Source organism: Tachypleus tridentatus, chromosome 8, assembly GCF_004210375.1.
Source record: "Tachypleus tridentatus isolate NWPU-2018 chromosome 8, ASM421037v1, whole genome shotgun sequence".
Classification (NCBI taxonomy): Eukaryota; Metazoa; Arthropoda; class Merostomata; order Xiphosura; family Limulidae; genus Tachypleus; species Tachypleus tridentatus.
Window position 1 is genome coordinate 48,887,689 of NC_134832.1, and position 60,948 is coordinate 48,948,636.

General features: G+C 34.8%; 1 protein-coding gene across 6 annotated transcripts; it reads left to right on the forward strand.

Annotated features, from left to right (window-relative positions):
• Positions 1-25,581: 25,581 nt before the first annotated feature.
• LOC143222356 (fas apoptotic inhibitory molecule 1) lies at positions 25,582-45,397 on the forward strand. Of its 6 annotated transcripts, none has more exons than XM_076448791.1 (6): positions 25,582-25,704; positions 29,080-29,222; positions 31,946-32,079; positions 38,352-38,574; positions 40,523-40,572; positions 42,161-45,397. In XM_076448791.1, exons 3-6 carry the CDS (start codon positions 31,969-31,971, stop codon positions 42,308-42,310), a joined length of 534 nt encoding a protein of 177 aa, XP_076304906.1. In that variant the 5' UTR covers positions 25,582-25,704; positions 29,080-29,222; positions 31,946-31,968; the 3' UTR covers positions 42,311-45,397. The 6 variants fall into 6 exon arrangements, with proteins under 6 accessions (XP_076304906.1, XP_076304910.1, XP_076304908.1 ...); XM_076448793.1 differs by having other exon boundaries at positions 25,590-25,608; XM_076448794.1 differs by lacking the exon at positions 25,582-25,704 and adding an exon at positions 25,849-25,963.
• The last annotated feature ends 15,551 nt before the right edge of the window (positions 45,398-60,948 follow it).

The following is a 60,948-nucleotide window of genomic DNA, read 5'->3' on the forward strand; positions in this document are numbered from 1 at the left end:
AGAGAAGAACAGAGTTGTTACAAACTGATATCTAAGAGAAGAACGGAGTTGTAACAAACTAATAACTGAGAGAAGAACAACGAAGTTGTAACAAACTGATATCTGAGAGAAGAACAACGGAGTTGTAACAAACTGATATCTGAGAGAAGAACAACGAAGTTGTAACAAACTGATATCTCAGAGAAGAATAACGAGGTTGTAACAAACAAACTGTTGCTCGAGAATTTCTCATCTTGGTAATTTGTTCTTTACATGGTATATATGGAACATAACCTGTGAAAGTTTGGAAAACAAACCTCAGAGTCGTAAATCAAACATGTCGTATTGCAATCTAATCATGAACTCAACAAACTAGTCTTACACTGCTAAATTAGGGACGGCTAGCACAGATAGCCCTCGAGTAGCTTTGCGCGAAATTAAAACAAAGCAAAACACATTTTTAAAACGTGTGCAAAATGAGGCAAACGTGTAAAAATGTTATTTTGTTGCGTACAGCAGTTTAATTTATACTATTTGTTTTTATGCGTACAGTAATTATTGTAACCAATATATGTAACCAATAATAATTGATATAACTCTATATGTTATCGGCTATTGTATATGACAGAAATAACGTATATGACTCTATAGGCTAATGGCAGTTATATGATGACAGATGTAACCGATAGCCAGTAAGTTTCGGTTAAAATCCAAGTTTTTATTCCCCGCTGTGGACACAGCAGATAGACCACATAGATAGTGGTTTTACTCTTACAACAAAGAAACACCAGAGCTGTGGTGTTATGGTTATTAGAAACCACTTCGAAAGTATTGGTGTTTCAGGTCCGTGGAAGTCGTTGAAATAAAAATTCTACGATAATTATCTTAAACATAAAAATATTTTTCTTCTAACTCTATATCATCCAAAATATTGTACAGATTTAATACATTCGCTTTACTGAGACTTGTTTGTTTGTTTGTTTTTGAATTTCGCACAAAGCTACTCGAGGGCTATCTGTGCTAGCCGTCCCTAATTTAGCAGTGTAAGACTAGAGGGAAGATAGCTAGTCATCACCACCCACCGCCAACTCTTGGGCTACTCTTTTATCAACGAATAGTGGGATTGACCGTCCCATTATAACGCCTCCACAGCTGAAAGGGCGAGCATGTTTGGTGCGACCGGGATTCGAACCTGTGACCCTCGGATTGTGAGTCGAACGCCTTAACACGCTTGGCCATGCCGGGCCGGATCATAAGGTAAACGAGATCCTAAAACGTAAGTATCACTTAAAAATAACGTATTTTCAACAAGAACTTCAGCGTTTCCCTAAGTTTAAATTTCCTATCGATATTGCTACAAACAACTGAAATGTGTGTACAACCTGTTGAATGTAGAGTAGCAATAACTCACACGCTAAGAGAATCGATGTTTAATGGTACACAATGAATATTTTATACTGAATATATCTGGTTAACTTATATGTTATATCTGTTAATATATAACATAATAAATAATTATTATTTTCCTGCATATTGTGCTCCGCATTTGGAGATCTTGGTTGGATTATAAGAGTGTCAGTCAAATCCAATTATTCAATTAGAGCAGTCTAAGAATTATCGGTGTGTGCTATTTACTAAGTGCCTTCTTTATAATATACCAGTTGAAATTAAAGACGGTTTGCACAGATACTCGTTATGTAGCTAGATACGAATATCCGATACAAACAAACGTATGCCTCAATTATATGGTAATGAACTTTAAATCCTCGTTGCTCTGGAGACTGCATGCAGTGATTTAATCACCTTAAGCACGATCCCTGAAGTACAAAGAAAATCCTCCAAGAAGACATCGTGTTAAAGTTCCAAAAAGCTTCTCAGTTTCGAAAATTATATTCAGGTCTATCGGGATTATCACAGAACTGGCAAAGAGCCAAGGACATTGAAATCCAACCTTCTGAAACTATTTTTAAAAAAGTAGAACTTTGCGTTTCTTAACAAGACATTCTGAAGATCTGATTCTGTGTTTTTAAAACTGAACATCAGTGTGAAAACACACTCATCATTTGTACGTAAGTTTATGTATATTCAAGACAAAGTAAAATACCCCAGTGAGGTTATTAGTTCTCACTTAAGCCTTACGAAGTCTCAGTAAAGCAGGCCCGGCATGGCCAAGCGCGTTAAGGGGTGCGACTCGTAATCTGAGGGTCGCGGGTTCGCATCGCCGTCGCGCCAAACATGCTCACCCTTATGGACAGCTAACGCAGACAGCCCTCGAGTAGCATTGCCCGAAATTTAAAAAAACAAACAAACAAACCTTATGATCAAGAAATGTTGTATACAGTAAAACGGTCGTAAAGAAATTCGATAATCTTGGAAACACAGAATTCTCTTTTCGAAAGAGATCTGTTATGAATTCCTTATAAACTTTTGTTTTGTAATATCCTGTACAGATATTTCATCTTAAAGAAACAACGTACAATTAGATCAGTCGGAATGTTACACAACTAATCCGGAACAACGGCTAAAGTATACTTGTTTTTTTCTGTGAATCTTAAACGTGTTTCCACTTAAGTGGCTCCAAACCAACATGGCTACTAATTGTACTTCAATATCCGTTCTCTTCTTTTCTATCTCTCTTTTTTTTTCCCTTTGGTTAACATGTTAGTTAGAAGGCTTGTTAATCAGTAACAAATTACTAACAGTCACCTCCCATATTTTCTGGAAATATTTCTAAACTTTGAGCACATACTTAAAACTCTTGTTTTGTCGGGTCGATTTTTGTTTGTTTAGTAAACGTCATTTTTAAGCCTTGTACCGTGAACAGGAACAGGGTTACTTGTGGAAGACATATTTGTGTATATTATTGGATTAATTCCATGATTTCCAACCTGTGGTACACGCGCACCCTTGGGGTTACACGGAAATTGTTCGGGAAACACAAAGACCTTTGAAGGAAAAATGAAACGAAAATAAGTTTTACGTCTCTAAATTGGATGGAAAGCAGTTTGGATGCGTTATACACGTTTCCAGCTGACTCATACTCAATGATGGCGTATTGTTGACGCATCTTTCACTCATTTATTTTCGTTTATCTTTCATGACCATAAAATACTCTACGTTTTAACAAATTATGCTTTGGAGAATAAGCTACCGACTCAAAGGTCTGAGTGGGATGAGGGATATGACATAAAATGATTAGGAACTATTGGTTTAATCCATGATAGTAAACAGTTGTGAATAAAGGTGAACCTCACACAGAGATTCACAGTAAAACTTTGAATACTACTATAGAATTATGCGTTAAGCCTTGGAAAGCTTAGGCTGATATGTCATCTTTAGTTTTACTGATTTCCGCGAGCAGTATCAAGTAGGTCCACTTTGAAGTTAAACAAAAAATCAAGTTTTGTTTTTCAATCCAAAAGAAATGTGACACTTCTCACGTTCTTTATGTTACGTCAACTCACTTTACTGGAACGTTAAGTAATGTCTTTCTCAGTTTGCAGAAGGAATGTGACACTTCTCACGTTCTTTATGTTACGTCAGCTCACTTTACTAGAACGTTAAGTAATGTCTTTCTCAGTTTGCAGAAGGAATGTGACACTTCTCACGTTCTTTATGTTACGTCAACTCACTTTACTGGAACGTTAAGTAATCTCTTTCTCAGTTTGCAGAAGGAATGTGACACTTCTCACGTTCTTTATGTTAGGTCAGTTTACTTGACTGGAACGTTAAGTAATGTCTTTCTCAGTTTGCAGAAGGAATGTGACACTTCTCACGTTCTTTATGTTACGTCAGCTCACTTTACTGGAACGTTAAGTAATGTCTTTCTCAGTTTGCAGAAGGAATGTGACACTTCTCACGTTCTTTATGTTACGTCAACTCACTTTACTGGAACGTTAAGTAATCTCTTTCTCAGTTTGCAGAAGGAATGTGACACTTCTCACGTCTTTATGTTAGGTCAGTTTACTTGACTGGAACGTTAAGTAATGTCTTTCTCAGTTTGCAGAAGGAATGTGACACTTCTCACGTTCTTTATGTTAGGTCAGTTTACTTGACTGGAACGTTAAGTAACGTCTTTCTCAGTTTGCAGAAGGAATGTGACACTTCTCACGTTCTTTATGTTACGTCAGCTCACTTTACTGGAACGTTAAGTAATCTCTTTCTCAGTTTGCAGAAGGAATGTGACACTTCTCACGTTCTTTATGTTACGTCAGCTCACTTTACTGGAACGTTAAGTAATCTCTTTCTCAGTTTGCAGAAGGAATGTGACACTTCTCACGTTCTTTATGTTACGTCAGCTCACTTTACTGGAACGTTAAGTAATCTCTTTCTCAGTTTGCAGAAGGAATGTGACACTTCTCACGTTCTTTATGTTACGTCAGTTTACTTGACTGGAACGTTAAGTAATGTCTTTCTCAGTTTGCAGAAGGAATGTGACACTTCTCACGTTCTTTATGTTACGTCAGTTTACTTGACTGGAACGTTAAGTAATGTCTTTCTCAGTTTGCAGAAGGAATGTGACACTTCTCACGTTCTTTATGTTACGTCAGCTCACTTTACTGGAACGTTAAGTAACCTCTTTCTCAGTTTGCAGAAGAGTAAATCAGAATGATATATCAAACAATAATTTATATTTGTGTGTATTTGTTGTTAACCCACAGTTACATAATGTGTTATTTGTGCTGTGTCCACTCGACTCGTAATCCGAGGGTCGCGGGTTCGAATCCCTGTCACACTAAACATATTCGCCCTTTCTGCCGTGGGAGCGCTATAATGTACGATAAATCCCACTATTCGTTGGTAGAAGAGTAGCCCAAGAGTTGGCGGTGGGTGGTGATGACTAGCTGCCTTCCTTCTAGTCTTACACTGCTAAATTAGGGACAGGTAGCGCAGATAGCCCTCGTGTAGTTTTGCGCGATATTCAAAAACAAACAAATAATCGCTCGGTTAAATATACCTTATTCTTCATATACACACACACACTTTAAATTTTCCTCTTACCATTCTGAATTGTATTTGTTGTCTAACGGATGCAAAGAAGATAGTCTTACTAACTGTCACATATAGTTGTGTTTGCACGAATTTCTGTGTTATTATAAATACAAACATACACTACTACTTTATTCAAACCAGTCTGATACTAACCAGATTAAACCAGCATACTACAATTAAGTCAACATATTATAATCGAGTATAAACCAGATTAGGTCAACATATTATAATCAGAATATAAACCGGACTAAATCAGCATGTTGCAGTCAGATATACACCAGATTAAGTCAACATGTTACAGTCAGATATAAACCAGATTAAGTCAACATACTGCAGTCAAACACAAATCAGATTAAGTCAACATATTACAGTTAGGCATAAACCAGATTCTGTCAGACGAATTAAACACGAATTAAACCAACATAATACTGCCAGATATAAATCAACATACTGCAGTCAGGTATAACCCGGATTCAGCCATTGTACAAGATGTCATCCTTAAATACGGTGGTCCCTAGAACGTTTTGTTAGTTCCATAATAACCAAAACTGCATTTCAGAAGCCATTTGCTGTTTCATTACGGTTATTATTCTTTCTGAAGATGAAAATGCTAAGAACCCCTCGTTTGATTGGTAGTTCAATTGAAATTTGCATATTTCACTCTCATTAATTTCGAATATTAAATTAACCAATACAGACATTGAAAAAAATAATATTTAATTTTTTTAATTAAGAATTTTTAGTACGATCTACCGTTTGATCAGAGGTAAGTTTACAGACTTGTAAAACTAAGATTCGAGGTTAGATTTCCAGGAGAACAAGATTAATAGCCTACTGCGTAGTTTTCTACTAAAACAAATACACCTCGATGCTACATTTTAAAATAAATATTCATGTAAAAATGTCAAACTAATTATATATTATTAGCCGCGACATATCGTGTCATAGAGTGGCTCTAAGTTGTTGTTTTTTGTTTTGTTTTTTCATTCAGGTCAAACTTTTAGCTCATAGCTCCGTCATCTCTTCACCGATTTGAGATCTAATTACAGTTCTGGACTCAGGAAATCATACCTTTTCGATTGCTGTATTTGACCACGCCCAAGATCTCATACAATAATTTACTCTAGTCGTGCCTAAAATAATTTCAGTTTGAGGGTAGACTGGCAGAGATCCTGATAAATAATAAAATCGAATCGGGTAAACACGCGCCCAACGCTTGGTATTACTGGTATACACGCGCCCAACGCTTGGTATTACTGGTATACACGTGCCCAACGCTTGGTATTACTGGTATACACGCGCCCAACGCTTGGTATTACTTGTATACACCCGCCCAATGCTTGGTATTACTGGTATACACGCGCCCAACGCTTGGTATTACTGGTATACACGCGTCCAACGCTTGGTATTACTTGTATACACGCGTCCAACGCTTGGTATTACTGGTATACACGCGCCCAACGCTTGGTATTACTTGTATACACGCGCTCAACGCTTGGTATTACTGGTATACACGCGCCCAACGCTTGGTATTAATGGTATACACGCGCCCAACGCTTGGTATTACTTGTATACACGCGCTCAACGCTTGGTATTACTGGTATACACGCGCCCAACGCTTGGTATTACTGGTATACACGCGCCCAACGCTTGGTATTACTGGTATACACGCGCCCAACGCTTGGTATTACTGGTACATACACGCGCCCAACGCTTGGTATTACTGGCATACACGCGCCCAACGCTTGGTATTACTGGCATACACGCGCCCAACGCTTCGTATTACTGGTACACACGTGCCCAACGCTTGGTATTACTGGTACACACGCGCCCAACGCTTGGTATTACTGACATACACGCGCCCAACGCTTGGTATTACTGGCATACACGCGCCCAACGCTTCGTATTACTGGTACACACGTGCCCAACGCTTCGTATTACTGGTACACACGTGCCCAACGCTTGGTATTACTGGTATACACGCACCCAACGCTTGGTATTACTGGTACACACGCACCCAACGCTTGGTATTACTGGTACACACGTGCCCAACGCTTGGTATCACTTTTTGTTGTTTTGTTTCGAGTACAAACTCTTAGCTCGTATTTCCATCATCTATTGACCGATTTGAAATCTGATTACAGTTTCGGACTTGGGACATCAAACCTTTTCGATTGATGTATTTGACCACGCCAAAGGTCTCATAAATTGATTTCCTCTAAACTCGCCTAAAATAATTTCTATTAATCGCGGCTATTGAGGATTCCCTCTTGTTCACAATTTGTTTTTAATCGTTTATCAAAGCAGTTAACACATTTCTGAAATCTAATGAAGTCACCGAATATAACAATAGTGAAGTAATAGTGAAGTAGTGAAGAATTACCAGTAGTTGCTTCAATACATCGAATTAAGCTTCAGTTAACTTCAGTATCAGTACTCGGTCCGACTGAATAAATGTTACAACATGGCAAGCTACATAAAGTAATTCATTGTTTGAATAGAAACGTACTCTTCAACTTAAGACCTTGCGTATCCTAATGTGAACCTGAAAGTCCAGTGTTCACGTCCCGTTAGTACAAAATCGCTTGGGGCTGTGAGTACATTATAACAGTGAAGATCAAATTGCATTATTCGATTAGTGTAGCCCAAGAGTTGGCGGTGGGTGTTCTTGACTAGCTGCTTTTCCAGTATGATATCAGTTTAAAAATTAGGAACGGCTACTGTAAGTAGTCCTTATAGGACTAGCAGCAAATGTCTGAAACGAAGAATCAAACCTGAAGGCCTTAACTGTTGTGTGACAGTTACTATGGCAACAAAACTTACCGTGACCGATACGAACGAACAGGCGTGACCCCGATGTTCAGGACATATCTAAAGAAAGGAAAAAGGTTTAGTTTAAAGTGGACAATTCGGTTCTTTAGTTTTGTTCCAATGACTTTTATGGAACGTTATCCACATTATAAAACAGAGCAACTTGATATGAATGAACCAGGGGTTATCCCTTTGCTGAAAACACAATAACACGTGACAATCACAAAGTTAGAATAAAAAGAATAGTTCTGAAACATTTAAGATGGAATATATTTGCCGCTCGAGAAAGAACCATTTATTGTTGAATGTATTTTTTATAGAATATTCTAGATTTTCTGGTAGCAATTTCCCCTTGGGAATTTTATAGAATATTCTATTTGTTTTGGTCTAGGTTTAACTCGTGAAAAATAATCTTTTGAATAATCAAATTACGCTGTAAAACGTTTCCTGTGTCATCCAGCCAGTAGTTTAGTTGATCTTCTTGTTGTTTCGAATTAAGCACAAAGCTATATATGCCCACCACGGGTATCAAAACCTAGATTTTAGCGTTGTAACTCCACAGACATACCGTTGAGCCACTGGGGAGCCGTGGTTTAGTACTGGAGTAGTTATAAGAAAATTAAAACTAGTGGCTTTGTTTGTTTGTAATTAAGCACAATGCTACACAATGAGCTATTTGTGCTTTTTCCACCAGTGGTATCGAAATCCGGTTTCTAGCGTTGTAAGCCCGCAAATATACCATTGATTCACTTCAAAGCTGCTATTGACAATAATTCTGAATCTAAGAGAGCAGGTTGTGGTATCATTCAAACAGTTAATAAATGTTGCTGCTACTAACACAAATCTTTTGTATTTGTTTAAGTTTTGGTATACTCTTTTTTTTTTATTAATGTCGCTTTCTTTAACAACATGGATTCAAATGTTTAGATATCTAACGTTATTTATTTACTATTATTTCGCAGATTATTTTGCATTTTATAGCTAAATGTACAGATCTAAGACAAATTAAAATCTTCTAATGCTCACTCAAAGTTGAGAGATATTACTGGGTTTACGGCCGAAAATATTGTTAGCAACGAGGGTACCCATGCAATGAAACAGCTGTTTCTCATCTTCATAATCATGAATGGTACATTTATTTATCTATACTTACGACTAGGTTGGTACGTATTCTGCTTTAAGTGTGTGACTTATTTACTCTGATAAGAAATCAATACTAATTGTGCTGAAAAACCGGTTTTCTCCAAAAATTAAGAGGTCCAGCATGACCAGGTGGGTTAAGACGTTCGATTCGTAATCTGAGAGTCGCGGGTTCGCATCCCCGTCGCGCCAAACATGCTCGCCCTTTCAGCCGTGGGGGCGTTATAATGTGACGCTCAATCCCACTATTCGTTGGTAAAAGAGTAGCCCAAGAGTTGGCGGTGGGTGGTGATGACTAGCTGCCTTCCCTCTGGTCTTACACTGCTAAATTAGGGACGGCTAGCGCACATAGCCCTCGAGTAGCTTTGTGCGAAATTCAAAATCAAACAAACAAACAAATAAACCCACGTGGATCAGTGGTACGTCTCGGATTGAAAATTGGGTTTTGATACCTGTAGTAACACAGCTCGTTGTGTAGGTTGGTATTTAACGACAATAATATACAGCGATATTGTAATTCTATTAATTGCCAAACTTTATTCAGAACTAAATGTTATTGTGGCTTCAAACAGTGCGTGAATGATGAATTTTTCACGCTCTAATTCTCGTAGGTTATTTTCAGTTTGGTTAAAACAATTAGATAATTGTTTCCTTAACTCAACAGTCTACTGCTGACAGTTAGTTCTTCGAACGTTCTAATGTTTATTCTTCTTAAACAAAAACGAACAAGGACATTGCAATTATCACCCTTAACGGCACGTTATACACACGTTGGCTTACATATCTTGTCAGGCCTAAAACTTTCTCATCTCTCCAATAACTGGAAAACAAACGCATTTCCGATCTCTCCGCTCGTTTGATCTCCGCAATCCACTTAATCAAATGAAAAAAAAATAACAACATACTCAAGTCCACTGAGTTACATTTATCATACAGGTCAATGAAGGGTCAAAGAGAAATTTCAGAGTAATTTCTGACCGCCCCTATGTTATCAAACCTGAATACCTACCAGGATTGGATATCGTGTCACGGAACCCTAGTTGTTTAGGATTCGGGTATAGGCGTCCCTAATTTCGATATTCTGTCCATAACATCTGCCACTACGCTAAAATAAGGTTAATCATATCTTATAAACAAGATATTCCACGTCACGTGCTGCACGTTCTGTCATCGTTGATCACGACTATTCTAAAGCTCAAGAATACACACATTTCCAGACACTGCACTGTCTATCGCAATATCCGTATGCGAATGATGAAAAGTTAGATGTTAAACCACACATTTTGACAAGCTCCCACAGGCCTTTCACTATATTTGGACTTCGCCTTCTGAGACCATCTTCAACAGGCCAAAGGCACAAAAATCTGCTGGAGCTACACTGAAAGACGTAACAAACACGTGGGAAGGCAGTAATTCTACATAGGACACTAAAATCCAGGGTGCGATTCCCCGCGGTAGACAGTAGATAGCCCAGCGTAGCTTTGTTAACATCAAACAAACATGAGTAATTAATTTTGTTTGTTTATTGTTAAATATAAAGCTGCACAGTGGGAGATAAACGCTGGGCCCACTAAAGGGATCACTCCCTGAATTTTAACATTGTAAGCCCTCAAGCTTAGTGGGGAGAAGGCTCTATTATGAACAATCCTCCAGAATGTTGTTGCATTTATACTGGTAATAATACCAATTATAGATACAAAAAATTGGGATCAATTGAAGTAATAAAAAACATGGTATTCAAGTTCAACCCATTTTGAGTCTTTATGAAGGACTGGTACCATGGAAACCTTTAATATTTCAAAACAAATATGACAAAACTACCCACAGTTAAAGATTCGTCAAGACTTTCATATCGCAGTGATCAGAGCTTTTAAATTAATAAAATTCAACTGGATATGAATATTAAGAACAAAAAGGGGTCATAATATACATAATGTAATGGAACAGGAAGCAGACGATGTTTTGTTACATTTACTACATTCAAAATTATTAATTAAATAACGGTTTATTTCTAGAAATTCTTGACTGTCTCGCTGTTTGGGACAACATATTTATGCCCAGAGAAACCAGTGTGAAGACTCGACAAAAAATATATTTGGAACATCCATTTTTATATTTTCTTAATTGTATAATTGTGATAGCCTAAAAGTATAATAATAGAGCAATTTCATTGGTTAACATTTAACCAATCAATGGTGTGTACTAACAGTAATTAGTTACTACAGGTTCTTTAACATGAGCTACAAAAATTATATTTATTTAAACAACTTCTCTGAAACAAAGCCGAAACTACAGCCAACTAAAACTATGAACATTTAATAAATGTAATAAAGTCGAAACTACAGCCAACTAAAACTATGAACATTTAATAAATGTAATAAAGCCGAAACTACAGCCAACTAAAACTATGAACATTTAATAAATGTAATAAAGTCGAAACTACAGCCAACTAAAACTATGAACATTTAATAAATGTAATAAAGCCGAAACTACAGCCAACTAAAACTATGAACATTTAATAAATGTAATAAAGCCGAAACTACAGCCAACTGAAGACTACAAACATTAAATAAATATAATAAAGTCGAAACTACAGCCAACTAAAACTATGAACATTTCATAAATGTAATAAAGCCGAAACTACAGCCAACTAAAACTATGAACATTTAATAAATGTAATAAAGTCGAAACTACAGCCAACTAAAACTATGAACATTTAATAAATGTAATAAAGCCGAAACTACAGCCAACTAAAACTATGAACATTTAATAAATGTAATAAAGTCGAAACTACAGCCAACTAAAACTATGAACATTTAATAAATGTAATAAAGCTGAAACTACAGCCAACTAAAACTATGAACATTTAATAAATGTAATAAAGCCGAAACTACAGCCAACTGAAGACTACAAACATTAAATAAATATAATAAAGTCGAAACTACAGCCAACTAAAACTATGAACATTTAATTAATGTAATAAAGCCGAAACTACAGCCAACTAAAACTATGAACATTTAATAAATGTAATAAAGCCGAAACTACAGCCAACTAAAACTATGAACATTTAATTAATGTAATAAAGCCAAAACTACAGTCATCTAAAAACTTTGCACACTAAACTAAGATAACAAACTGAAACTACAACCAGTTTCAAAGTGGTTAAGGCTGTCTAAGCGTGTTCGATGGACCGGACTTTCGTGAAGTAAATCTAGCTTTAGTAAATGGCTAATATTTTTATTACTGATGGGTGACTGACTGTTCCATTTATTACACACACCTCGAGTAACACGGTTTTTTACAGAAGTTCTTTGAAGTGAGAAATATTTCACACAATGTAGGCGAAAATTTAGCGCTGTTCATATTCAACAGTTGCTCCTATACTTGTAATAAGGTGAATAAACCTGATAACTACAAGAAAATTATGTTCTCTTCTAAGCTAACAATAATATGAATTTTGTTCTCTTTTAGCGTGTAGCTACATAATGAGCTATTTTGGTTGTGTACGGGATCACTCTCAGAATCTTTACGTCTTAAGCCATAGAGCTTATGCTCAGACATCTTGGCATGAATAATCCAGTCATATAACTGTTTCTGAAAGAATTTTAAGTAAACTGAGTAAAACAGTTTACCTTTCATAAGTGAAACATGTTACTTGTGTGTCCAGTAAGTGTCAGCCCCGGCATGACCAGGTCGTTAGAGCGCTCGACTCGTAATCTGAGGCTCGCAGGTTCGAATCTCCGTCACACCAAACATGCTCGCCTTTTCTATCGTGGGGGCATTATAACGTGACGGTCAGCACCACTACTCGTTGGTAAACAGTGGCTAAAGAGTTGGGTGTGGGTGATGATGACTAGTTGTTTTCCCTCTAGTGTTTTTGTTTTCTAGATTAGGGGGCCGGCATGGGCAGGTGGGTTAAGGCGTTCGACTAGTAATTTGAGGGTCGAGGGTTCGAATTCCCGTTGCACCACACATGCTCGCTCTTTCAGGCGTGGGGGCGTTATAATGTGACGGTCAATTCCACTATTCGATGGTAAAAGAGTAGCCCAAGAGTTGGCGGTGGGTGGTGATGACTAGCTGCCTTCCCTCTAGTCTTACACTACTAAATTAGGGACGGCTAGCCCAGAGAGCCCTCGTGTAGCTTTACGCAAAATTAGAAAAAATAAAACAAACCAGTAAAGTTCGTGCTTCATGTTTGAATGTACGAGACTATTTTTTGCGTCACGGTTGTGTTTGCACAGTAAAGATTATTTAAACATTCATCACGTGTGAGGCATACGTTTTACAGCATGACCACATGATATTAAACAAAAGTTGCGATCACGTGATAAAGACTAAACTCCCGTGTACGTATTTGTTTTGTTTTTTTAACTTCGCGCAAAGCTACCCGAGAGCTGTCTGCGTTAGCCATCCCTAATTTAGCAATGTGAGACTAGAAGGAAGGCAGTTAGTCACCACCACCCACCATCAATTATCGGGTTACTCTTTTACCAACGAATAGTGAGATTGTCCGTAAAATTATAACGTCCCCCTAGCTAAAAGTGCCGGCATGTTTGGTCTGACGGACATTCGAACCCGCAAACCTTAGATTACGAGTCAAGCGCCCTAATTACATGGCTATGCTGGGCCTCCTGCATGTGAGATAAACAAATATGTGCATTAAACCTATAACTAAAGGTTTAAGCTGTTGACAATTTCCAAGAATTTGATCAACAGAGAAAAATGTATTTGAAATGTCCTTTACTTTCTGATAGCATTCAACAACAACAAATATATCCATAAAACTGTCTTTCTGTTTCAGATCTCACATCCGTTATCAACAGGTCTCTCAAACCTCCCGTCAGTGGACTCAGCAGATAGTCCGATGTGGCTTTGCATAAAGAAAACACACACACACACAGACTCTTAAACCTACTTTTAATATGAATGATTTTCCAGATTTAACAAAATCATAAGAAACCCTCTAAGAAACCAAAATTCCAGTTTCCATTTGATCTCTCTTCATTTATTACCGACGAATAGTGGGATTGACCGTCACACTATAAAGCTCGCACGGCTGAAAGGGCGAGCATATTTGATGTGACGGGGATTCGAACCCGCGACCCTCAGATTAACCACCTGGCCATGCCGGGGCCAGAGTATTCGTTCGAAGCATACGACTCTCGGTGAGATACATGTATGACGATATATGGTTTGGTTTTGAATTTCGCACAAAGCTACCCGAGGGCTATCTGCGCCAGCCGTCCCTAATTTAGCAGTTTAAGACTAGAGGGAAGGCAGCTAGTCATCACCACCCACCGCCAACTCTTGGGCTACTCATTTACCAACGAATAGTGGGATTGACCGTCACGTTATAACGCCCCCACGGCTGAAAGGGGCGAGCATGTTTGGCGCGACGGGGATTCGAACCCGCGACCCTCGGATTACGAGTCGCATGCCTTAACACGCTTGGCCATGCCAGGCCAAAGCACAGATATTTACAGACAATCTTACTATGCCTAGTAGCTGTAGTAGTAGTGTTTTCCGGTCATGACCTCTACAATGAAATTTGTAAGAACTAGAGTTTAATACAAGGTTAAAGTTATGTATAATTTCTTAGCTGTGTGAAACTCGCAGTGCTGATAATAGAAGTGATTGATGTAGAGACTTCAGAGTTAGGTTTAGTGATACGCTAGAGTTCAGTAGAGCTATTGTCAAGAATGGTCATTGGATTTTAAACGATAAGATAAGCACACCTGCAGAACGGAGATATTTACATAATAATCTAACTTAAAATTATTTGGAAGCAATTGCGGAGAAAAAAACGACATCATGGTCAACGTGTAGAGTGAAGAATGCACGAGAACTTATAAGAACGTGGACTGCATTTCATTCAATAACGTCAGATATCTAAACAAAATTGATGGCATCCTGACTGCTGACAGGCCCATGTAGATTCTTATCCATTATGCTATTCTATCAGAAAGAAAAAAAAAGAGCTGGTTGGCATGGGTTCGTCTTTCAAAAATACAGTGATTCCAAGCATGTAGTAAATAAAGAGAAACTATAGGGGGAGGCGATGAAACATTAGTAAACACGGCTTAATCCGCACAAATATCCTACATGAATATCATTAATACTTTATAATTACTTGGGCAAAAACGCACTTTATGCTAATGTAATAATAGGTAAAAACAACGATTCACAAGCATAAGAAAGAGTTTTATTGACGGTGAAACATGCTACATATTTATAAGACTTTGTAAGCGTTTATCAAAGATTAAGACGCCAAATGGAAACCAAGTAGCTTGGCCGAATCTGTAGATTAATGACAACATTATAATAGTGTTATAAACAAGGTTTAGTTTTCTGTTTAAAACAAATATAACTCTGCTATTGGATTGAACAGCTCATTAGCTTACGTTATGTATTTTCTGTTTTAACGTATTTTACTAATTATTTGTCGTTCAGTTTAGTAACTCGTTGTTTGGGGCTTCTATACGTGTATCAGCTGTGCGTTTCCATAATTATTTCCAGCAGTGTACGTCAGTCCTAGCACGAAACACATAACTTAGTGTATAGGTTTATCAACTCGCGCAACTAGATAACACTTTTTGCATGTTACTTATCGTACATCTTACGTAAAAGACATCTTTTATGCAAAACGTTCTTGTTAACACTAACATTTTGGAACACGTTGAAAAGATGTATTTCTTTATTTTTATTTTAGTCCATACCATCATTACTGTATCTTAGATACTGATGTGTCAACAACGATTTTTCTCCAGATAATCCTTCATTATTAACCTGTTGACTGCCAAATATTTCAGCTGCTACAATACAACTCTAATGCTTCTTCATTTTGCAACTTTTTTCGTGACGCCATTTTGGATCGAAAGTGAAACAATTTGTAAGTAGGTCAAATGCATTATGGTGCTGACAACTAGCGTTGAAGTTAGGTATTATTAAGAACGAATTAACTCGTCCGTAGCACTGTGTTACCGATCGGATTGGACGAGTTATCTCGTCTACGGCAATGAACAGATTAAACAGTGATGGTAGGGAAGGCAGCTAGCCAACACTGGCCATCATCAGCTATTGAGCTACTTTAATCAATTAACTATTGCATTATCATCCACTCACGGCTGAAAAGACGAGCATGTTCAGTGACGGTCAATCCCACTATTCGTTGGTAAAAGAGTCGCCCAAGAGTTGTAGATGGGTGGTGATGACTAGTTGCTTTCCTTCTAGTCTTATACTGCTAAATTATGGACAGCTAGCGCAGATAGCCCTCGTGTAACTTTGCGCGAAGTTCAAAAACAAACAAACAAGGTGTAAGCACACGTGTATCTTTCTACTGTTATTGACAATTTTTATAACAGAAGAAGAAATGGTACTGTTATGGCACAAGGGCTTGAACCCATCCACTCACCCACTGTGCATATCACTATGGGTCACTAGAATACTTAAATTATAGTCGGTTGTTTGTCTAACAAGTGGTTGAGTAAAACTTGGGAGATTAAATAGAATATTTTATACAAGCGTAGAGGAATGATAGGTATCAAAGTGTCCTTTGTGGACACTGTAATATACATTATAAGAAAACATTTAAAAGAGTAAAGGCAATAAAACCAGTCTGGCTAAGAGATTTTAGGGCAGATCCCTGCTGGACTATCTGCTGTATTCACCTCGGGGAATCAAGTCTTAGATTTGAGTATTGTAACCCCGTAACGTGGGTAACAATATTTATATTGTTTCAAGCATCAATACTGAGAATCGAAATTTATCTTGGACTTCTGGCAAACCTTAACAGAAAATGTTGTGCTCCCTCTGTATTCTTCTGTTGTAATTACTTTCTAAAAAATATAAACAGGCGTGTAACCAAGTTATTTTAATAAGAAGGACCTCACTTTTAGTCCTCCAATTCCTAAATGATATATCATAGTTACCAACTCTTTTCCTTGTACCTTATAATGGTTACTTAGCAAATAACAAAATATTGTATCTTTTTTCATTGCTTAGAAGTTGTTGAAATTAAAGATGAATATTGTGCTATCCGTCTAAATATGGATTTTTTAATACATATTTTCTTCAGCAAAATTTTAAAGTTAATGGCTAATGGGAGGGTTCATTACGCGCGTGAATATAAAGGAAATTTTGATAGGTGCCACGCTGCTGTGTTATTAGATATTTTGGTTCTCGATATAGGAATTTGCATTAACTCCGGTAATTCGTCTTTGCCTCGGAATTATTTGGGGCTCGCATTCTTTAACTTCGAAATATTCTGTGAGCTGTATTTGTTTTTGTCTCTTACGCAAGGAAACTTTCATTATGACAAGTGAGCCTGAAATTGAAAAGCCGCATGATCGAGTAAGCGAAGTCTTTCACAAAGACGTACAATAAAAACAACTATGAAATAAAGTCTCAGATGGTATACGCAACAACAACAAAAATCCACAAAGAAAAACTAATTTTACTTTTACAAATACATAATTTATTTATCGTTTATTGATACATTATAATCTAGACTAAGTCTACTACTAAAGCTTCCAATATTAACTTATGTTTAGTTAAAATTGTCAAAAACTACGTTTTCGACCTGAGTTAATGAATGCTTTTAGGTGCTTTAAAGTACTGCCATTAATTATTTTGGATGGAAATTCAATCTTAGTTCTACCGAACAAATTTAGTCTCAGAAATAGTTAATATTAAGTCAGTATACTACTCTGTCCCTTTTAGGCCTAATTTTGTGTAGCCTTAAAAATGCATACTTGCGTAACGTTGGTTTTTTCTTTGGTCTGGTTAGGCTCGGCATGGCCAGGTTGGTTAAGGCGTACGACTAGTAATCTGAGGGTCGCGGGTTTGCATCCCCGTCGCCCCAAACATGCTCACCCTTTCATCCGTGGGGGCGTTATAATGTGACGGTCAATCGCACTATTCGTTGGTAAAAGAGTAGCCCAAGAGTTGGCGGTGGGTGGTGATGACTAGCTGCCTTCCCTCTAGTCTTACACTGCAAAATTAGGGACGGCTAGTGCAGATAGCCCTCGAGTAGCTTTGCGCAAAATTCAAAAACAATCAGATATTTGTTTATGCATCTTGAATTCTTAACCCTAAAGGATTAAAATATTTTACGCTTCTATTATATTTAAAGAACAACCTATTCTACGCAAGTATTTGAAAATTACAGGACAGGAAGAGAGTTGAAGGAAAAAAAAAACATTTATTGAAAATTCTTGTTTCAATAATAATATTATTATTATAATAATTCAAAAATATAATACCACGGCGTAAAATGTTTTTAAATATTTTTTCTGTGATTTAAAATCTCATAATCTTCGCGTAATATAATACAGGTTCTTATAATCATGTCTACAGTTACTTTAACTAACAAGTTTTTTAAATAGTAGAACTTCAGTAATATAAGAACTGTACTTAAACATCAGACAAATAATGATGTTTACCATTAAAATACAAGAGAAACGCTAGACTGATGACGTATAGTCAGAAGAAGAACAAGCCACCAATCGGCAGCACCAATTATCTGTTACGCAACTAATTTTATTCAAATCGCTGGATTAATTGTAATTGTATTAAAGTATCCACAGTTCAAAATATATTCAGCAGTGTATTGTAGATTTCGATCTGGACATTCCGATCGACAGCCCACCGCATTCAACGCTAAATCAGCCTGTTATATCGCTCAGATTCAGGGTTCGATATTTTTCTTAACAAAAATCTATTTCACATAGAAGTTTAGTTTCTCATAATAAATGAAATTTATTTTTAAGCTTTAACAAAAACGTCTTGAATAAGAACCACACTGATCAATGATACACAACTAATAATTAAACTTAAAATTAACTCTATGCAAATCAGAGAATAACAATATACTGGATATCGTATTTTTTCTGCACATTTATTAGTTAATGTAATTAACAGTAATTATTTTGTGCGTTTTCTACGCTGTCTTAAGTTAGTTCTTAACATGGTTTATAGAGAGATAAGGAATTTATGTCTATAAAAAAAAAACATGATTGACGTCAAAGACATTTAACCAATAAACGTAAGTTTTATTTTATTGTTATAGTGGGGTATTTTATGCGTTGTTTTGAATATCGTATTCAAAACTATAAAATCAATACAGAATAACTTGAAAAGAGCTTTAAAAAAGGATAGTTGTAATAGTTTTTAAGCTTTAACCAACAACACCATAAACGATTCACGATAGCTACAGAAAATAAACACAACTGTTAAAACATAAAAGATAACTCATAGACAAAAGAAAAGGCAGCACCTTCCGCCAACTCTTGGGCTATCTTTTTATGATCAAATAGCAGAAGGTTTCCGTCATTTATAGTGCGCCCACAGCCCCAAAGTACAGGGCAATGTGACGCTAACCATGAACCTTTTGAATCACGAGACACACCAACTCATAAGCCAGGTCTGCCCCAAAGTGTGAAAGAATATGTTATTTGATACAAAAACTCATCATACGGTAATTATTAAAAAAAAACTATTAATTATAAACGTAGTTTAGTTTACCTTTTCACAAGATTTATCAGTTATTTTTCTCATTAAATAATTCATATTCTTATTCTTTTTATTACGACGAGTAAACAGTAGCCTTTCCGTTTACTTACGATATGCACAGAACCTTTTGTACATTCAGATATCTTTGGATAATAATAAGAAAAAACAAACCTCACAGTGAGCCCACTGTTGTAAGCAATTGCAGTTTCAAAACTTGAACTACAGTTACATCTACCCCTCTAAGCACATAACTAAGAAAGAGCAAAATGTATGTAATATTGTAACTGTATGTTTTCTTTGTATTAAAAATATTATTGTATTTTACTGGTTTATTAATCACGCCCTCTGCCATGAACGCATTTTAATACTTGTTATTTTCTAACTGTTTTTTTTATTATTATTTAAAGGCGTGATTAAAAATACAACAGAATGCTACTTTCTAATATGTTACATATTTTCAAATCATTATCTTTCACATGTTCATACCCTACCGGTAGGGGACCAATGAAATAAATAAGAAGGTATAGAGATATTTATTCAGTGTGAAATACTTTTAACGCATAAAAATTTTCTTGATTTTAAGGCGCGGATTCAAGATAGTTTTTACGTGTTCCTAAAAAGCACATCAGGGAAAATCACATCTATGACAACTGCACATCTGTCTCACCTACCGCATTTTAAAGTCTAGCAGGAAACCCTACCTACACTACACAATGATAGCTATTAGGAAAATGTATAATACAGAGGTTGGAAAAACAAACAAACAGAGAAACGTTACAGTTCGCTGATCATATAATATCATAATACTAAAGTAACCTACCTAAAAACATGAACAACTTGTAAAGTATACCTAAAAAGAACATTTTGTAAAACCTGTTCATATGGATATCAACTATTGGTAAACCGACCAATATTTTCAAAATTATAAAATTTCATGTTCATGCTGTTTGTTTAACGAATATTTATCTCAACGTTACTTATCTCACCTGTTGATTTAAACATTTCTCTCACGTATGATATTCCAAGCGGAAATATTCTATTATGTGGGTTGAGCTAATATGAAAGTAACTAATTTACTTTTGATTATTTAACTAATATCGCATTTTTTTCAGAACTATTTTCATTGTTCAACTTTCGTGCATTTAATTAGGAAAAATTGTTTCACAGCAAGTTTTAAGCCTTATTTCTATACCCCATAACGTCCGTGTTTAGTTCTGTAATTTATGAAGCACTGAAGACGGACTGTAACGAATTTCAGCTTAAAGTTGTAAGTTGTTAATAAACGTTTACAAAAACTAAAACTTGAAATATTTAGAATAAGCATTTTGTCGTTTGTTATACAACTAAGTACGTATAGCTTCTTCCTCAATAGTTGTCGTTTTTACGCAAAGAAGATATTTTTTAAAGAAATGAACATGGTATATAAAATCCATTGGAAGTATTTACCAGTGATGCCGTTTTTCTGACCACTGGAGGGCGAAAGAGTTGTAAACTGGGTATCCAGCTGAGCATCAGAACCAAGTTGTGGACTCCAAAGCAAACATAGCGCTATGACGATTGCAAGCGTTGTCCAGGAACGGCTTGAAACCATCGCTATCTTCTGTAAAAATATATTTCCAATCTAAACTACAAGAAAGTACGTTAGACTCATATCACTCCACCTGTGCTCGTAGAAATAATGAAAGATTTTGAGCGATTACTAAGAAGGCGCCGTAGAAACCATTCCCTTACTAGGGTGAGTCAATAAACATGTATTGTAGGTTACAACTGAAAGGTAAAGTTTGTATTTGTAAATAGTAAAACAACACGTGAACGTATCTACCGCCCCCTGAAAATTGGAATGGTCCATTTCGCTTTCTCCGTGTGCTTGTAGCGCTACCTACTCTTATTAACATACACTAGCTCAATTCCTTTCTTAATGGTTGAAACATTCTTGCATTTGATCAACGTGCCTCTAAATAAAAATGTTATACTTTTGTAACCCAAACATTTTGTATTAAATTCAACGCTAATACAGACACACACTCTGAAATCCAATGAAAACGTGATGTTTCACTAAGTTACTTTGTCGCTTTGTAATACTAAGTATATACTTTTAACTAGTAAAATGATTTCAGCTTAATTGTAGGCAGTTGTTAGGCTTAACAATTATAATGGCATTTAATATCAAAAGTAACTATATGTATATAAAGTCCTTCACGGAAGCTTATATAACTTTTGTTTGTGTCTTTTTAATAGCCAAGCCACATAGGGCTATCTGCTGAGTCCGCCGAAGGGAATCGAAGCTCTGACTTTAGCGTTGTAAATCCACAGACTTACCGCTGCCCTACCGGGAGACCGTATGTTTTGTATCGTTTTGTTTGTATTGTTATTAATATATGAACTAGACTTGCATTTTTTTTCTGAATGATATTTTAAATGAAAAGGAAAAGGTTTGATTTCTGTATGTTTCTTCAACAGTATTCTCACTTTTTTTAGGCCTAGCAAGGCTTGACTAATTTCGACTAATATGTGTAACGACAAAATCAAAATTTGTTGAACATATTTTATTTTAGTTTTGAAATACTTTATGTTAATAAAAATTATTCGCTAGTAAAACTCGGGCAAACCACGCACTTATGGAATTAATCTTTCTTTGGTTTGTTGTTGGTTTTCTTGCACACTGGTTATCTGCGCTAGCCGACTTTAATTTTGAAACGCTAGACTCGAAGGAAGGCAGCTAGTCAACACTACTCACCGCCAACCCTTAACCTACTTTTAACCAAAGATCGTAGGATTTTCTCTCACATATGATGTCCCCGGAGCTGAAAGGGCAAGCGTGTTCGGTGGTGAAATTCGAACTTAAAAACAACTTGAAATATTTAATCTTTAACAAAGTCCGACCTCTTCTCGCCTTAAGCAGCTAGAATATTTCCTTCAACTGTTTTTATTCTAGTAGTCCGAGGTAACGTCAGTGGATTGCTCTTTAATGATCAACATTAAAGTAACGATATTTTACTGGTATTTATTGATTATGATTGTATGTAGCAAAAAACAATCGTTAAAACTTGTAACATTTACCAATGAACACGTAATGTATTAAACAAACGAAAAGTTGTTCAGGCAATAACAGCGTTTTCAAGCATATTGTATACTTGAAAATAAAACTTGCAAAATCAGTATTAAGAAACTTAAGTCAATAAAACGCTGTTGTAAGTATAACACATTACTAGAACACAAAATAAGTTTACGAACTTGAAACGCTTAAATTAGGAGTCCAGTTTCCATGGTGAATAGAGCGCAGACTCCATTGTGTAGTTTTGCGTTTAATCGTCAACAACAACAGAACTTGAAAGGTTGTAAATACAATATCGTGACACTTCACTAATGCAACGACATCCACATAACTGGACTGAATATTTTAAGAACTTACTGTATATTATATTTACACTTAAATGTCCTACTGAGAAATATGTATATTACTCACCATTTACCACTAGTTTTAGAATAAATTTTATTTTCGCGTAGGGTGTGATTGTAAATAAAGTTTCATGTTTGCTGTTCGCGCGTCGTTTCTCATTAACCGTGGGAGCGTTATAAAGTTGCACTAAGGTGTTAAGAATTACATACAAATGTAAATACCGCAGTTGACGTGTTTCCGCCAGGTGCTTGCCCTTTCAGCCGTGGGAGCGTTATAATTTACGCTCAATCCCGCTATTCGTTGGTAAAAGAGAAGCCCAAGGGTTGGCGGTGGGTGATGATGACTAGCTGCCCTCCCTCTAGTCTTACACTGCAAAATTAGGGACGGCTAGCGCAGATAGCCCTCGTGTAGCTTTGCGCGAAATTAAAAAAACAAACAAACCAGGTGCTTCAACAGCAACTATTCAAAATGGGCATCTCCAGTGTCAAAAATGCATCGCATCCATGTAATAACGAATATTATAATAACATCTCGCATTCCATGTAGTACGTTGGTTAATTTGGGGACAATTGTATCCTTGACATATGAAATTATACGAGGTTTTCTATGGTACACTACACGTGATTTCAGTGCTTGAACATAATACAGTTTTTAAGGAGACATTTGCAGAGTTTTCAAAAAAAGTTTTACAAACTGTAAAATCTGCAAATACAGACACCAGGTAACATAACATGCACTGCTGCACCCATGTGTACGTATGTGTCTTTTTCAACTATAACGTGGCTGACTTCAGAAATGGGTTTGGTAGATGTAGTTGGTCTGTCTATACGTGGCCCAGCATGGCCAGGTGGTTAAGGCACTCGACTCGTAATCTGAGGATCGCAGGTTCAAATCCACGTCCCACCAAACATGCCGTAAAAGCATTGTAATGTAACAATCAATCCTACTATCCGTTGGTAAAAGAGTAGCCCAAGAGTTGGCGGTGGGTGGTGATGTCTAGCTGCCTACCCTCTAGTTTTACACTGCTAAATTAGGGAGGGCTAGCACAGATAGCCCTCGTGTAGCTTTGCGCGAAATTCAAACCAAACTGTTTGTACGTAACTTATCAAAAGCGTTAACCTGTCTTCTCGACTTTGTTTTTAAATTGCTTACAACAATGCTATGCATTCTACAGTGTTCGTCGAGAGCTGCCTCAGAATTGCACACTATGAGTTAATAATATTTCACTAGCTTACCTCTCTACACACTTGTCAGTTTTATATTATTTGAATGAGTCGCACTGTAACTGACAAGCCCTATATATTTCCATATATAGAATAAATAACAATAACACCTCTTCTGTAACATGTGAAAACTGTGACACTTACAGATGCATAATATCGTTTATATTCCGTGATGACGGGAAACCCACTTGAAGTAAAAATGTATCTGATATGAATAGATATGATATCTACATATACCTTATATGAATATAGAATTTTTTCACAATCTATTTGTTCAGGAATGTGCAACTGAAATATAATACATTTGTCAAAAAGATCTTTAAGTTCCTTTTACTCTAACTATTTATTGTTCTGTGTCATTCACCTAGAACAGCATTATTTTTTGTCTTCCCATGAGAAAGATAGCTGCAAAGTCATTTTATTATATAAAGTTAAACAGTAAATTTTTCCACCAGCAATCAGGTAATCTCTTTAGGATATGACCCATCGTATGTTTCATTAGGAACGACCAGTCACTTAAATATGTAACATGACTTTTATTCAGTCTGGAACAGGACCTGAAGTTCTTAACAAAATAAGTTAAAACAACTTTAGAACTAACTCTCCAGTGAGAGCGACTGTCCCTTATGGTAAGTAACTTGACATATCTCCTATTATTTTGTGAACATATCTTACACTCTTGAGGAAAATTTGTGCCATATGATAATATTGCACTATAGGAAATAAACTTATCGTAACTGATAAAATGCTCTCTGCTCTGAAATATTTGACGATTTATTAAATTTAAAATTATATACTTATATACTGCAGATAAAAATGTAAAGTCACTTATCACTGCTTGGCATATCCCTTAAATGTAAATTGGATCATATATAAAAAAGAGGTTTGCACTAAAACGAAATTGATACTATCTAGCAACTATTCTCTGAAATATTTTGAAACCCAGAAAATAAAACTGAGCTTGCGATTGCATTTTAATAAAAGTAGATTTTTGTTGTTAGTAAATAACGTAAATACATATAGAGCCACTTCCAATTATTCTAACTATACTTCAACAATTTTACAACAAAGAAAAACGCATAAATTTATGTTCACATTTGATGAAAAGTTAGTTCGTTAAATGAGATACAAGATTAAGTTTAGATTTAGTTTGAATTTCGCGCAAAGCTACTCGAGGGCTATCTGCGCTAGCCGTCCCTAATTTTGCAGTGTAAGACTAGAGGGAAGGCAACTAGTCATCACCACCCACCGCCAACTTTTGGGCTACTCTTTTTACCAACGAATAATGGAATTGACTGTCACATTATAACGCACCCACGGCTGAAAGGGCGAGCATGTTTGGGGGAAGGGTGATTCGAACTCGCAACCATCAGATTACGAGTCGAGTGTCTTAACCACCTGAACCGTGAGATACAAGAAGGAACCACAGTTTGACTGTAATAAAGTCACAGTTATTTTCGAAACATGTACATTTTATGTCTGAACTACATCGATTCAGCTTGTCAATAAGAAAAAAATACTTTGCTTTATGCGCACGCGTTGTAACAAGCACAGGTAGGATTTTTGCTGTTGCAAAATCGATTGTGATAACTGGAGTTTTATACAACGGATAAATTAAAATAAGGAAAGACAGGAATGAAATCTGCAACGGTAGGCAATTGATTTTAATACAAAAAGGGTAAAAAGTGGAATACATATAGCTCTAGTGTTTTCTTTTTCATTATGAAACTTGAAAGGTAACTTTCATTTTAAGTTTGTCTTTATTATAATTTATGTTGTTTTTAACTTCAGTTATACAAAATCCGATTTACTACTACTACTAGAATTTAGAAACTCACCTTGTGCTGTGTAGTTTCGAATTTCATTTCCATAATTTCACTGCCAGTAATAACTTTACACAGTGTAATTTGTAAGTAATTATTGTAATTAATAAACTACTGTAAGTACGACTAAGCCTCGTATCAAACGCTTTACGTCTTTAATTTTGAGATGAATTTCAAAGTTTAAGTAAAATTATACTTAAATATCTTTATAGAAATTAGAGGGCTCTTATTTATGCTGTAAACTGTGTAAATAGATGTATGGCAAGTTCAGAAAACTGTTGCAGCTCAAATAGTTTAAAAATAAACAAGGTACACCATAACCGATTTTACTTTCAATTCACTTTCAAGTATAGTGTCTGGAATTTTCGGAGAAGAAAAGAGGAGGTTCTGTTTTTTTAAGGATCGTTACTTGTCAAATTTCCATGTCAAACAGAAATCTTTGTTTCATTTCTGTATCAAAACGATATAGAATTTATTATTTTATATCAGAGAAAATGTGAAAAATTAATCAAGTGTGTTAATCTTATTTATTTTATTCAGAAATCCTTGTAATTGATTTTTATGATCGAAAAGCAATAATTTAAAAAAAAGGAAAATTTCCCAGAAAAAGAAGGAACCTTTTTTTTTATAGGAGTAAAGATGAAGATGGTTGTAACAAAACACAAAACATTGTATGTACAAGTTTTGAACGTTTCAGAATTCATTTATTCCATTCTCAGGAAAATCTGAAAACATGTTACAAAGACGCTGTATTTCTAACCCCTAATTAGTAAATATCTTTGCTATATTATTATGAGAATAACTATATTCCAAAACGTTCAAACCTTTTAAATAAAATGTTTTGTATTGTCAGCTCTTTTCATATTTGTTACTGGACTAAAGTATATCTGAACTTGTAATAATAATTTATATTATTTTAACAAAGTAATACAAAAACAGTAAAGTGTTATCCTAGGATTGCTAGTATTACTCAAGTCACACGTGACAATAGGTTTAATTATCAAAAATAATTAAAAGATGGAATAGTGTTGTTGCTACTGGAACAGGAAGAAAAAGTTAAATAAGTATATATATATATATAATATATATATAGTTGGTTGGTTTGGTCTTTTATGGCACAAAGCAAGTAGGCTATCTGTGGTGCACAATGCTAGATATATATTATACTTTAAGTTAAGATGCATGTTGTCTTCAGTTTTAATGATTAGTACAATCTACATTGAATTTAGAATAACTAGAGGTACAAGTTTTATATTACTACAGTACAATGAGAAAAGTACTGAATGTATGCATACAATATTATTCAGCTGTATATATATATTTTTTTTGCAAATCAAGATAATTTCTAATAATTCTAATTTTATTGAAATCCATATTTTTGTAGGTTGTAGCAAATGTGTAAGACAGTGGATCACAAACTGGGGTCCACAAAAGTTGGCTTTTCACACCTGTAAAATTAATACTCTCTTTGTCTTGAACAAAATGCTTTCATTGGAATTCTTATTTGTTGCCACAAATATAGCATAAAATTTAAGGGCAATAAGAGGCTTGTTTGTTGGTCTATCTAGGCAATGCTATCCATTAACTGTTTTTTAAAAATATTGACAGCCAGCTCTTATTTAAGTAGCTACTAAGTCTGCTCTTAAACTCACTGTCTTCACAATATCTGAAAGTAACCAATTCCAAAGGACAAGCACCCTGTTAGAAAAATAAAACTTTGTTAAAGATGACTTCTACCCTACCAAAATTTATGTTTAAGTCACTTGGTCCTGTCATTCTCATTTTTTAAATGTGAAAAACAAAGAAGAAAAGATACATTGACACTATTAATCAACATATACATAATAAAGTAAGAACATTTTGGTGCCCACTACCCCAACCTCCATGGAGGGAACTCTGTGATGGGATGCACTACAGTGCCAAACATTTCAGAAATACCATGGTCTTGTTATCACTATGCTTAAACACCACCATTTCACATAATGTCTACAATATCCATTTAGAACATCCAATACTGGTACTTGGTTGACCCTAGCCAAAGTGTATCAGCCATTTCACCCCGTAGGAAGGAGGGATGCTCCAAAGCTGTCCATCTACAGGAATTCAAGGCCAAAGTAGTGTGTTAGGGTTGTACCTCTCAACCACCAAGATTCTCTCCTTCCCAGGGTTACCACACACAGCAAACATATGGGTGGATGTTTAGATCCCAGAGGAGGTACACTGAAAGAACAGAACCTTCCCTGGGAGGTTACACCAAGGGGAAGTTCATTTGAAAGGTGGACATTTCTTCATAGGCAAACTGGAAATTTAAAATCACCTAAAACCCTACATGCCCAACTACTGGCAACAGTGTGTTGCTTGGATGGCATAAGAAACTGATCAACACCAAACTATTTTTTGTCATAACACCTTTAAGGTTATTTCTATCTAAGATGTACCTATAACACTATGTAACAAGATTTTTGCTTTTTCTTGTTCCTGGACAGAAAGTGTTATTTCCCAATTGCTTATGTTTAAAGTGAATGGAAAAGACCTATTTTTCTTTTTAAACTTTGCTTTTGTGACCTGGGAGCATATAACAAAAACATGATGGGAGACTATATTTAGGGGCTGATACGTGAAAGTGATTTACATTATAGTTGCAAATCTCGAAAAACTACTCACTTCTAGACGTTTTTGTATGACGTTAGTATAAATGCATGTATACAATCTATTTTATTAGCCTCATATCTTTGAGGATGAGTTTTAATCTCATAAAGTTAGAAAAATTATGTTGTCAGTAGTTTATTTATATGATGCAACAAGTATTGTAGCTACTGGTTAACATTTATTTTATAGTATAAATTACCTTCAAGTGACAAAACCAGTTTAACTTGCAACAGAAATGAGTGTGTTCCAATGAGAACTGTAAACTACATTTAATTGTTGATACAATAATGGCACTTGTAACTATTTCACTTACATATGTTTTTTCACTATGAAATTTTGGCAAGACCATATTTGTAATCCTTATCTTTTGCCAGCTGTTTCTGTGTTACTTGGTTTGTGATATTTCTAAATATACTTATATGAATTCCTTCATATTAAACTTTTTGTGGTAAGTAAAAATATATTAATAATAAAACACCAAAGCTGAACGATGCTTTTCTCACAAAGTTTTAAAGAAGATCGAATATCAGATTTGTGAGTTTGTTATCTTTAGTAAGACGGTGAGCAGCTGCCAAGGAACAGAGAATTGCTAATGTTACTCTAGGACCATTATAGGCCTATCTATCTTACTGGGAAAATTCTAGTCTGAGGAGCTTATTCACCATTATTTCTACCTTCAGATGCAGGCTTCTATTGGTAATTATTACACAATGTGTATTATTAGTTTCTTATCATTTCATATCACACTTATTATAATGCTATCCACACATGAGTTTTGATAACAGCAGGTTATCTTGTATCTCAGGATGGTTAGCATGAGTATTTGTATTTTTAACCAGGTTTCAACCTGTTAACCTGAAGATGACCTAAGAAAGTTGAAATGCTGTTACCTGCTTTATTTTGGTAAAAGTTTTAATACCTGTACCAGCCATCCTGAGGTAAATGTTTACTTCAAGTGGGTTTCTCAACATCATTACTAGGTTTTCTATTTTCAGTTGGTGCAGTCCTCTTACCTAAGCTTATAATATGACTCAATAGTTGCATGTTTTATACAAAGCATTTATGACTGACTGGCTTGTGACATAGTGTTAATTATTGTAAATATGTAACACTAAGAAGGTTATTGTTGATCAATTTGTGACTTAGTGTTACATTAATTATTATTGATCAATTTGTGACTTAGTGTTACATTAATTATTGTAAACATGTAACACTAAGAAGGTACTTAGTGTTACATTAATTATTATAAACGTATGGTACTAAGGTTATTGTTGATCAATTTGTGACTTAGTGTTATATTAATTATTATAAGCATATTGTACTTAGGAGGTCATTGTTGATCAATTTGTGACTTAGTGTTACATTAATTAAACATGTAACACTAAGAAGGTTATTGTTGATCAATACTTAGTACTTAGGAGGTCATTGTTGATCAATTTGTGACTTAGTGTTACATTAATTATTATAAACATATTGTACTTAAGGAGTTCATTGTTGATCAATTTGTGACTTAGTGTTACATTAATTATTATAAACGTATGGTACTAAGGAGGTTATTGTTGATTGATTTGTGACTAAGTGTTATGTTAATTATTGTAAACATTTAGTATAGTTGGAAACCTACTTGACTACCACCTGAATACAAACAAACCTTGGCATAGTGGTGAATAAGTCACTTGAGCCACTGAAGCAGTGCTATGTTGCAAGTGGTAAAACTAGTGAAATTTAAGAGTGTATTTATTGACACACTAATTACAAGTAGAGAGAGGTTCTTTATGCATCACCAAATGGGTCTCACAAGGAAAATACCTTTTCCAGTTGTGGCCTCCTTATCTAAGGAGGGATATTTAAATTTTGGAAATAATTCAAAAGTGGTCTACAGGGATGAATTTAGAAAGGGAAGGAATCTGGAGATAGGTGAGATTTCTTGTCACGAGAAAATAAGAGTAAGAGGTCATCTTACTGGAGTAGAAGGGTAAGAGGTCATCTTACTGGAGTAGAAGGGTAAGAGGTCATCTTACTGGAGTAGAAGGGTAAGAGGTCATCATACTAGAGTAGACAAGGTTATCCAGGGCTCCAATAGGTTGTTGCTTTATTCTGAAGGTAACAGGAAGTTTCAGATTTAAACATGTTAGGCTAGGTTCTAGGGTACTTAGATTATAGAAGGAGTTGCCATCACACTGGTAGAAACCACCACTTTATGGGAGACTAAGAAGGGGTTTTCTGCAAAATAAGGACAGCCTAGATGGTCTGATATTGTGTGTGTTTTACCTGTTCACATTGGACTACTACAATGTTTATAGAGATGCCTCAAGTTTTTATAACTCCAATTTCTTTGTGCTTAATATGAGTTAATTTTCTTACTTTTCATAACAAATACATAAACATAATGTTGTCTCTTTTGATATTCAATGTTAATTTTATTACATATAGTCTTCTGCTGTTTGAAAATCACTGATTTTTCATTAAGGATAGTGGTTTTAGAATACTGGAGAAATGCATCCTATTCATTTAAATGTACTCACCAAGGAAACCAACTTAAAATAGTAAAATTAAAACTGTATCAACTTGTCACAGTGTTTTTAGATCAACTAGTAACTGTTAAACATTTATAGGGGACAGAATATCTTGAAAGTCACAAAAAATATTAAAGTAGATTTCTGTGCAGCACTAATAAATATATAACACTTTGTAACACAATGTTTATTATAACACTGTAACACAATGTTTATTATAACACTGTAACACAATGTTTATTATAACACTTTGTAACACAATGTTTATTATAACACTCTGTAACACAATGTTTATTATAACACTATGTAACACAATGTTTATTATAACACTATGTAACACAATGTTTATTATAACACTCTGTAACACAATATTTATTATAACACTATGTAACAAAATGTTTACTACTTCTTGTTCCTGGACAGAAAGTGTTATTTCCCAATTGTTTATGCCTAAAGTAAATGGAAGAGACTTATTTTTCTCTTCAAACTTTGCTTTTGTGACCTGGGAGCTTATAACAAAAACATGATGGGAGACTATATTTGGGGGCTGATACGTGAAAGTGGTTTACATTACAGTAGCAAATCTCGAAAAACTACTCACTTCTAAACATTTTTGTATAACTTTAGTATAAATACATGTAAGTCTTGATTCATATGTTGTTTTATTCAGACATTATGTAAATGAAAATGTGCAAATTTTCTCATTTTAAAATAGAAAATAGGTTAATTTCTAAATTTCATTATCCAGGTCACAAAAGCAAAGTTTGAAGAGAATAATGACCATTTTCTGTACTTTTACAACACAAGTAACTAAGAAATAACACATACTATCCAGGAATAAAATTTGTGTTACATAGTGTAATAAGTACATTAGATGTAAACTTAATCCTTGTTTGTGCATAGCGTGACAAACCAAAAGCCTGATTATGGCCGACATAGTGGCTATCTGGGATGTTCCCCTGAGTGACAAGAACCACAGAATTGAACTTGAACATGGAACACTCTCTGGAAAAAGAGTTATTAGAGTGGATGGAAAGGTGAGTTCTCTATAACCAGTTGTTAGTTTGTTTTTTCAACTGTCAGTTTTCTTTGTTCACCATGTCATAATTTTGCTTCTTGTTCACACTTTGATTTGTATGTGTTTTTAAGTGTTGGAAATGTAAAGAATCATTGAAAAAAACAAAGACCTTGTGAAAAAAATATTTATGAGTTTAAAGAAAGTTGTATCATTGTTCTAATATTAAGTGATTAAAATTATTCAAATATTTTAATGTTGCACTCTATATTTAATATATTGTACAAACATTATTTTTAGCTGTAGTTTTATGTTTCAATCAACAATTACTGTACTAATAAAAGGGTCAGTTACAAGTTTTTTTTGTTTGCAAAGTGACCTCTAAGTTAAAGGAACAGAAAGCTGACAGGGTTAGGTGACTGTCATGTTTGTAACTTGTTTGTGTAAACTTTTTATAAGTATCCTAACCTGCAGCATTAATTAACCTGAACTGTTGTAGCTGATGTGAATCATTGAAAAATACAAGAAATCGGCTGTGATTCATTTTCTTATGATGGACATATTTGATTCATTGGTGTTCCCACAGGGGGCTCTTAGGCTGTAATTGAGGGTTATCTTTGACATTTGGAGAGAATGCACATTTTTCCTGCACCTTCCTATATTCTGTTGGCTTCTCAGGAGGCCCCTTTGGGATCAGCTGCTTTAGGTCCCTTTTCTTTCAGTGTGTTATGTTTTGGGTCTTTTCCCAGTTGATTTTGAACATAGATGAGAGATCTGGAAACAAATACTTAGTTCTCCTTACATCCACTGATACTGTGATTCATGCAGAGAAGTTTACTACCTACTTATGTGAAGAAACGGTTATGCCTTGTTCACTATTTATGTTGGATTTATGTGATTTAGCCTGTTGCTGCCAGATGGAAGTATGTTCCAACTTTCAAAGAATATAGCTGCTCCTGGAAATTTGGGGCTTTAGAGTGGAGTCTGTAGCTAACCTGAAGAGATCACAACTTTCTATTTGTCTCACCCTATATACAGTGCCAAGTTATTTATTATCCCTCCAAACTTTGTTGGCAGACTTTAAGGATCACAGAGTTCATTTGTGTTAAGTTGAGGTTGTTGTTAGAATGCACATTGGTACGATTGTCCACTTCTAAACTCATCCTTGTTGTTCTGCTTCTATTCAACTGTCCCAACCCCTGACATTAGCCTTTTGGTACAGTGGTATCCAGAATAGATTCTGTCCATATCTAGTGGTTTCACTGCTCGTTCGGAACGCTTGCAGTGATGTTGTTGATTATATGCCTTCAGGGTCTGTGGGGGCTCAGATCTGGGAATACATAAATGTGTGGTAAACCTTAACCATGAATCTGTGGACACTATATGTTCTTGAGTCAGAATTAATCATTCAGTTCACATCTTCACCACCATTATCCACCCAGTGTGTATATTTCTGCAAATTCTTGGATTTTAGAATTTCATTCTATGGTTATCAGAGTTTTGTTGGTCTGGAGACAGGGAGAGAGTCATGCCAGCTCATCCAGCATTTTATTCCCATCTGTTTGTTGAGTCAAAGAAGACAGGAGATTGGCATCCAGTCATCAGTTTTTCTTGTCTATATCATTTTCCAAAATCCTCTAAGGTTCACAAGGGAGTAATTCCTCATTGTGAGGTAGTTTGTTTTGTTTTTTTTTCTAAGATTATAGATGCCCATGTTAGATGTTGCTCACTTCTCTTTGTACATTTCCATAGTGGTAGTTTCCCACCACAATATCTGTTTCATGCACAAGGACCAAGTGATGCATTTCAGGACTCTGACCTCTTGACTAATGTGAACACCATATGGGTTCTGCCAAACCATACAAGTCTTTTCTCTTCATCTCCTTTCCCTAGGTCTGTGCATACACCATTCTATGGATGACTGGCTGCTGCTGAGACCATCTTGTCAGTTGGCAGAATGTCACACCCAGACTCTACTTTCAGACACAACCAAGACATTATCAGTCATCTGTTCTCACAATACATCATCTTTCTAAGTATTTTTCATCATGTATCTCAGTCAAGCTTAGCTGATTCCATCCAACTACAAGCTGTACAAATGGTCAAAATGGTCCTTTCTCTTTGACTATGTCATTCAATTCTCTCATTACTATGGGATAAGGAATCTCTTCAGTGGTCTTTATGTGACCAATGGGTCATGAAGAGTGATTTGCCAGTTTCCATAAATGGTATCATTCTCTTCGATCTCAAGGGGTAGTTAAAGTGGAACAATACTTTGATATGGGTTTCTCTGCTACCACCTTGTCAAGAAAGCTCTCTCTTAACAGGTGCCTCACTTCATGGATGAAATGCATATCTCGGTGATCAAGAGTTCCAGAGTTTATGCGTAGATAATGAAAATTCCCCATATAATAGTTTTAGACATTCTTGCTGTTTAAAAGTTGTCTTAGAGTCTGAGTTAAATAAGAGGAAATTCGTCAGTCTTCATCCTGACAATTCTATGGTGATGTCTTGAATTTCTTATCAAGAGGGCACTTGGTCCAGGGCTCTTTTTTAACCCTGAATCTTCTTTCTTAGGACTGTTCCTGTCATATCACCCTACTAGCTTACCATACTCCACAGGCAGTGACTTTGGTAACAGCTCAATTGTCTTGACTTGATCAGATTCTCCCAATAGAATAGGCAATGCATTGTGAGGTTTTTCTGTTAGATTTGCTCTAACGTTGAGACATAGATGATTGGTAGGTTGGGTGCTCATTGGAACACCCAGCTACTGGTAATTTGGTCTCCAATATCTCACCTTTGGGCTTTGGCAATAGATGCATTTCTTCAGGATGGGATTACAACTGTAGGCCTTCCCACTACTTATATATTACCCAAGGTATTAGCTATGTATTGTTCCAATTCATTGTTTGGTCCAGTTAATAGGGCCTGGTACTATTCAGTTCCAAATAGTAATTGGATCCTGAATAATAATACAGAGTGGAAAATGGAGGGTTTTTTTTCCTCTCTACCTTGAGCCTTGATCTGTCAGACTGTTGGCTATCAAAAGGCAAGGAGGTAAAAAAAAACTTGTACACACTTTTTTAAATTGAATCTTAACTGATGATAAAATAAATATGCTGTGATGTTATTTTTTCAACCATTTAAACAAATTGGCTAGTTTTGGATTGGTCGCTTGCCAGTTTCCCTTACATTCAATGGAAATGCTTCTACTTTAAGTTTAAAATAGGCTAAATTCTATATGCTGCTTTACAGTATGGCTCTTGACAGGTCACAGAGTGTTATAATTAAACAGACTAGCCTGCACTTGCTTGCCCACAATGACTAATGTGAGCTACATTCACTTGCAAATTCACGGGAGATGCAAAGTGGCCAAGATTTCTCTCAAATAAATGATAGCAGCAGATTTCTCTGCCTTGTCGGCTAAAGTTTAATAATTATACGGTCTCAAATAAGTATCACACAAGATGCCTGAAAATAAATAATTGTACATCAGAGCTCTATGGTAGGCAGTTAAACTCTAGTTTGTACTTCTGTGGTACCTTCAGTAGTGTCCAACTCTTTCACTCCCTCTTTGGTCATTTCTATGGAGGCAGTCATGATCTGATATCATAAGCCAGCTATCCAGAAGCTCAAACTTCAGGTATGGAGGTTATGCAGTCCTTCACATAGCATCAGGGTTTAATTTCCATGGTTGCTAAGTATCTGTTTCAAGCTTTGTTTAATCACATGATGGGCATTTATTAATGGAAATGGCACAAATTTTGGCAATGGTGCATGAGAGGAGGTTCAGTCCACTTCAATCAGAAATGCTAACCATAATTTCTTTTTAACCTGGCTCTTTTGCAACAGCTTTGCATCTTCCACAATTGCCCTGCATAAGGCAGCTTTTCAGACTACCTTTTGATACTTGAGACAAGAAATTATTTTGAGTCCCCAATACTCTCCAGCTTCCACATGCCATTATTGGTTCTTCGTCCCAAACGACGATTTTGGCCATCTGAATGGTATGTTAAGGTGGCATTACATGACATTTCTAAACACCTGTTGGAGATCTTAACCTCATGTACTGTGTATCACCTTTCCCTGAAGGTTTATTTTTTTTATTGCTGTTGACCTACAGTCATTGCCATAATTACTTCTTTTAGCCTGTGTACATCACGGGTCAGGTTTGTTTGCTATTTCTTGTGTCCTTCTACCTCTAACTGTCTTTCCTTTATGTGGTTCATTTCTCCTCCCATTGACCTCAGCAGCTCAGGAGGGCTGTTCCTCCTTTTCTTTTCCCAGGATACGTGATACAGGCACTTTATCCCTTGGCAATCATTATTCCTTTATGATTTTACCCTCACCCTTTACCAGTTGGGTCTACCTTTTGGTCAAATGGCCTGTTCTTCCTCCAAGACTTTTTTCAGTCATTCTTTTTCATCTAGCCTCTCACCTTATTGGTTCACTTGTTTCTTGTTTTCATCATCCAGTGTAGGATATTTTGCATTCTGACATGTGGACCAGTTCTTGTACATCATCTTGTGGTTTTCTCCTTGTCTGGATTTCATTTACCACCTGTGGCTGTTCTTCAAACTTTGGTGTGACTTTAACTGGCAAAGTTTATTCATTCTTTTGTTTTTTTTCTTATCCTGCTTTTCTTTGTCTCTGAATCCATACAATAAGCCATATTGACTTGCATGCTCTCATCCAAGGCTCCACACACTCACCTCTGGGAGTTGGTGTTCCACAACATTACTTAATGGTTAATTACTTCACAATATTTGCTTTTGAAAACAGTCTGTTCCGGACAGTACCACCCATGAACTACATGGGTAAAGCAGAAGGATTTGCTGCCCATTCTTGTCATGCCTCAAGCAAATAACTAGGTATGGTCTGCTTTTGAAAACAGGTTTATGTGGTCACCCATTGCACTGTCTCTAGTGATGACATTCCTTAAATAAGTGATGTGGTCACCTTATAACATTTACACAACCACCGTAGATAGATTGGTGATGATCTTTGAGCAATGCCCAGAAATCAGTGCAGATCTTAATCCTCATTTCTTTAGTATGAGGTGAAGAGAGTGGATCCTCATTCTACCCTTGTGTGGATGCTGGTACCTCATGATAAGGTTTGGATGTAATTGACTAACAGAGTGCAGTCTGCTGTACTCTAGCCACGTTACACTTCACAATTTCAGCCTCTGTGTACTACGTACTCTACATACGGGCAAAGAATATACCTCGCTCAGAAGTGGTGTGGTTCCACTCTTCTGACCTTCAGGTCTATTTCTGTCATTGTTAGGGGTATTCTTCAGATGATTTGAGGGTACTTATGTTTTTCCCTGGTCTCTCCTCCTTATCAGTTGAGGATTTTAACTCATTTTCTGAGAGGATGTGAATACCACGTCAGAAGTTATAATTTTCTAATGCTGAAAATATCTTTCCAATAGGTACTTGCTTTCCTCTCTTCTGGTGCTGACATCTGCCAGACTTTGAAGTGATAATTTGGAAATAGAGTGTAGAGGGAGACACTTGCATTGCATGAGAAACTCATGATCTTATTGGTTAAGAGGTGATGCATGATGGTTTACATAAGAGATATGTTGTAATTTTTCAGTTCCAACAGGTGGAAAGCTCAGGATATACATAAAGAAAAAGTTCACATATAGAGGGCACACCGAACAAGAATAGTTAATCTTGTGAGAGGGGGTAATTACCTATTGGAAGTAAATTTTCACTACAGGAAAATTATAACTTTTAAAGTAAATTAGTTTTATGCACAGTTGACTTTTGCAAGAGACTATAAATGATAAAAACAGTAATATTGTTTTATATCATGCATCTGGTACATATTTAAATATAGTACCACCCTTGGTACATGTTTAAATATAGTACCACCCTCAGAAATTTTAGGGCCTGGGACAATCTCTCCTGAGTTATTGGTTTTTACACCTTGGCTTACATCTTTGCAACCATTGATGGGGGGGGGGTCAGTCTGAATGGGCCCCCTACCTTTATTTTTGTGTGGTACTGTTATGTGTGGCAATGATGAATTTCAAGTTGTATGGGCCCAGAGTCTAATAATTTTTGTGGGTCCTGTATCCCATGAAATTTTACGTAGAATAAAATTATCAGTGGTCCATCGTTAAGACCATGGGCTCTGGGGCTAAGCCCCCTATAGCCCCTACCTAAATTTGACACTGATGTGTGACAGAAGTTGTGTTACACTGACTGAACATATTTTAAGTATAATTATGAAACAGCTGTGAGCCTACTCTAACTTTATTTATGTATATTCTTGTAGGAAATTTTAAAAAAAGACTGGATGTTTAAGCTGGTTGGATCTGAAAGTTTTGAAATAGGAAAAGCTAAGTGTGTTATCTCAATCCAAGCTATCGGTGGCTTCACTTATGAATACAGTCTTAGTGTAAATGGAAAACTATTAGAAAAATTCAGGGAAAACCAATCTAAGGTTATGAAAACTTGGTTGGTACAAATTATGGGAGAACCCACCCGTATTGTCCTAGGTAAGTTGAACGAACATCTTAGTTTTTGAGAAACTAATTGAGATTTGTTTGTTTAGGTGAATATACAAAACACCATTGACATTTCAGTTATCAATAATATTTTCCTATTTATTGGAATTTGATGCATTAAAGTGCATTGTAGCAATATTAAAATTCATAGTTTTAATTTGTAATTATGAACTGAAAATGCAGAGTGAAAATTTACTTCATGGAAAGACGTTATCGTACATGTCAAGTGACTTAAGAATATATTATTTAAATTGTTTTCTGTTTCTTATTCTTACAGCACGTAAAAGAAAATGAGTAATATCCTTGTCCTTGCACACACACATGTATGTCTGTCAGTGTGTGTGTGGGTGAGAAATGTTGAAATTCTGTTCTTATCTCATTTGTTTTAAATCATACAACTCGTAACTTTCAAAATTTATGATAAATTAACTTTCCTCATATTTCAAGTTGTGTGTGTTTGGACATGCCTTTGGTTTTGTTAAGAGTAGAATTACAAGTATAAGCCGTATGGTCAGTAAGCTTTCCATAGTAACCACGTTATTGAACTTTTCCCCTGTAGCTAATTGCTGTTGCTTAGCAACTTGTGTATAATGATGTTTACAGAATGTGCCTTTACACGGCTCATAATTAAAAGTAGTTTGTTAATTGGTCTTCTTAATGTTAAACTTCAGGCGAGTCATAAATATGATAGAAACTTGTGTGCTTTAATAAATCAGATCTGAACATTTTGTTTAAATCAACAAATATACTTGTAGTTTTGTACAGCTCTGATGAATATTGTGTGAAACAATGTTGCTTATAACCTTGCAGTTTAATATCTGGACAATGAAAATTCTCCATTTTCGGAGTTTCTTTACAGAGTTTTTATTTTACTATGTGCATTGGAATTCGTTATATTTAAAAAAAAAAAAAAAACAGTCGAGCTATGCAATTCATTACACTATATTTTTACAATTAAAAGGGTTTTTCTGTTTATGGTCATGGCTAATTTAAAGGAAGTTCTCAGACTTTTGAATAACTTGTGCAAAAGTATTAATGTGTGACTGTTTAGGGCACTATAATAGTGCTTGAAATAACTTTTATTAATGTGTGACTGTTTAGGGCACTATAATAGTGCTTGAAATAACTTTTATTAATGTGTGACTGTTTAGGGCACTATAGTGCTTGAAATAACTTTTATTAATGTGTGACTGTTTAGGGCACTATAATAGTTAATAACTTTTATTAATGTGTGACTGTTTAGGGCACTATAATAATGCTTGAAATAACTTTTATTAATGTGTGACTGTTTAGGGCATTATAATAGTGCTTGAAATAACTTTTATTAATGTGTGACTGTTTAGGGCACTATAATAGTGCTTGAAATAACTTTTATTAATGTGTGACTGTTTAGGGCACTATAATAGTGCTTGAAATAACTTTTATTAATGTGTGACTGTTTAGGGCACTAATATAGTGCTTGAAATAACTTTTATAAGTTTACATAAAAACGTTTTTGCTCTTCGTCTATCAATCATACGAACGATTATAATTGATACTCGAAACTGTCAGTGCTTGGTGAAACTCCATGACTACAAAATTTAGTAAGAAACACAAAGATAGTTGTATGTTTTACAAAAACACTGTACCTGGTACTGTCTTTACTGGTAAAACCGTGGTCACAAATAAGTGAAGGTTTTGTGAAATATGCAGTTGTCTTTTATCATCATTATGTTCCTAAGTTATGTGTTACATTTGTATATTTTATAAACTGAACAGGTAAAGAGGGCCTTAACATTATTTTTAATATCACATGATAATTTCACAGAGTTATGATTGGATATCTATATATGTATATGTACATAAAAATATCAAACATGTTTTTATTTGACAAATACTTGTATGCTACTGATTTACTAATAACATTTAAAATGTTCTATATTTATACACAACATGCTAGAAAAGGATACACTTGATGTGTGGATAAATGGACAGAAAGCTGAGACAGCTGTGAGTAGATACTCTTAGAATTTTGTCAGATTTTAGTTGTATAATAAAACCACAAAGCAGTATTTGTCCATCTTCCTGATCCAGGTGATTTTCCTTAAAACGTATTGTTAACTTTAAAATTTGTAGTTGTGGATCTTAAGCGTGGAATGCCAGGATTGTAACAGGATCTGTCTGATGAGTCAGCTTAGCGTTTTGTTTTGTTTTTTACTTATTTATTTATTTCTTGAATGGGATTTGAAATTTGTAGATTTATTCCCCATTTATTTGATTTTTATTTTCCAAACATACAAACTCTTTGCTTTATTACTTCCAGTAACATATTAAGGCTTCTCAAGAAATCTCTTGTCTTTTGTGTGCCTTAGGTTACTTGGTGTAATTGTTTTAATATTTAATGTAATCATGTGCATTATTGGTTACCTAGATCAGGTTTTCAAATTTTATAGGTCAAGTGAAAAGCATCATGTACTTCTGAGCCATGACTTTAGAAAGGTGGCAGTCAGTGCTAGTGACTCATAGTTAGGGATGCTTTAGACAGGTGGCCATTAATATAGCTTTACTCAGGTATTCAGAACAGAACAGGTTTTATAGGTAATTTGAATGTACACTGAAAGTAGAGTGAAAACATGTCAACCAATTTGTTGACAAGAATTGTAAGGGAACTTTGATAGCATATTTGCTTCTTCAGTTCTTCAACATGCATCATTAGCATGTTTATTTCTTTACTTTTATTTTATATGTAATTTATTTATTTATTCACTTCTCTTGTTTCAGTAAAAAATAACAAATGCTTTTGTTTCTGAGAAAGCCAGTTATCAACTGCCTCAGCTGAGAACAGGGTTGAAGGGTTTTAGAAACTTGTACCAATTTAGTAGTAACTTTGAAAGTTTCAGCTTGCTTACTTTACGTTATTATATTATTCATGTGTGTCGATAATTGTAAGTCTAACACAACTGTCTGTGAAATATTTATTGATAAGTGTATGAATGACAACATGTATAGTTATCGTTGATAAGGTAATGATTTTTTCTGATAGATAATTGTTTTATATATATAACTATAAAAACTTGTAATATTAATATATACCCCTTCTTTATAGTGTTATTATTTCAGAACTTTAATATGGCCCCTGTGCATGTCTCTAAAATATCTTAAAAAAGGAATTATTCAAAATATTTTTATCTCCCAGTGTGACTACATTCAAATATTAACTGGGGTAATTTATAGAAATGCATAATTATAATAAATGGATTTGTCACAGTCAAAGAGACGTGTACTTTTACTACAAAATACCAAATGTTTATAAGATTAATTTGGCAAAGAAAAACATTGACAAGTTCTTGAACTTACAGAAATGTATTTCTTCTAGAGTAATAGAATAAAGTTTGTAAACTAACCCTAATTTTGTTTTGTTTGAAGGTTATGATTTCCCTCTGTGTGCTTTAAGAGTCATTAGTAAAAAGATGTTGTTGCTTAGAAGCAATAATAATACATAATAATTGAGATCATTATGTACAGAAAATGTTTTAAAAAATATTTTTTAATGCTGTATATAGTTTTTATACTTTCATAAATCAGTGTTCATTTTCAGGGAGAATTTGTTGAAGATGGGACAGAAACCCACTTTAGTGTGGGAGATTATCAGGCCTACATCAAAGCCGTAAGCACTGGAAACAAACGCAAAGGGATAGTTCATAACTTGTTTGTCAATGATGTAGAAATTCCGGAGAGTGTTGAATGAAGGAAACATAGTTCTAGATCTGAAAATGTTTATACTGTGGCATAATTTTGTTGTGGCTCGAGTCAGTTAACATGTATTCTCCATGGTAAAACTATGATGCTATTTCAGATATCTGAGTATTAACAAGACATATTAATCACAACAAACTGAGAAGTCATTGGAAAAGTAGGGTGTAATTTTTTTTTGCTTTCTGCACTTTATTTCAAGAGGTAAAAAAATTATTTTCATCCAATTAAACAGTCTGAATAAGCAGTTGATTGAGAGACTAGTAAGCAAACCAGTACGACATGAGAATCACTTATATCTATGTGTATAAATAAACGTTAATCTTGTATGTGTATTTAAATTTTAAAAATATGTATATACATTGCACTAATATTTCATCTCTGATTCCTGAAGAAAAGTTGTAATAACTTATAACAATGTCGGCTTTAGGAGGGAAAACCTAAATGATATTAAGTTAGTCAAATATTTCACAGCATTTTATATAACAAAACTAAAACCTTTCACAAATCTTTATTTAAGGTACTTGAATAGTAGTAGTAAATCATTAATAATAGAAAACAGTTAGTTTTAAATATTGTTAAACTGTGAAGATATAGTTCTGTATTCTTTGTTTTCAATTAAAAACAAACTGTAGTACATAAGAAATAAGTGTAGTTGTAAACATTATTAAACTGGAAAGATGTGGTTTTGTACATTTGGTTTATAATAAAATCTGCAGAAAATACCGAGCTATATATTTACTGCTTTATATTATTCATTACATTATTAAGGATGCCACCAATCTGTTATACATCATGTAAAACTAATGTTTAGTAATTTCTTAATGCAAGTTTTTCTGTTAGGCTGTTCATTGGTGGGCTCAAGTGGTAATGGCTTTTGTGTGTTTGTTTTATTTGGAGAAGAGTATGCCATAAACAAGGTTAACAGCAGAACACTACAGTTTGCAAGTATACGTAACTAAATCACGGGCTTTTGTGTGCAGACAGCACTGTAACATAACATAATAACTATCATTCTTTTGTTCTTAGATTAGGTTAAGAAATACAAGATGCACTGAAACAAAGATTTAATTTGTTGATATTGTCTTGTTTAACTTAAAACATTTATTCTGTAAGTCTTATGAAGTTCACAGATGTCAATTTGCAAAGCAATGTGTTTCTTTGAATGAATAATATTTATATGACATAATTTTTTTTTCTATGTTCTCAGTTTAGTAACAACCTGGAAAAGGAAATAAAATAATATTCTGCAATTCTAAAACGTTTTGGATGAATAAAAACAGGATTGGTACATTTCTCTGAATTAGTATTTTCAAACATGTGCAGTGATTAATCAGTTAATGGGAATAGGACCTTAATCTTTGAAAACTAAGACATTTGAGAGGGCATTACAGTTTTATGTTTTATTAGGAAGTTTAATGGCAAGTCTTTGATGAAGTCATGAAAAAGTTGTGTGAGATTTTAAGTTGTTTTTTGTAAGCCTTAAAATATATCTGTACAATATATTTATCTCTTTGGTTTACTTTTCCACTTAAGAGTTATCCCACATTATTCACATTTTTTATAATAGTGTGAATTGGTGGTTTGCTTGTCTGTGTGAGTGTACTAAAGCCCATAAATAAAAATTCTTTTTTTTCTCTCTCTTTTATTTACACTGTTATAAAAATATAATTTCTAAGTGATTTTGTTAAATCTTTATGCTAGCAGAACTACAAAGGTTGGAAAATATTTAAGTTCAGTGAGAATGAATTATATGATATTTGTACAAAGTGACAGGTATAAAAATATACCTCGTGCAATAAATTGCAGTAATATATCTTTAACCCTTTGGATGTTATGATCGGATTTATGATTGATCCAACTTGATGTTTGTAGCCTTTCACTGCAATACATGTATTTACCTCACGATGTCACATTCTTTAAATTTTATTAGTGAGTGGATAACTGAATTTTTGAGAACATCACAGTTTAATTATGCACTCAAAGGGTTAATGCATTTTAAGTTATAATCTTCAATAGTATGTAATTATACCATGATCTTCGTCTTGAAAACATTTAAAACATCAACTGTCTTAACTTGTTGTGAATGTAATAGGAAGTTCTTATTTGAGGCTCATGTTATAAGCTTCATATGGCAGTTTGGAGTCTTAACCCTAATTTCACCTATCCAAATCTACCTAAATGTATGTGTTATTGAAGTTTTAATTACTGGGACAGGTTAACAAACCAACATTGCAAGAACATTAACATGCTGTAACAATGTTCAGTATAGAACAAACTCAATACTTTCAGTAGTATTTATGACTTAAAGTAGTAGATATTTCTTAGTTGTTCAAAACCAAAAAACATATCATTAAAAGTAATAGAATATATGTGAAAAGTGATACATAAAATTTATTGGTTGTTTTTAAAAAAAATGTAATATCTATTACAACTAGATAAAAGTGACACTAAATTCTAATGTATTTTTTCTTTGCAATGAAAATTAGGTAAATCAGAAGGTTACTATACTGCATAAATTTCTCCATATACGTTGACTAAAAAAGAAAAGTACTTTCTAAGAGAATATATAAAATAAGTTATTTTTCTCATTTCTTTCTCAGATTTAATATTTCTGGTCAGTTAAGACAATATTTGTTTTGTTTTTTAATACCTTTGTTGTTGACTTGTATAAGATTAATCAGTAGTGTTGTCAGTTTTGTATTTATGGTGCATTTGTTTTTATTTCTTACAGAGGTTCTGCTTTTGAGGACAAGTAAACTGATGAACAGTATTAGCTTTTATCTTATAATCTAATCCTTAATATTATAAACATTTTTCAGGTTTGATGCGAACACAGAGATGTGTGTTGGCTGAATATAAAAAAGATAATTGGATGTGCTAGTTTAAGCTTGATTTCTAGCAGCTCACAGCCGTGCCATTGTGACAATTTTTTGTTGTTGTAGTTTTATCATGGTGGAAATGGAGGTTATATTTTTAAAGAGTGTATGTATTATTATTACACGTATGTAGAAAAGGTTCGTGTTGAATTATATATACATATATGCATATGTAAGACCCTGAATAAAATGTTTACACTGCACTAGAGTGGAGTTTTTATGATAAGGTATCTGTTGCAGAAAATCTTGAAGGTTTTACCTGAATAATCTTCCGTTAAAGAAGCATGTCCAAATGTTTCGGAAAAGAAACTTTAGATTCATGCAAGTAATTATCATGTCATTGAAAAACCTGTGAACGTTAATTTTGTTTTCTGCTTTTATTGGTCATTTTTTTCAAACTATTAAAACTAAAATTTTTATTTTTATGGGTTAGGTGATGTTTTATCATATTATTTTTATGTACTATTTTATTTCTTATTTCTGGTTAAAAAATTTTAAATTTAAATTTTGTTTTGAGTTCATATTTATTTATTTGTTTATTATAGCATCGTAAGGTATTTTTTTGAATTTTTTCTTTTTATTAAGCAGCCGTAATCTACTAATTTTGGGCGAATGTGAAGTTGAAACTTTATCTCTAAATCTCTGAAATTAAAGAAAGAATTAACATTGCTAGAAAAATTAATAACTCCAGATACAATAATTTAATTTTATAATTAATTAAAGATAAATACTTGGTTCATTGAATCAACAAAGTTTATGAATAGCACACAGTAAAACTGAATATTACATTACATTATTTTAATGACCAGTTTTGGTTGATGTGAAATGTTTTATAATACCAGAAATAAGTTATGTTTTACAAAGAAACCAAATGATGTGTGTAATAAGGACTAGTGTTAAAAATAATCCCTAATGTTAAACAAATTGATTATAAAGATATAGCTGTAATGGTGTCGAAAAGTGACTATAATGAACGTTGATACAGCATGGTCAGTTTTACTTTTGTAAAATATTTTGCCACGTTAACATTTTTAATAATTATAATAATATCTCGTTCTTCCTATTTCTAACAGATTTCCCTCAGTGAAATTTCCTGTATGTGGTGAGTGGGCCTTGCAGAAAGGGCTCTGCTTGTAAAATCTCTTATCTGAGATACAAAATTCATACTAGTATTAGTCATGCATGGCAAGATGGAAATAATCCTGGTGGTTAAACAGTATAACTGTAACACATCATTCCATGAATCTATGTAGTGTTCTTGGGATGGCTTCTCTCAGGGTTAGTTGGCTTGTTCTTTGTGGGTTAGTTTAACCAAGTGCCAGTATCAAACATCTTACAAAACTACACTTTCTCAGTTTGATAGTGTAACATGTCCTCTTGCTCTTAGGTTGGCTCAGGGTAATGAATTTTGTGTGTGGATTATTGGTAATAATAAATGTAACATAAATATGGAAGAACAACTGTGTATGGATGGTTGTAGGTACATGACTACCGCAAATAGCTCCACCTGTATCACTCTTTCTTTATCAGAAACATCTTTCAAAACAATTTTCCTTTTTCATTTAGTCCCCCATCTGTGGTATGTTTGCAAACTTATACCACTAGGAACCAGGAACTGGGTTTTAATACCCATGGTGGGTAGAGCACCGATGCATAACAAGGAACAAATTTTCGTTTAAGAGACTAGTTGTTATCTGGTTCTCCAAAGGTAGAGAACAAAATTAAGATTATTGGGTTTATCCATGTTGAGGAGATAAATTAAGATTATTGGGTTTATCCATGTTGAGGAGATATTATTTGTCAGAGCTTTCCTTGTTATCTCTGAGTTGTGGACTTTTTGCATTAAGTCCCTACTTGTAAAAATGGAATATCTTGGCTGGTTTGTGTCGTTATTTCCATGTTTACATCAGCACATCCACCTGCCTTTGTAAAGGTAGGTTACACTGCAAAACACAGTTTTTGCTTCTTGAACACTGTTGGGTGTTCCTTATAGATTTTTGACTGCTGATCATGAAAATCACATCCAAATTTGCCCATCACGTACCGTTTCATCGAAATCTTAAGTTTCACCAGGACATTGCTACAATGGAAAAACGATATCAGGGCAACTGGAATCCGTCAATGCTTGCTGACTACTGTTGGACACTGCAACATGATGCACCGGACATTGAATACAAACGAAAATCAGGAGCAAAACACTTTTAATTATGTTGAACTTAATAGCGTATTAGGAACATAAACACAATTAAATACGTTATTGCCAGTAAAAAATTAACTGTCTATTTCTCAGAGTTCCTTTATAATGAAGTGAAACCAAAACTATATTTGTGCATACCCACCAGGTTCCTGCCACAATCAGCAAAAACGTTTCAGGAAGCAAAACTTTTCCAAAAAAAAAAAATGTTGTGCAGTGTCATTTGAAACGCTGTGTCTTATATTTCAGACTCTCCATTGTTTGGCATTCAAAGACGTCTTGTGGTTCTCTAACATGTTTGTCATAGTGGCAAAATCACAATAGTTATGAGTGTCAGCTGGACCCACATTGTGTAGACTATCTTTCTTTTCATTCCTTTATTATCAACAAGCATTGAAGAAGATGATGAACCCTCTTCCAAAGTGAAGTTTTGCTCTTGTTCTTTGGATCATGGCTAGAGTGAAAGTGTAGATGAATCTCTTTATCCCACCAACAGAATCATTCTCTAGTCATACTAAGGATCATCTTCCTTATATGGACAAATACAGAGACAAACCCACATCTTTTCCAACTTTTTCCCAATAACTGACAACAGTGAGTGATTGGGTCCAACTACATTTATGCAGAGATGTAGAACCATTATTAAGTCACGCCATCATTCACTGGAACCACATTCATCTCATGGGAACCTCCTTTTTTGATCCAATGAAGGATATTTGGAGGTCAGTAAACTTAAAAAAAAAAAAAAAAACATGGAGAAAGTCACGATACAAAGGCTCTTCAACTAAATCTCCAGTAAATGCTAGGGGAAAATGACCACACTGATGCAGTGGAACTGTAAAACGTTTTTGCTCTAATTTATATGAGGTTAATGCTTTGATCAATTTTTACCGCCCTGTGGTTATCTCTTTAGAGGTCACATTCCTTAAGACTGCTTATACCATCACTACTCATCAGCTTTACTTGTATGGGAAAGAAGTTGTGTAATAAACTGGTTGACGAGTATGCACCAACCATGACTGTGCTACTCAATACACAATTGAAGGAGCTATTACCAATTGTCTCCATGAATTATACTGTAACATGTTCTTTTTATCTATTACCATAAGAGGATTTCATAAGATGGATATTAATTATCTTATAGAGCACTTGTCTTCTTCATTCTGGAAGACTGAAGGATATATTTCTTTCTGATGTATTAAAGGTATTGATGATTGATTTGTGGTATTCGATCTTAGCCTTTCTTTTCAATATTGCAGCATCTACTTATTTATTTCTCCATTAAAGCACTTTTCTTTCTATGTGTGGTCCACTTTTTTTTTTTTCCATGGAAAGTGGACAATATCCGAGACCCGTGATCGTTTTCCCATAACTCTGAAGAATAGCTGTGATTGATGTCATCTGACTTGTGTTCTACAGTGAAAGCTAGAAAAGTTGGACTGGCTTTCCTTTATCACTCTCTTGTTGTCACTAACCTGTTATTAACAGTTTTAAAGCAGTAACTAATAGTATTATCCAAGCAGCTTTTCTTATGATCTATAAAATCTCTGCACGTTTTCTATGGTGTCCTCGTCCGTGATGGACACCTGACTGCCAATCGTCACAGAAATGCCAAAAATTAGTCTGTTATATCTTCTAAACTTCCTTCTAATGTTCCAAATGCTTCTAGGTCTTTAAAATTCAGATTTCCTGTTTGTCATTGTGTATCAAATTGTAGCTCCAAACTAACATAGTTTGTTATAGCAGTTGGATACGTTGGTAGATATTCTATGTGACTTTGTGTCAGCAAAGAAAACTATTTTATAATTCCAGTGTTTTATTTTAAGGAGTGTTGTGGTTGACCTAGCATGACTTGCAATCTGAGGGTCGTGGATGCGAATCCCTGTCCCACCAAACATACTTTTTCAGCAGTAGGGGCGATATTGCTGAAAAAGGTAGCCCAAGAATTGGCGGTGAGTGGTAATGACTAACTGTCTTCCCTAGGGATGGCTAGCGAATTCAAAAGAAACCAAACCAGTATTGTAGTATTTTTTTATGTTCAGTATATTTTGTAACAATTGTAAAAAATATATGAATGGAACGAAAGGCTTGATACAATGTTTACTGAAATGAGCCGGTTTTGTCTTAGCTTTGTACAACGTTTCGCTTTTACATATTTAATGATACAACAGTTAATTACCAGTAAGAACAAGTTAATTGTATGTAAATAATCGCATAGCTAAAAGACTTGAAATGGAAGCTAATTAAAAGTCGATAAAATAGTGAAGGGATTATTGTATCAAGCCTTTCGTTTCATTCATATATTGTACAAGTTAAAACACACGTCAACTGAGGCAGTGTCTTTACATTTGATTAAAATAACGTAAGTTTAACAACGACTTTCTATTTCAAATTAATAACTTGAACATAAATTTTGACTCAGTTTTTTTTTTTTTAATTATAATAAAACTTCACAAACCACATTTGCAACTTGCTTTCCTCCTACCAACAAATAGAGATTTGTAGGGTGGTTTACTCTTGGACATCTTATTGACCTTGAGAAAAGCACGATACTCTGAGACACTGTCCATCAACTTTTACTCTTTGACTTGGAATTTCTTCAGAATGTTCAACAGTCTAAAGTTTCAATCTGCCAAGATTGACTAAATAGGGTAAGAGTGCCCAACGGGCTTTATTAAATAAAAACAGGGCTAAGTTCAATTTTTAAACCCTTATAACATCCCTTACAGTTCAAAGTGTTTAAATGCACTCGGAGAAGTTAGGATGCAAACAAACCCACATTTCGTATTTGTAAATATAAACCAGATAAATCGTTAAGTTGAAATAAATATGTTTTGGGGGCTTTGCGCACGAAAGTTAGTTTTGAGCATTATAAAAGTTATTCAGTCCTTTTTCACTGCAGAAGAAGGTCGCCTTATCATCATAGCTAACGATTTTACAGTGGCGTAGCTAGGGGGCGCGTCTGTCCCTGGGCGCTGAAAACCCAAGCTACGCTTCTGCAATTTTATATATTTAAAATATCAAATAATTTCAAACTATACGTTCGTTTAAACAAATTCATCCCTTTAGAGTATATTTGTATTCATGCTCGATTTTTCAAGTTACATGCATCAGTAAACAGTGACATGAATTGAGAAACAAACACTCGCTTCGTACACTTGGGTCATGGGTGTGTTAATGACACATTACTCGGTCAGTCAAGAGTTGACGGCGAGTGTTGTTAACTAGACATACCAGTTCAAATTTAGAAACTGGATTACACAGCTAATCCTTGAAAAGCTTTGCGAGAACATTTTTTTTTTTTTTTTAGTATGTACGATTTATTAAAACTTAAATTCAGTGTTAAAAATTGTAAGTCATTTTATAAATGTTCTACTCTGGTTATTCTAACTTCAAACGTGTACCCAATGTTAGTATGTCTGAGTCAGTACTTGGGTATGATTAGTAATGCGTGCTTCAAGTTTCACATATCTTCCTTTGTTTCTGATGGCTCAATTATAATCGTATGAATAATGCAAGTACAGAAGTAAATAATAAATGGTCCCCTATCTAGTACCAATACCCAGATAGCACTAGTAAAACCAACAAATAGGGTTATGTTAAAACATTATTAGCTGTGTCGCGTGCGCTTGAATTTTATTATTGCCTGTTTTCCACTACTACACCTGCTGTAAATAATGGACGTTTTAAGATTAATGTGTCAGCAGACGTGTATGTTTGTTTGTTTGTGAATTTCGTACAAAGCTACTCGAGGGCTATCTGTTCTAGCCGTCCCTAATGTAGTAGTGTGAGACTAGATGGAAGGCAGCTAGTCATCACCACCCACCGCCAACTCTTGGGCAACTCTTTTACCAACGAGTAGTTGGATCGACCGTCACATTATAACGCCCCCACGGCTGAAAGGGCGAGCATGTTTAGTGCGACCGGGATTCGAACCCGCGGATTACGAGTCGAACACCTTAACACACTTGGCCATGCCGTGTACAAATGATTATACGTCAAATTCGTTTTTGTCAATTATAAATATTTTCAGGATAATTAATAAACATGAATGTATAAGTGATAATTCAATTAATTGAAAATTGCATCTTTTGTGAACCAATCAAACGTAAATAATGATGTGATAAAAAAATAAATTGATATATATATATCTTGTTAAAAATTTACTGTTTTTTAACCTTTCTGTAAAGACGTAGAAATGACGAATCATGAAGTTATCTTCCGAAATTTCACATTATATCTGGATGTTTCCTTTAAATATTGGGCCTCTCGTGGCCAGGTGGATTAAGGTCGCGGGTTCGAATCTCCGTTGCACCAAACATGCTCGCCCTTTCAGCCATGGGGGCGTTATAATGTCATGGTCAGTCACACTATTCGTTGGTAAAAGTGCAGCCCAAGAGTTGGCGGTGGGTGATGATGACAAGCTGCCTTCTCTCTAGTCTTACACTGCTAAATTAGGGACGGCTAATACAGATAGCTCTCGTGTAGCTTTGCGCGAAATTCAAAACAAACCAAACCTTTGAATATTCATTAAATTACTATAATAATACCAAAATATAATACTGGGTGAGATAATAAAACAGTATTACGTAATTAATGAACATCGCTTTTGTTGGAGACGCATTGCCTATATCTTGCGTGATATTTCGTCACGATAAAGCTAACGGTTTTATTACGACGTAATTGTTCAATATGTATTCCAATAGTAAGTATGTTTGTCTCGCACATGGAATTTTATTTGTAAATAACTAATGATCATTATAGACGAAACAAGTTTTCTGTAACTGACAGTTTCTCAACTGCAACGCCCCCCGCCAGTACAACGTTAAGTCTACGGATTTACAACGCTAAAATCATGGGTTAGATTTCCCTCGGTGGGCTCAGCCCGATGTGGCTTTGCTATAAGAAAAACACACAACTGCAACGCTTCTACAATCATATTTAACATTTATCAATTTTTTAAGTTGCATCGTTTTATTTTTAAATTATCAGCACTTTCGTCTGCTGAATTTTGAATTTAGTTATCTCATGTATCACGTTTTATTTTATTACATTTTACAAAATGACACCTGTTCGTGAATCCATCATTTCCAGAATTTATAGTTCTTCACTATTCCCAGAGATGTCTCCCCTATAGGTGGTTTCGCCATCTCTTGATGAATAATTGTTAATAATAATTTGTACCTATGATTTATTATCTCAAAATTAATAGACTGAAGTTCAAATGTTTTTATAAATGAATGATATAAATTTGAATAATTAAAATAAACTTGTACGTTCTCATATTACATTAACGTCGCTCCAGAATGAAGAAAACTCGAAAACTCAAACTATGAAAGCTGAACGTTCTCGTTTAGAAGGAACATCTAGTTTTAATTATTTTACTATTTGTCTTAAAGCCACACAATTGGTTTTCTGTGTTTTGTCCACCTCGAGTTAACAAACCCCAGATTTATCATTGTAAGTCCGAAAACTTACCAGACAACACTACAAGAAAATATCATAAAAGAATGTATCTTAACAGAAAAACCACGTTGCCACCTTCCAAACTTCGATCTGTAAAAATTGGATGACACAATGTTCATTGGCTTTTCTTTTGCCTGTAACTATAAATGACTTATTTTGAACTTCGACCTTGGTTGGTACAAAATTAGAGTATTCAAACCACTTGTTAGGCACAAGTCCCTAAAGTCCACAAAAATAACAATCCTATTTCAGTCTCTGTTTGAGTGGTTTGGGATTTTGCGCATAGCTATACGGAAGCTATCTGCGCTAGCCTCCCTAATGTAGCAGCGGAAAAAACCAGAGGATTCAGATAGTCATCAGCACCACCCGCTAACCTTTTTGCCAACGAATAGTGGGATTTAGTGTCAAATTATAACGCCCTAACGGTTGAAGGGGATATTATATTTGATGTGACGGAGATTCCAACCTGCGGCACTCAGATTACGAGCCCTAACTATCTGTCCATGCTGGGCCGGAATCAGATTACGAGTCCTAACTACCTGTCCATGCTGGGCCGGCCTCAGATTATGAGCCCTAACTACCTGTCCATGCTGGGCCAGCCTCAGATTAAGAGTCCTAACTACCTGTCCATGCTGGGCCGGCCTCAGATTACGAGTCCTAACTACCTGTCCATGCTGGGCCGGCCTCAAATTACGAGTCCTAACTACCTGTCCATGCTGGGCCAGCCTCAGATTACGAGTCCTAACTACCAGTCCATGCTGGGCCGGCCTCAGATGACGAGTCCTAACTACCTGTCCATGCTGGGCCGGCCTCAGATTACGAGTCCTAACTACCTGTCCATGCTGGGCCGGCCTCAGATTACGAGTCCTAACTACCTGTCCATGCTGGGCCGGCCTCAGATTATGAGTCCTAACTACCTGTCCATGCTGGGCCAATCTCTATTGATTAAAGTAGTTTTTTTTAGTTGCATGATAAGATTTATGCGTTAGACTTATTACACCAATACTCACTACACTTACAAGGTTTCAGAACACACGCACTCCTTATCATTAAAATTGCAATAGGCAATTAGCAATCGAACTATTCTATCTGGATGAATACTTTTTAGTTTTCATGACTCCTCTTATTTCGAGAAATCAAGTGTGACGTGACACACACTAGTTTTATATTGGTTAGGTATTGAATTACTGTATTCTTACATAATAATTACACCTATTTTTCTGTTGATGCTTGGCTCCTCAATGGCACGTCTGCGGACTTACAATGCAAGAAACTGTGTTTAAAAAGCCGCGATGGGCAAATAACAGACAGCCCATTGTATAGCTTTGTGCTTAAATTTTAAAATAAACTATTGACGCTTGATTAAAGATCAAATCGTGACGTAAGCATGTTTAATCAAAATTCTACCAATATTGTTTTATTTTTCCTTCATGGACTGTTCCCTTCGTTTGTGAGCCCAATATATTTGATACCTATTCGCAGTAACTGACTCATAATACTGTGAAATATTTATTTCAAATCAGTTTTTTATCGTAAATATTTGGCAGAAAACAAAGTATTTTTTTATCTTTTCTTTTTAATTTCGCGAAAAGCTACACGAGGACTATCTACTCTAGTTGTCCCTAATTTAGCAATGTAAGACTAGAGGGAAAGCAGTCAGTCATCAGTTATCACCACTCACCGCCAACTCTTGGGCTACTCTTATCAACGAATAGTGTGATTGACCGTACTTTATAACATCCCGACGGCTGAGGGGACGAGCATGTTTGGTGCGACGGGGATTCGAACCCGCGATCCTCAGATAACGAGTCGAACTCCTTAACCCACCTGGCTATGCCGGGCCTTTTATCATAATTAAAGTCATGATAAAATCAATGTTTTTAATTAGAAGTTCAAGCGAAAAGTATATTTCACTAAAAGAAGTAAAATATAGACTGTGTGAATCAAGTCAGTAAACAATTATAAAAATTGCACTAACAAGACAGTGACGTAATAAACAATACATTTATAAACAGGTAAATTAAGATAACAATTATGTCAAATGTTACTGATTATTTTCGCTAGATGGCGCTAAGGTGATAGATCGCAAAACATATAAATCAGACCATATCGAGACACATATGAGCTCAGTGTTATTTCAACAGTTATATATAATACGTATTTCAGTACGACACAGATAATTCTTACTGACTCTTCTTCCCAGTAAATACGCTGGTTGTTGTTGTTTTTAAAGGTTTCTCCTGCTGTTGTTACAGGAAGGCCAATCCTAGCCGGTGTCCGATAAGGCCTGATGAAATGGACTAGATAAAATAACTTGAGAGGACTGCACTGTACATCTTGTGGGTACACTTAGGGTGTGAAACTCCTATATAAATAAGCGCTTTTATGTATGTGGGGACAACAGTGTAGCCTACCACACGTTAGTTGGGTAGTTGAATTCCCAAACAGTCAACCCTGGTTACCAAGATATATTTAAGGTTTTTGTAAAACGTAAAGTAACGATCAACAGTAACACTTTTTGTTATGTTTACAATATTTAAAATAATAAATAATAATGGAGACATGGTAATAAGGTATTAACCAAGCTTGTGTATTATTTACATAGAACCATCTACACGAATTACATGTGAAACTTGAGGAAATAACTGATTGCCTTTTCCAGTTGTATGTATTGATAAAAAGGAGTGAGGAATCGTTTATTTATAGTTCTAGTTGTATGTATTGATAAAAGGAGTGAGGGACCATTTATTTATTGTTCTAGTTGTATGTATTGATAAAAGGGAGTGAGGGATCATTTATTTATTGTTCTAGTTGTATGTATTGATAAAAAGGAGTGAGGAATCATTTATTTATTGTTCTAGTTGTATGTATTGATAAATTGGAGTGAGGGACCATTTATTTATTGTTCTAGTTGTATGTATTGATAAAAAGGAGTGAGGGATCATTTATTTATTGTTCTAATTGTATGTATTGATAAAATGGAGTGAGGGACCATTTATTTATTGTTCTAGTTGTATGTATTGATAAAAAGGAGTTAGGGGCCATTTATTTATAGTTCTAGTTGTATGTATTGATAAAATGGAGTAAGGGACCATTTATTTATTGTTTTATTGCATGTATTGATAAAAAGCAGTGAGGGGCCATTTATTTATTGTACTAGTTGTATGTATTGATAAAATGGAGTGAGGGGTCATTTAGTTATTGTTCTATTTGTATGTATTGATAAAATGGAGTAAGGGATCGTTTATTTATAGTTCTAGTTATATGTATTGATAAAAAGGAGTGAGGGATCATTTATTTATTGTTCTAGTTGTATGTATTGATAAAATGGAGTGAGAGGCCATATATTTATTGTTCTAGTTGTATGTATTGATAAAATGGAGTGAGGGGTCATTTATTTATTGTTCTATTTGTATGTATTGATAAAATGGAGTAAGGGATCGTTTATTTATAGTTCTAGTTATATGTATTGATAAAAAGGAGTGAGGGATCATTTATTTATTGTTCTAGTTGTATGTATTGATAAAATGGAGTGAGGGGCCATTTATTTATTGTTATAGTTGTATGTGTTGATAAAAAGGAGTGAGGGATCATTTATTTATTGTTCTAGTTGTATGTATTGATAAAAGGGAGTGAGGTATCATTTATTTATTGTTCTAGTTGTATGTATTGATAAAAGGGAGTGAGGTATCATTTATTTATTGTTCTAGTTGTATGTATTGATAAAATGGAGTGAAGGGCCATTTATTTATTGTTCTAGTTGTATGCATTGATAAAGAGGAGTGAGGGATCATTTATTTATTGTTCTAGTTGTATGTATTGATAAAATGGAGTGAGGGGCCATTTATTTATTGTTCTAGTTGTATGCATTGATAAAAAGGAGTGAGGGATCATTTATTTATAGTTCTAGTTATATGTATTGATAAAAAGGAGTGAGGGATCATTTATTTATTGTTCTAGTTGTATGTATTGATAAAAGGGAGTGAGGGATCATTTATTTATTGTTCTAGTTGTATGCATTGATAAAATGGAGTGAGGGGCCATTTATTTATTGTTCTATTTGTATGTATTGATAAAAAGGAGTGAGGGGCCATTTATTTATTGTTCTAGTTGTATGTATTGATAAAATGGAGTGAGGGGCCATTTATTTATTGTTCTAGTTGTATGCATTGATAAAAGGGAGTGAGGGATCATTTATTTATAGTTCTAGTTATATGTATTGATAAAAAGGAGTGAGGGATCATTTATTTATTGTTCTAGTTGTATGTATTGATAAAAAGTAGTGAGGGATCATTTATTTATTGTTCTAGTTGTATGTATTAATAAAATGGAGTGAGGGGCCATTTATTTATTGTTCTATTTGTATGTATTGATAAAATGTAGTGAGGGGCCATTTATTTATTGTTCTAGTTGTATGTATTGATAAAATGGAGTAAGGGGTCGTTTATTTATAGTTCTAGTTATATGTATTGATAAAAAGGAGTGAGGGATCATTTATTTATTGTTCTAGTTGTATGTATTGATAAAATGGGGTGAGGGACCATTTATTTATTGTTCTAGTTGTATGTATTGATAAAAAGGAGTGAGGGATCATTTATTTATTGTTCTAGTTGTATGTATTAATAAAATGGAGTGAGGGGCCATTTATTTATTGTTCTATTTGTATGTATTGATAAAATGGAGTGAGGGATCATTTATTTATTGTTCTAGTTGTATGTATTGATAAAATGGAGTGAGGGGCCATTTATTTATTGTTCTAGTTGTATGTATTGATAAAAAGGAGTGGGGGATCATTTATTTATTACATGGACTTTTCTGTTCTTCTTCCCACACCAGAAATCACGTTATACCAAAACACGCACAAAAGAAAATATCTGTTGCACATAATGTGTTGAAATAGTGGAGGAATTTACACATGTTGATAAGAAACGTTTACCAAAACGTTTTTGGTATGTTTTGTATTTTGCGCATAGCTATACAAGAGCTATCTGCGCTAGTCGGCCCTAATTTTGCAGTGTAAGACTAGAGGGAAGGCAGCTAGTCATCACCACTCAATGCCAACTCTTGGGCTACTCTTTTAACCAACGAATAGTTGGATTCACCGTACCATTATAACGTTCTCACGCCTCTACCAACAAATAGTGGGATTGACTATCACATTATAAAAACATCCCCAAGGCTGAAAGGGTGAGCATGTTTGGTGTAACAAGGATTCGAACCCGCGACCCTCGAATTATGAGTTGATTGCTATCTGGGCATGCCGGACCAAAAAAGTTTAGGAAAAACAGCCTTTTGCGGCTTCCTTAGGGTTAGTACGCACAACTGTTTGATATTGAAATATTCGTTAAATTATTAAAACTGCTTGCAATGTTATACAGTGGAGCGCCGTTAAGCCGCGGAATTTGGAGGGTCAACCTGCTTAACCGCGGCTTAAACCTTTGTGACTGAAAAGCTGAAGTCGCCATCAGTTCTGCCGAGGAGCCTCATCCGGGCCATTGCGTGATCATTATATCGGATTATCGAATTAAAAATAATACTTTAATTATTGATCACTTTTTTCACGGATTTACTTTAATGTATGGAGAGGTGTGATTCAGTAACAATGGCGGCCTCCATAAAGCTGACATGGAGAGCGGATAAGGTAGATTAACGGTCGATTTTTATTGTAATATATTTTATTTATTTCCCAAATTAAAGCAAATCCTTTTTAAATATCCCCTTGAAGTTATAAAGCCAGGATTAAATTCGTAAGCCGCGTTTCTACACGTTCTTAAATTAGCGTTGAGCCGCGATAATCCTCGCTCACAAGACTTGTTACAGTGGCTTAAGCGATTTCGCGGTTTACTGGTCCGCGGCTTAATGACGCTCCACTGTATTTTTCGAGTCAGCCGTAACGTGCATCTAACAATGTATGAATTATTATTATTATTTTAATATTATTGCACAGTTATAACACTAACTATACAGCTAATATTAACACACATCTGTGAAAATAATTTGTGATATATATGGAGACGTTAATACAGAAGAAACCAAAAGACCTTTGCGCAGGCGTATCTCAGAACACATCAGTGTGTTATATATGTATGATCAACACAAAACCGCTTCAACAGAAACAGTTCTTGTACAGACAGGGTACCCCAAACACAGAAAACCAATTTCAAGTTTCTACCTTACAAAATACGAATGATTTTGAAGAGAAAAAAAATATGGAAGCTATATTTATTAAAGAAACTAATCCGAAGATGAACAGAGACACTTGATGGCATATGTAACTAAACCACTATTCTAAAAACAATACGCAACACCGATACACTTGACACCATTACTTTCTGTTTAACACTTGCATACTGTGGAGTATCACACAGTCTTACAATTCGTTTATAGCCCTTAAGTATACTTTATATCCTTTCAACTTATTACTGTTTCTTAGCAACTTGTATTTTCTGTTTATGTGTTTTTAACTAATCATAAAACATATTGTAATTCTTTTTATTTTTATCTATCATAAAATAGTCATTTATGTAATATATGTTAGTATAATAACATTAGAACAACAACAATAATCTATGCATTGTTAGGCGCACGTTACGGCAGACTCTAGAAATAGAATATTACAAGCCGTTTTAATAAGTTAACGACTATTCTAAGATCAAACAGTTGTATGTACTAACCTTCGTGAAGTCGCGAAGGTCAAAAGTTAATTAACTTAAAGTTAAAAACAAATTTTGATTATATATATCAAGGTCGTCTGGATTTACACATTTCTTAAAAATAAGTTATTACTAATAGAAAAATATGTGAGAGATAGAAATTCACATATTTAGGATAATAAATGAACCATGGCCCGAGAAAAACAATGAATATTTACAAATTTGCACACGTATACAACCTACGAGATAAGTTGTAATTTACGTCAAATTTAATTCATTAACACAACAAAATACATTACTTAATAACTACGCTGTAGTAAAGAAATAGTCATGACAATTATAAGTTAAGTAATTATACGTTTGCTTTATCTGTTATTTGAAATTCCGTCCAATATTAGAGAAAGCTAAATGAATAGATAATATCCAAACAAAAAATTTTGTTCGCCCTCTATTGGTAGAATAGCGAACAAATAAAGCCGTGTTAAATCAGGGTTTTTGGGAAGCTAGAATTTAATGACTGAAAGTCGATGGAAATCATTATTTATATAAAATAGAAATGATGACTTAGTAACGATGGTCGTCTGTGTTTTTATCGTGTTTAGTCTCAACACTTCACACTAGGTGAATAAATAGCATTTTTTAATGCCTTGAACGTCGTTCTACAGCTATATTAAGTTTTCTTTAGATAATTATTGAGGTTCGGCATGGTCGTGTGGTTGAGGCACTCGACTCGTAATTTGAGGGTCGCGGGTTCGTTTTCCCATCATACGAAACATGCTCGCCCTTTCAACCGTGAGGGCGTTATAATGTGACGGTCAATCATATTACTCATTGGTAAAAGGGTAGACCAAAAACAAATATACAAACAAACACATGTTCTTTGTAAGTAACAAGTATTTGATAGATAAAATCTAAGCAGCTTTCATGCAAATATCTTGAAGCCCACAAACGTAATTTAGCGTACTGTATTATGAAGGAGTAGGCTATATTTTTTCTTATGTTCATATAATTACCAAAACATGACGTAAAAGTCATTTTAAGTCGTGTTGGAAAGTGCTACGTATCAAGGTGTGTGTGTGTGGGTGGGGGGGGATGAGTCTAGTCGTAAATGAATAACAACTGTATTCCAACCTTGATTTCATGCAACAATAATTACTGTACGCATAAAAACAAACAGTATAAATTAAACTGCTGTACGCAACAAATTAACATTTTTACACGTTTGCCTCATTTTGCACACGTTTCAAAATGTGTTTTGTTTTGTTTTAATTTCGCGCAAAGCTACTCGAGGGCTATCTGCGCTAGCCGTCCCTAATTTAGCAGTGTAAGACTGAAGGAAAGGCAACTAGTCATCACCACCCACCGCCAACTCTTTTACCAACGAATAGTAGGATTGACTGTAACATTATAACGCCCCCACGGCTGGGAGGGCGAACATGTT

Excerpts from the sequence above, each read along its gene's own strand:
- LOC143222356 (XM_076448791.1), top strand. The coding sequence starts at position 31,969 with ATGGCCGACATAGTGGCTATCTGGGATGTTCCCCTGAGTGACAAGAAC. Across the intron at positions 38,575-40,522 it reads ACCCACCCGTATTGTCCTAG|AAAAGGATACACTTGATGTG; the intron begins GTAAGTTGAACG and ends ACAACATGCTAG. Across the intron at positions 40,573-42,160 it reads GACAGAAAGCTGAGACAGCT|GGAGAATTTGTTGAAGATGG; the intron begins GTGAGTAGATAC and ends GTTCATTTTCAG.